At 39.8% G+C, this 61,436-nt stretch overlaps 2 protein-coding genes across 2 annotated transcripts; both read left to right on the top strand.

The window, feature by feature from the left end:
- Positions 1–15,009: 15,009 nt before the first annotated feature.
- dusp2 (dual specificity phosphatase 2) lies at positions 15,010–18,243 on the top strand. The gene is made up of 4 exons (XM_067413342.1): positions 15,010–15,706; positions 16,472–16,602; positions 16,710–16,929; positions 17,019–18,243. The coding sequence occupies exons 1-4, from the start codon at positions 15,313–15,315 to the stop codon at positions 17,270–17,272; spliced, it is 999 nt and encodes a 332-aa protein (XP_067269443.1). The 5' UTR covers positions 15,010–15,312; the 3' UTR covers positions 17,273–18,243.
- Positions 18,244–22,422: 4,179 nt separating this feature from the next.
- adra2b (adrenoceptor alpha 2B) lies at positions 22,423–26,887 on the top strand. The gene has a single exon (XM_067413340.1). It carries the CDS (start codon positions 23,527–23,529, stop codon positions 25,051–25,053), a length of 1,527 nt encoding a protein of 508 aa, XP_067269441.1. The 5' UTR covers positions 22,423–23,526; the 3' UTR covers positions 25,054–26,887.
- The last annotated feature ends 34,549 nt before the right edge of the window (positions 26,888–61,436 follow it).

Genomic DNA, 61,436 nt, shown 5'->3' with positions numbered 1-61,436 from the left:
TGTACCTAATAACGTGGTCGGTGTATATATTCCTGAATAATCACTTTTTTTCCTTGCTTTGGGATGGTTCAGTAATGCTTTTTAAAAAAATGTAATTTTAAGGTACAAAAATTAAAGAAAAAAAGAGAAGTAGAAGCCATCAACTTGGCAAAAGCTCATCCAGAAATTGGTGACATCATGATCTGACATGAAGTCATGTGACATAATCAGGGAGAAGCTCTGGGGGTAGACTTTCATGGGTAATTTATTTTTGGTTTATCTCAGTGGTTAATGTCATTTGTATTATTATCTGCCCACCGGGTACTGCCATGTGTTATTCAATTACAGGCTGAGTTCATGCACTCCCTATGTAAGTGAAAATAGATCCATTCACTGGAATATGAAAAAAAAAGAAAGAAAAAGAAGACACGTTTCAGATGAATGAATGACACGTTTTTGTTCGGCAGACACGTGGGAGGAAGGAAAGATACAGTGGGAGAGGTAAATCTCTGGGATTACAATATTTTCTAGAATTATTATTCCCCCTGCCAACTGGTTAATCCTGGGGATTATCTGCTCTTCTGACCAGAGGAGTGTACGATGGTAACTCTGTAAGGCTTGTTTTCATGTGAAGTTCCCCTTTGGTAACTGAAAGACTTTTGGACTTCCCGTTCAGAATGCCTTCTTTACATATGATCGATGATGGGACTATTTTTCAGTTCTTTTAGTTACGGTATTGTGTTATTCAGAATAAACTGACTGACTGAATTCAACTTTTGTGTACTTTAGAATACATATATATATATATATATATATATATATCATAAACATTGGTCCTAGCAAGTACAATTTATTTGTAAAGTATAGCCCTTTTCACAATACAAATAGTTTCAAATTGGACAGACAATCATGATGTCAATGTTTATAATATCTTATTAATATCATGTCACTGGGGATTCTGGGGAAAGTCCTTAAGTCGGAATGATCTGTTTTGAAAGTTCTGTTCAGTTGTGATTTTAAATGAATGGCTTTGATGCGTTCAGTTATTGTTGATGTCTTTCTGCGTTTTCCTACTTTTACTGAGACAAGTGACATCACGGGAGACAGGAAGTTCTGCAAAAGTAAACACAAGTTAGATAGTTTTTTCAAAATATATTTTTTTACGCAAGTTAACTATAGTTAGCTTATTTGTTTCTTAATTTATTTCTTAATAGATCTGGTTGGTTGTTTTCTCTGGAACAAAATGTACGAGTTAGTATAAAGTATCGAAGTTACCTATAGAGTAAGTATTGATTTTTATTGGATTACTCATCAACTTCCTGTGTGTGTGTGTGTGTGTGTGTGTGTGTGCGTGTGTGTGTGTGTGTGTGTGTGTGTGTGTGTGTGTGTGTGTGTGTGTGTGTGTGTGTGTGTGTGTGTATTAAAGTATCAAATATTTAAATGTCTAAATTTTAAATTTTAGTGCATTCCAGTTTTAACTGAATCAAATTATAATTTAATTTAATGTGACCCTGGACAACAAAAACATTCATAAGTCACATGGGTATATTTGTAGCAATAGTCAACAAAATTATTGATTTTTCTTTTATGTCAAAAATCATTAGGATATTAAGTATATATCATGTTCAATTAAGATATTTTGTAAATGTCCTATATATCAAAATTGTATTATTAGTAGTAATATGTATGGCTAAGGACTTAATCTGGGCAACTTTAAAGGTGATTTTGTCGATATTTAGATGTTTTGAAACCTTCAGATTCCAGATTTTCAAATAGTTTCATCTCGGCCAAATATTGCCATATTCTAACAAACCATACATCAAGCTTACTTATTCAACTTTCAGATAATGTATAAACCTCAATTAAAAAAAAGAAAAGTACCCTTATGACTGGTTTTGTGGTCCAGGGTCACAAATGATAAAAATTAAAACAAATTTAATAAAGCATATGCCAGACTATTATCTATGCAATGCTTTATTATCTAGTCATCACCATTTTCCATTGTTGAATTAGTTTCCAAACAGACCCTATTTTCTTGCCTTAGCAACGAGGACAGATGTGTTTTTTTTTCTTCATTTATTTCTTTCTTAAACAGGAAGTTGTGACACTACATGGCTTGTAAAAACTAACCTCAGCCCACAACACCACCCTTGCAACAATAACTGAAACACTCAAGATGTACACCCTCATCCTGACACCCTCATAAAGCCACATATAGATAGACTTAATGGTTTTAATACTATACAAAATTATAGTCCTATATACTAATCCAAATACCCATCACAGAAAACTTTTTATAATCTGATAAACTGGTTGAAGTCCCCACCAGAATAGAAAATCATGACAACACACACACACACATGCACACACGTGCGCGCGTGCACACACACACACACACACACTCACACACAATGCAGCAACAACAGTGTAAAATCCTAATAGTGATTCTAACTAACTCTTTTAAGTTAAATTTCTTAACTTAAAAATCTAGTAATTTGTTCTATTCACATCATTGCTTACTCCGAAAACCTACAAACAAAACAAAACAAAAACAAAACAAAACTCACCATTATGGTGATCAATGTTCACTTTGGCGTTTGGCCACTTGGAACATTCATATTATAATAACTCTCTTCACATTGATGCTGCAAATGGAAGGAAGGAAGAGATGTAATAAATAGGTTGCTTTCAAAAGTTGACCTAGCGACTGACTGAATAATTAACTATAATTTAGTCAGAAATTAAGGTCACCTTTCAAATTTTTTTTTAAATGATCGTTTACAATTTTAGTGCTAACACTTACGTCGTGAATACCTGTGAAACTTTTAATTGGGTTGATATAATCCCTCTATATTTGTAACAATATCTTGCACTCACACAGATTTCAACATTCAGCATCAAAACACAACAATGGTAACAACAGCGGTAGCTATAATTCGAGAGTAAATCTAAAGTAAAAGATCACGTGCTCTCTACAGTTCTTTTTTTAGTTACTAAAACTCTTTTGTAAGTTAATTATACTGGATGATATATCATGAGAAATAAAAAGACTGGCATGTAGAAATTAAATATATTTATTTTTTATTTCTCATCATCTATCTTAAGATAGATATAAAACGTCTACACACCCCTGATATACTCCTATCCAAAAAAGATTGAGTGCTTTAAAATCAAAGGGTGCTTTGTCTAAATATGAGGTTTTTTTCCAACATCTTACGCATGGTTTCAAAACTGTCTCCTTATTTCAAAACTCTACACACAATTACCAAAACTGCACACACAAAATGCAAAATGCTTCAAAATGTAACACTGCATTCAAAAGGCCATACACACATATCAGAATGAATTTGCATCAAATGGCAAACACTTCTTTCATAAGAGTAACTTTTTTGGATATACTGTCTGTTGTTCTAAATCTAAAGCTGCTTGGTCTTTCATAGGATTATATCTACATTTCAATAAAATGTTCTACAGTACAGTTTTTCTCGATTGAAATTTGAGTGTAAAGCAGGAATTGTGCTTAGTTTAGCAGAATTGGTTCCGGGGGTTGGTGCATGACTCTCACGTATTTGTGTGTAAACAACTGAGAAAAACTGTATAAGGCCAAATATTACTGTTGTGGGGTGTTACGGGGGTGTTTTTTCCAACTGCTTACACACAAAATCATTAGTTGTCATCCAATTTCTGAAACCTGACACTTAAACACCAGAACCACACACCAAATTTGCAAAACCATACCCTAATTCTCGGCCTCTGACTCAGTTTTCAATTTCATAAAACTTTTTTATCTATTTATCTATGTAACACACAAAATCTAAGAGGAAGTATCTTGATTTCCTTTTCCAAACACAACCAATGCTACTGCTGCTTTACTTAACACTAACCAATCATGGCTTTAGAACAGGTCAAAGGTCAAGTTATAGGTTTTGAATAATGAATGCAAGCAATGCAGCAATTGTATTCTTTACTGTATTCTAAAGAATATACTTTTATGTTTATGGTTTTGTTGCATACTACTGTATTCAACAGTAATGTTTGGCCTAATAAATATTTTCTGTTTCTACATTGTTTACAGTGTACGTGATACCCCTCTCATCAGACTTTCAATGTAGAACATTGTATTGGAATGTAGATATAAGCCTATGAAAGACCAAAGAGCTTTAGATTTAGAACAGCAGTTTACATGGTATATCCAAAAATGTACTATTATAAAATAAGTTTTTAACATTTGATGGAAATGCTACATTCTGACACGTGTTTATGTCATTTTGAATGCAGTTACATTCTGAATGCAATGATACATTTTGAAGGAGATTTGAGGCATTTTGCATTTTGTGTGTGCAGTTTTGAGAATTGTGTAGAGTTTTGAAAAAAGGAGACATCGTTTTGAAAACGTGTGAGCAGTTGTGTGTTTGCACATGTGAGGAGTTTGTGTTAGGCTCTGATGAATTATGCGGCATTTTGATTGTTTGTGTTTGAAAAAGGAAATCAAGATACTTCCTCTTATGTGTTTCACAGAGAATTGTGTTTTGTGTTTTATGAAATTGAAAACGTTGGAGTCGGAGGCTGAAAATTAGTGTATTTAGAACTCGTGTGACTGGTAAAGATTTTGTGTGTAAGCAGTCGGGAAAAAAAATACATTCAGGGGTGTGCGCACTTATGCAGTTATTTTAAGTTTGTATTTGTATCTTCTCTGAAATGTGTCACTGTGGTTATCTTTGTTTCATTTTTAACATCACAAAAAACATGCTGTTTTAACAGGGGTGTGTATATTTTTGTTCCATATTATAGGCCAAATTATTGGCGTTTATTTAGCCTGTTTGAAGAGTTAGTGGCCGTTTATGAAGGATGATTTTGAACACCAGAGTGAACAGCACTTTACTTATTCTGAGCAGCATGAGTTATTGTGGTCTGGCAAGATTGAAGTAGCAGCAGAAACAACATGAACAAGAACATATTGTATATATTTAGATATTTAGATGCAATCCATGATTGATATTTTTATTCTTTTTTACAGAATTAACTGCACTAAATGAACACACTTCACTGACTGTACTAGTTACAACATTAGCAGTTAATCTCGTATCAATAGTGATGTCTTCACTAAATTCATATTCAGTGGAATGATGGTTATGTCACAAACCAATTATTTGACGAGCATAGACATGCACTGACAGCCCGATTAATATTAGGCAAGCATAAACACGAAACTTTAAATTCTTAAACTTAACAGGAAGAGAAGTGTGGGATGGAAGAGTGGCCACAGCTGTGGGAGAAACTATATAGGGGAAAAAGACGGGGAGGAAACCGTAAATGAAGGGAAATTCAAGACAGAGGGAGTGAATGAGAAAGGAGGACAGAGAGCTAAACTCAGCTGCTCTTTACACACACTTTGCATGGGAGGATCCTCCTCCTCTTCCTTTGACAACAGTGCTTTTAGTTTTGCTTTGTGAGTTACTCATTTTCAACAGGCAGTGAAATGTAACGACATTGTGAAATAGTGTATATTTTGGCAGATCATATGCAATGATACTTTTCATCAACACATTGAAGTTTCTTATCATTTTAACCCTCATGTACTGGTTGGGGTCTGAGATTTGAGCTCTTGTGGGGAGTTCCCGGTCTGCAGTGGTCAGTATCCATCAAAAGTGGTCCAAGGAAGGAACTGTGGTGAACCAGTGAAAGAGTCATCGGCGGCCAAGGCTCACTGATGCACGTGGGGAGCGAAGGGTGGCCTGTGTGGTCTGATCAAACAGGCGAGCTATAGCTCAAATTGCTCAAGAAGTTAATGCTGGTTCTTATAGAAAGGTGTCAGAATATAGCCTAGAAATCTAGATGCACCCTAGCGGCAGCAAATCTAATCTGCCTGCGTCGTCTAGCAACTCTCAATACCCTTCTGAGCTGTAATCGCCTAACTCTTGCCGGGCCAATCACATCGTGTATTTAGTCGGTGGGCGGGGCCATAAAGAGGACGGCCGAGTTGCGTTTGCGTGCTTCTAGTAAACACAGAAACTGGCTAACGGCGGTCTTTTGAATCAGCTTTGACCGCGACTCTGGAAGACTTGGAGTTAAGCTTTTCTCTGAGAAAAGAACAAAGAACGGCACTGAAGTCATTCTTAAGAAGGGAAGATGTGTTCTGAGTTTTGCCGACCGGATACGGTGAATGTTTAATCTATCAACAAGCTCTGTTTCACCTTCGTTGCTCTGGTTGGTTGTAGCGCTATCCTATCGCGTGCAGAGGGAGTTTGAAAGACAACCGTTTATCCCGCCCCTCGGATTGAGCCCTGTCTATGGTGAGTCTCCAGACCAAACATCTTGATGTGGGTTGTTGTGTATGGGGCTGCATCGCCACAGACTATTTAGGGTGCCAATGCTGATCCCTGCCCACTGCCGAAAGCGTCAACAGCGGGGCACGTAAGCATCAGAACTGGAACACAGTGTAATGGAAGAAGGTGGCCTGATCTGATGAACCATGTTTTCTTCTCCATCACGTGGATGGCCGGGTGCATGCACGTTGCTTACCTGGAGAACACATGGCATCAGGATTCACAATGGGAAGAAGGCAAGCTGACAGAGACAGTGCGATGTTTATGTCCTGCTGGGAAACTTTTGACACATACCTCACACCAAAGCATTGTTGCATATTTAATATCCTGTTTCAAACATCACATTACTATTGTTTGGGGTCTCAATGATCCAAACAATAAAAACAATAAATAATGCAGTTAATAAAATTCTCTGATACACTTCATGCCATTGGTTTATATTTGTAGTTTTGTTAGGACTTTAAAATAAGGTTTCATTTGTTAATATTAATTAACTACATAAATTAACATGACCTTAAAGTGAAAAATATGTATTTATTAGTCATTATAGTTTATTCATGTCAACATTTACCAATATATTATAAAAATCAAAAGTTGTATCTTGTGTGCCAATTAGTCTCCCCTCTGAAATTGCCACATCGATACGGCATCCTCAATTAAACCGTTTACGGCATGATGACTTCGATCTTTCGAATATTCGGATCTAATATGACTTCTGACCTGTAAGGTATTTTTATTCACTAATGTAAATAAAGATAATTAAATACTCTTACACAGGGATTTTCAAACTGCAGTCCGGGGATCCCCAGGGGTCCTCCCGAGGGTTCTAAGGGGTCCCCAGAAAATTTTAGAGAATAAAAAGACAAATCAAAAATTGATCAAATCTACCGAACATTCTAACATGTTCTCATTTCTAAATGTCTCTCCACTTTCTTGTAGTATACATACTTTCTACACTGTAAAAAATTATTTAGGAAAAAAGTTACCTGGTTGCCTTAAAAAATTGAGTTCATTGAAATTAACATTTTGAGTTAATACAATGAACATTTTTTGAGATTCGACACCCTTTATTAAAATATTATTGCGTAATTGTGTGTTTTATTTATGATGACGCAGTGAAACATGCCAAATTGTGCGATTTTCATGATTTATCAATTGTTTTATGTGGTTCAGATACAAAAATATTTTGAGTTTCTATTTATTAAACAAATTTCCTTCATTGTATCAACTCAAATTTTTAATTTCAATAAACTCAAAATTTTAAGGTAACCAGGTTACTTATTTTTTTAAGTTAAACCAACAAAAACCAACACAACTTTTTACAGTGTAGAATTTTGTCTTTTTCTAGTGAGTTTTTCTCACTATAGTCACTTTTATCTCGCTCACTGGGGTTGTAAGGCAATATTCTTAAAGCAGTATGTAAGCTACTTACATTTATTGTGAAAGTTGCTTATACAAATAATTTTTAATTGAAAATGTTCTTCTTCAGGTTTATACATCCAACTTTAAGTATAGCCAATTTTGGTTTGGAAACAATATGATGTGTTTGTAATGTCAAACTTACATTTGCATGTTAATCTTAACAGTTTAAACGTTGTTTTTCAAACATAAATATATAAATGGATTTTAGTAAGGGGGTCCATCATAAAAGGTTTATCAAATTTGGGTGTCTTTGGCGTCATAAAGTTTGAAAACCCCTGGTCTAACACATGTATTGCTCATTGTTAGTTAAAGGTTGTTAATGCATTAACTGATGGGACTTTTTTGGGACTTCAAATTGACAGAAATAGGAGTCACATGTTAAATCAGGCGAATAAAGCTTCAACACTGAGGTCTGAGGAACATTTAATATAATTAAGATACACATACATGACTGAGACTAGGACCCCACATATAAAAAAAGTAAAGTCAGTCTTAGCAGAACATGAGAGTTATGAATAATTCTTCATGTCAGCATGAGACATAATGATGTCATTTTACGTTGGTTTGGCTGACCACAGGCAAATTTAATTATCATAAGGGGAGTTTTTGAGCAATAGCATAAGACTGCATTCTTGTGATGCATCACATTTGATACGCTGTATCGATTAGGAACCGTCATTTCCATTCTTAGTATGTGACTCACTGACACACACACACCCTCCCTCAGTAGTGCAATGTGTTTGTTGTTGTCAATTAAAATAAATAAAATGTGAGCTCAGACTTGTGGGAGATGTTCCATGCCGTAAAGAAAAAAGAATAATGGTGAATCTCCACTTTATTTCTGGCTATACTTTCCAGACTCTCATTTGAATTTGCATTTTGTTGCCGTACTTTCACAGTAATTTTTACAGTAGTGGTTCTACAATTGATTACAGGAAATGACAGCTATTACATGACTTCAGGAGCAGGAAATGACTGTGAGGTAGAACGATTTTCTGCGTCTGTGTTACAGTTATGTCATGTATATATTTACACATCAGCTGTGACATCTTACATTCCATTAAATGTTTTGTTTAACACTTTATTTTGATAGTCCACATTAGACATTATACTACTGTAAGTAACTTTGCATCTATATGTTAAATAACTCAAATTAGTATTAGCAGACTGTCTGCCTAGTATCTGCTAACACTTTATTTTGATACAGACATTCTCTAGTAACTTTGCAACTACATGTCAACTTGTTCTACTACCCTGAACCCCTCATTACACTAACCCTGATCTAACAGTCTACTAAAGAGAGTTAGTTAACAAGTAGTTGCAAAGTTACTTATAGTTAGTAAAATGTCTAAAGTGGACTAATCGAAATAAAGCATAAGTTTCACTCCTGGTTGAGTCAGACTCACCAAAACAGTATTAAAAATCCCCAACCTCCCCAGCGGTTTTAAACACTATCTGTACTGTATAGCATTCAATATTGTCACATGTGGTGTAGATTTCAAGTTATGATCAAACTTAGTCACTTATGCACCTGTTTTCTCATTTAAAAACCAAAATAACATTTATCATGTTAACCATAATCACGTTTTTTTATAAGAAACATTCTACCTTTTAAACAAGCAATTATTTTTACACAGTTGTAATTCTTGCTTAAAGGCAGTAGTTGATTAGTTCTAGAAACATGTTTGTTATGCTGGTTGAAAGTCTCTACATCAATGCCAAGTTCACACTGCACAATTTTAGGCCTGACGTTCACTCACCAACAGATTTTGCAAAATTACTGACAAATGCTCACCCGAACCAGGAAAGACATCAATTGGATAGACTTACAACCATTCAGAGCAACAGAGTACGTGACGAATGTTGAGCGACGCAAAGTAGTGGGAAGTTCGGATCATTTTACGGACTTGGATCTTGGACAGCAAAATGAACAAATATTTTCATTTAAAGTCATTTTGTTCATTTTAGCAAAATATGATTAAAATGTCACATGTTAAAGTGTTAGTTCCTTGCCTGGATGCCAGCTGAACTTGTCCTCGCCCACAACATTTTTAGGTCGGGCAGTTCGGTCTGGCCTCGATCCATAGAGGAGTGATTATCCCCGAACAGAAACTGTTCGGACCAATGAAATCATCAGGGCGGGCTTTAGACGATAACGGACAGATGATCAACAGTAACGTAATCATCACGTCATCAAAGGGGCTTGGATTATATTTTTTCGAATCCTAAACGGAGAGCTTGTTTGTATATGCATTCACCTTCACAATTTCTCTAAGAAATGATGATCATGTTGGGTAAGTACTCTGTGTATCATTCAATTTTTTTATTTTTTTACAACACCGGCAAAGATCGTGTATTCCAGCCTGATTCCAGCGCGTGTGCAGACAGGGTTGCCAAGTTTTTACAACAAAACCCGCCAACTACTAGCCCTGAACAATAGCTTCTCGGGGGGTTCTCCGGGGGGAAAATGGCATTTGTGGGGTAAAATGTGTTATTTTGGCACGGTTGCCTGTTAAAATTTGCACTCATGGGTCTATATATCACATTATAGTCGCTTCAACCCGCGGACATAGAAAACAACCCACGGGGAAAAAAACGCGGACTTGGCAACACAGTGCAGTTGAGCTCTGTTGACATTTGACAATGCGTCGCTTCGTTGCTCTGATTGGTTGTAGGTCTGTCCAATTTATATCTTTCCTGGTTCGGCTGAAACACGCCCCATAATCACAGCCCAATGGAGCAGTTTCAGACTCATATTCTGACTAGAATTGAGTATGACCACGTCAGGCTAGTTAGTTCCCCCCAAAATGACTCACCCTAATGTTGTTTGACACCCATAAGACCCCCGTTCATCTTCGGAACACAGTTTAAGATATTTTATATTAAGATCGAGGCTTTTCTGTTCCTCCATTGAATGTATGTACGGTATACTGTCCCTTTCCAGAAAGGGAATAAAAACATCATCAAAGTAGTCCATATGTGACATCAGTTAGTTAGTTAGACTCTCTTGAAGCATTGAAAATACATTTTGGTCCAAAAGTAACAAAAACTACGACTTTATTCAGCATTGTCTTCTCTTCCCTGCTTGTTTTCATTCCGCTAACAAAGATTCGAACGGTTATGAATCAGCGTATCGATTCATTATTCAGATTGCGTGTCAAACTACTGAATTCACGTGACATTGGTGATCCAAATTCTGAATCGATACTCCTTTTTTAGAAGTAGGTTTAGGTTAGAAGTGGAGTTGCTCCAAAATATAAAAGTAGCCTATAAATATTCTTAAAATCACATCTCCTTTTGCAAATGCAAAGAATTAAATGTGTGTTGGGAGTCTGTGTGTGGACCATGGATGCTGCCTGTCACTGACTCACATAGGCATCACTTCCATGGACCCATCACAGAATTTTCGGCGGTTCTGTGAAACTAACAAGGATTTTGAGTTAAGGGTTCGCATTCATTTCACGGAATTTTGTGAGACCAGCCTGGAGAAAAAAGAGGCGAGCCCTTGTTGCTTGTGATCGCAATTCATGTCCACCTTGTTAACGTCATTCGCCTCCATCCCTTTTTTATATTCTCAGATCAGTTTCAGGCCTCATTCATATGTGGAAATAAATCTGATATGAATTGAATACGTGTATTTGCACCTGCCGTGTAATCGGACAGATTGGATATTCCCATCAGTTGTCTTCACTGAAAGATGGGGTGTCAATCCAAGTCTTCACCAAGCGGCAACCTCTCGCAGTTTCTGTTGAAGCTAATACGGAAGTAACTTAAACTGCAATTCCTCTGCAATTCATACTGGCCACTAGGGAGGCCACAGGCCTATATACGGCTATATAAACCCTTAAAGTTCTGCATAATTAAGGGCGTGGCCAATTTGATTGACAGGTGGATAGCCATTTATCCGCTGTCTGTTAGTCATTGCGTCACCTCAGTTCCGCCCACGTCCCGCCTCTTTGCCCATTTTTTGTTATCCGGCCGTGACGCGCGATGACGCATTGACAGCTCGTCTCTACTTTGCACTTCAAAACTGCAGTTCAGAATCCTATGGGTGACGTCACGGACACTACGTCCATATTATTTTTACAGTCTATGGTCTTCACTGAAACATCTTCACTTCCTGTCTTCACTGAAACAGGAAGTAAGGGCGGGACATATCGTTCAGCTCCTCCCCTTTTTAAAAATTGCCAAGAGCACTTTGTTTATATATCACGGCTCGGCCAGAGCTGTTGAGCTTGGTAAAGCCGCAGTTTTCTCTAACCATTTCTCCTCCTAATTTCCATATCGCTGTATTCAAATGGGTCCGATGCGTTTTCTGGTATGTGCCGACCTGCGTGTCTTTGGACCAGAGCAGACTGTGTGTGCTGCGACAGTTCATGTGACACTAATATGAAACCAGACTTCCTTAACCCCAATGGGAAGCATATTTACACTTTCTGAATCATTCCCTATCCCCTTTATAGTGCACTATGTGCTATTCACCATGTAGAAATTAGTGACCGATTTTAACCAAAGCTTCAGCGTCTGTTTATAATATAGGGGGCTTTTGTCAGTGTTAAGCACACTAGCTTATAGATAACACGAAGAAGAAAAAAATACATGTTTAAGTGATGAAGAAAAACAACTTGTGATATAGGGACAGAGAGAGTCTGAATGCAGTGTTTGTGAATGTGACCTCAGATTACAGATTGCTGTTAAAGATTATCCAGACCCTTGGGCTGTTTAATTCCAACCATAATCCTGCATTCAGAGTTCATGTTGTTTTTTCACTTCATACCACATGCCCTAGTTCTCCATTGCACATCGTTTCATTCACAAGTACAAGCAGCTTCTGTGCGGATGTGCGCTGAGAACATGCTGGCTAGACACTGAGTCCTGGACTACCACAATAAGGGGGATGCGTGGGAGGCCAGGCTATTAGAGTCAGTCAAGCATCCAGAGAACAACCTGCTCCTTAATGTCTGACACTGTGTTGTTTGTTCTTAGGGGTAAAAAAAGAGGCGTACATTTGGAATTGATCTGTTTATCTTCATGTTTGTCCAGTCACATAGAATTGATTTTAAAGTGTCTATTTTTAAAGGTGTCGTGAACAGTTTTTTTTTATTTGTTTATACTGTTGTCTGAGGTCAATTTATGTAGTTTGTGTGGTTTTTACATCCAAAAATCATAATGAATAGTAATAGGCTATTTTCTACACTGGTTTTGAGGCTCTCTCCTGAAATGCTCGGTTTTTATGAGCGTGCCAGATTGAAGACTTGGCCACTGCTAGGATTGGATAAGATTTGCATATTTAATGAGCTTCAGCTCCCCTGTCAGTACATGTGGGAATTGTTTTGAACGTGTGTGGGAAACGGTATAACCGGAATGAATTGCCCACAGGGCTTGCAAAATGTCCTAATCAAACAAACACAATGATTTCTCTCTCATCCACCTGTGATTGATTGGAATGTTATTTTTTTATTACTTGGCCCACCTGATTGATGGATTTAAGCACGAAGCGTGCATCACACACACACACACACACACACACACACACACACACACACACACACACACCTACACACACACACACACACACACACACCAAGTACATTGCAGACACCATGATCACATGTGAATGCGTATCAATAGTATGAGTGTGCAATCTCGTGGAATGTATACGCCAAAACTCATTTTGGCGTGCATATGGTACGCACTTTATCGCGTGCATAAGATACGCACTTTATGGAGTATTACACGCACAAACCACCCACCCCACCACCCCCATCCTATTTATGGCATCTATATGTCATGCTCTTGAGTTGGATGGGTGTGTGTGTGTGTGTGTGTGTGTGTGTGTGTGTGTGTGCGTGTGTGGGGGGGTATCTACTATTGCAGATATTTATACTCATTTTCGGTGAAACTACTCATATAAGTTTCAGTGCTGAAAACTTCCTTGTCTTATATTAACATGATGACTTTTTATATATCAAAAGCTCAAGGGAAAGTTGATTTCTCGGTTCATTACCCCTTTAAAAATCATTCAGTTAGCAAGGACCTAAATACATTGCAGATATGCTTACTGCATTCAAACCTAATAAACATCTGGTTTCAGTTTTGCTTTGTGATTTTTGGTTGAGTTGAATACTGAGAAAATGATGTTGTGAAATACTATATATTTTGTATATTATTAAGTCATCATATTATATACACTAAATATGTTTAATCTTCATGTTTTTTTTTCCTTCTTTTTCTTTTTTTGGAGTTTCAGATACCCCAGAGTCATTTTCAAACATTATAATTGACATTAATGTATCAGATTTCCTACTATAAATATTTGATTATAATCCAAATTTCTATCTCATAAAAAATCATTTAATTCTATTTGAAAAAATGTTTTAAATATCACAATACTTGTTTGGGGTCTCGGAGACACTAGACACAAGATATAACTGAATAAAATAAGCTAAAATTAGGATAAAACAGGATAAAACTTCATGTAAGATACACTCCTGTTTATTTTAATCTCTGTCAAACGTGAAAATATATCTGATTACCTGTTTACCTCTGACTATCACTGTAGGCCTATAATGCAATCTAATTTGGAATGCATTGTTATTTCAAACAAAACAATTAAATAATATATTATTTTATTATGACCTTTTATTTATTGACCTTTTTAGTTTATTTTATTTCTGTATTCATTACATTCTTAAATGATTTTAAACTTATTTATATTTATGATATTTAGATTGTGTAAATTATGTTATGTGAGTGTGTGTTGCTATTCTTGGCATCTTTTGTGCCCATTCTTCTCTCCTGACAGCTTGCATCACCCACTGAAACTATACACCTGTGTGGAAAGTTGTAGCACAGTGTGTTTCACCCACACAAAATTACATGGTACGGTCAACCATAAAAAAATAACACCATTGCCTTCGGCGCGTGGTTCGATGTTCCTGATTTAACAACCTAACTTGTGATTTATGACATAGTCCAAAGCCCTCAAGACAACCACATAGGTGTAATAATAGGCCGTGTACCAGCGTGTGTGTGTTGCGGTTGCACGGCTCTAAGGTACTGTTTAAACTCACGTCACTAAATAAAAAACACGGGTAACCCCAACGACCACGTGCCGGTGGGAAAAGAGATGAGAGCGCGTCAAGACCCATATTTGGAATGTCGGTCTAAGTCAACGGCCATATATGGTGCTTCCGTACGTGACGTCTGTTCCTTATGTGGAAAACGAAGGCGTGGCTGTGGCGGAGGAGACTCGATACAAATACTGTTTCCAACCCCGCCTGTACGATAGAATCACATCTGCTGACAAATAAAGGACTTTAAAACTAAGCTTTGACGAAATACAGACGAATATTACATGACATTTTTTTGTTAAAGACTAAATTATTCGATGCAATAATAGCCTACTGTGAAAACACATCAGGCCTCTACGGACAGAATATTGTTTTGTCATCTATTTTTGTTATTGTTTATAGTACTTTATTTCCAGAGAGCAACATAGCATACGTTCCCATATATTGAACGCGCTTGTTAATGCTGTGAAGAATATCCGTTTATTCACGACTGTTGTTTGTCTAGAGAGGTCATGGGTATCGGCGACCCTCTTGAGATCTCAGGCAGTGAGTTAGTTCACATTTTGCGGACTCCCTCCGAGCTCTTTGCGTCCGGGGGATGCATCGTGTTGGACTGTCGACCTTTTCTCGGCTTCTCCCGAGCGCACATCCTAGAGTCCCGCAACGTCAACTGGAATTCCATGCTGAGACGGAGGTCCAAGAGCTCCGTGGTGTCTCTGGAATGGCTGGTGGCCGACAAGTCGCTCCTGGCCCAGCTGCGGAACGGGGACTTCTCTCCGGTGGTGGTCCTGGATGAAAACAGTCGGTCAGTCAGGGATTTGAAGAGCGAGAGTCTGGCCAGTCTCCTCATCAGTGCCCTTCAGTTAGAGGTCCAGTCTGCTTCGACGCACATATGCTTCTTACAAGGTAAAGTTCACAAAACTAGAAATGTTGTCATTGTTTTTTTTTGGGAATACTTAAATTAAGCTAAATTGCTATAATTTATGTATTTATTTTATACACAAAAATGGTTTGGCTGCAATATTAACTGACAATATGATTTAATATGACTTAACCTGACATGCTGTCATTCGTTTTGGGAAAAGTTTATTTTAGGTATAAATGTTGCTATATTTTATGTTGCTATATTTTATATTTCTATAAATGTATTTACAATGTATTGTTTGCCAGGTGATCTAAAACGTTCAAATATGCTAACATTTGAATGAACTGGAATGATGTATGATTTAATATGACCTGGAAAGATGAACTTAAATCAATAAATTGTATTTAGCTCATGTATATAAATGTAGGCTACTGTAAAAAAAATTGTAAAAAAAAAGTAGTAAAAAAAAGTAAATATAATATTAAACAATATAAATGTACCTTATTTTAAAGTGTTTTACATTTTAATCAGTTATTTCTAATCAAAAATGGAATTTGTTAATGTAAATTTTTGCCTATTAAAAATTGGGAAGATGTTTGCTTGCTCCACATTGTAAACATAAAATAATTAATTTTTAAGTTATGACAACTTTTTTTCATTGCTTTGACTCATCAAATTATACAAGTAATGTAATGTAATTTAAGTTGAAATGACATAAACATCCAAGTTGATTGTACTTAAAGTGCATAATTATTATTGAAATGTACAAAAAATGATAACAAAATGTTTTCTTTGACCCTTTCTAGGTGGATTTGACGGGTTCTTTGCACTTTATCCAGAGCTCTGCTTTACCACTCCTGTCATGTGCTCAAATTATCCTGCCCTCAGTGAGCCAGAGCACGTTGTGTCCGGAAGAAAGACTCCTCTCTATGACCAGGTTGGCTATTAGAAATCTCGAAATCATAATGAATTATTCAGTGACTTTTTCTTCCCACAATACCTTTTGAGTGCACTCATTGATTTTGATCCGTTTTTGATTACCAGGGTGGTCCAGTTGAAATCCTCCCCTTCCTCTTTCTGGGCAGCGCGCATCACTCGTCCAGACGGGAGACTCTGGAGCGATGTGGGATCACGGCCGTGCTCAACGTATCCTCATCCTGTCCGAACCTGTTTGAGGAGGAACTTCAGTACAAAACTCTGAAGGTGGAGGACAGCCTGGCCGCAGACATACGCGTGCTCTTTCCAGAGGCCATCCACTTTATCGGTAAGCCCTAATGGTAAAAAGTGATATCAGAATCCTTAAATTAAAATAACGATGAGCTAAACTAACGCTGGCCATCATTACACCTGCAGATTCGATAAAAGAGAGTGGCGGACGAGTGCTGGTCCACTGTCAAGCGGGAATCTCCCGGTCAGCCACCATCTGCCTGGCGTACCTCATACACGCTCGACGTGTGCGTCTGGACGAGGCCTTTGACTTCGTGAAACGTCGCCGACAAGTCATCTCACCCAATCTAGCTTTCATGGGCCAGCTTCTGCAGTTCGAAACGGATGTTTTGTGTCCCTATTCTGTACTAGACAGAGAAAACAGCGGCACTGCGTTTTAGTGTCAGTCAAGAATTCTTGAACCGGCCCCACAAACTTTCAAACTGGTTGCCGCTTTAACCTCAAAGACTGTGACAAATCTACAAAGGTGCTTAAAGGACGTTTTGTTCAGTGCTATGGGTGTACAAACGGACATGTGAGACTCTTAACAAGGAGACCAAATGTGGCATCTCACCCTTTAAATGAGCATAACTCAACTTGTTTGGGTAAAGTTGTCGACGCCATCAACTGACTACCTGTTCTTTATTGTTTATGGCAATACAAACTATAAATAGTTGCCGTTTCCGAACAACAATGGCGTCGCTGACACATCGCTACACCCAACTGCCCTCACGGAAAATGTATAGTCACATGTCATTGTGACATTGTGTACTTGACAACTACTGTGATCTTATAATATCAGCCCAAGATAACTTATCTGAGATATTGATGAAGACTAACAACTTCTGTCCTGCCAAAGCTCTTTTGCTAAGAGCAGTGTAGTCTACTAAAGCATTTCGTTTTCATTTAGCCTTCAACAATAGTATATGTGTAGGACGTATGTCTGCAGATCCTCATGTTGCATCAGTCAATGTTCCATTTGACTGCAGTGACTGATGCTGTGACCATATATGGCTGTGATGTGTGGTTTGTCTTCTGTGTGGTAAATGTCAAGTTTTTCCTTGAAGTTAGTCTAATTGTCAGTCTCAAGCAAGCTTTTTAAAGGGCAAAGACCTGACATACTGTGATCCTAGGTCATTTTAAAACTAAGTTCGGTTGTGTCGCGATAGATGAAGGCACTAAAGCCGTTTGCTGATGTATTTTATTTTTTTATAAAGTGTTATTTTATTTCCTTTGTTTTTGTGAATATTTATTTATCTATTTTCACTCAAGCAATGCACTTTAAATTAAAATTGTTTTGATAAGATCTTTTGTAAGCTATGTGGTTCACTCATTTCAATATGTAAATAAACTGATGGATTCATTTGTTTAATGCAGTACTGAATGTAGTTTTCTTTATAATCAAATAAATCATAATTTTTTTTATGATTTCACCGACAGATTCTGGCCTCAAGAGCCTCCCAAGCTTCCTTTTAGAAGTTATGTCCAAATTATCAGAAATTATTAAATATGGAAATCCCTCAGTTTGCTGATCAAGATATGTTACTTATCAATTTTGAAATTATACAAATATTTTTGTGGAAACCGTAGTACATTTTAGGACCCTTAGATGAATATAAGCTCAAAGGAGAAGCAGTTATTTGAAATAAAAATCACGGATCTTAATCAATTTAAACTGTCTTTGCGTCTCAATCAGCTCCCTAGTTCAGTTGTCAGGGCACTGATCAGGGAGTCAGCCCATTGACTTATGTCCTGATCAGTGCCCTGACTAGTGAACTAGGGAGCTCATTGAGACGCAGGGCTTGTTAAAGGCTTGTTAAGTTTCAGTTTCTTAAAAACAAATCGTACTGACTTCAAATATGACATTGCAAATGTCTTAGTTTATTTTACATTGTCACACAATAGTCCTTGGCATATGCCTACATTCAAGATCTGTCCTTGCTCACTGCTGTGGTAATATAAAAAAAAATATTAATGTGGGAAATGACCACTTTTTGGTTTGTTGGTTTGGCCACGATACAAACAGCGGAAATCTTTTACAACAGCGCCATCTGCTGATTGTTCGAAGCAAAAGCCGTTGAAAGTACGTTCACCTCCAAAATGAATATTTTGTCATAATTTCCTCACCCTTAAGGTGTTCCAAACCTGTATGCGTTTCTTTCTTCAGTTGAAGACATAAGAAGATATGCTGAAGAATGTTGGCAACGAGACTTTGATACCGTCAACTGTCAACATTCTTCAAAATCTTCGTTTGAGTTCAACTGAGGAAAGAAACTCGTACCGTTTTTTAACAACACGAGGGCGAATAAATGATGACAGAATTTTCATTTATGATGAATCACTGTAAGATGAAACTGAACACCTACACAAGCGTTAGTCTTTCAGTTCCATTATCAACAATCAAAAGGGGAATCTTTTTGTACTGAAATGTAAACACGGACTGTAACATATAGGCTACTTGCAGTGCATTACAGTATGCGTAGCAGTAAAGAGTATCATTCTTGTTTTGTAAAGAAATTTTACCAAAGAAAAAACATAATGTAACCCAATGTGAAAGTTTTATTTAGGTCTGTGTTTTATGAGGGACAAAGTCTGTTGGCTGAAAACCCTGGTTAGTATAACGGAATAATGAGTTGATCTGAGACATGCATGACATGTTCTGGTAGTTTTCATGCATTTTGAATGGGAAATGAACTGCTGTGCCAAGATGAAAATTGGTTAGGAGGACTGTGTGAAGAGTTTTGATAAAATGACCAAAGTATTGATAAATGTGTCCTAGGTTTGTTAAAAAAAAAAAAAAAAAAAAAAGTACTACAGAAAAGGGGCTTTTATTATTATTATGCTCCCATGCAGGGGGCCTTTCCATGTGGAGTTTGCATGTTCTCCCCGTGTCTGTGTGGGATTTCCCTGGGTGGCTCTGGCTTCAACCCATAATCCAAAGGCATGCATATATCAATTGGATATCTGTGTGAGACCTTAGATGGATTGGTCAACAATTCAGGGTGTTTTCCTGTCTTCGATTTGCAAATGTGTTGAAGGTGGGCAAATACCAAAGAAGAAGCACAGCAAGAAATAGAGGGGACTTTAGAGAGTTGTGTGTGATTCATCAGCAAATCAAAGATAAAAAAAGTAAAGAGCTTGTGGGGTGATTGTGCTACAGAAGGTCATTGCTGCCTACAGCCATCAGTATCTACAGCTCTTTCATTGTGAGCGTGCGGGCATGGAAAACACTGATTTGTTTAGATTTCTGCCAGCTTTCTAAACACTTAAGGTGAAAAATAAAAACAGATTGTGGTTGCCCATGTGAGACAGATCCTGTGATGAAAACACTGGTCGGGTCATGCATTAACTCTCCCTTAAAACTCAAAACATCTCTGGTGCAACGCTATCTGCCAAACATTTGAACTTATTTGCTTGCTGTGGCAGTTTTAAATCGACATTTTAATTAGATTCAGCCTTAACTGTTATAAAATTCCTTCATTGTCGTTTGGGGGGCTTATAATTACAGTTACAATTTACCCAGTAAATATTTTGTCTGTTAGAGCTATGACACTGTGACTAAATCATATCCGCACTTTTCAATTGATGCCATTATTCTGACAGCAGCACCTAAACAAATCATTTAAATAATGCTTACGAGTGGCTATGGGGATATTGGCAGTCTTGTCAGCTCCAGCGCGCTTTGTCAGCGAAGTGAATTGGAAAATCTGCATGTTGTCCGGGGGTTAATTCTGTTTGTGAACTCTCTTGCAATCAGCTTGCTCATAACAGCAGGAACATGATGTAAAGTCACAGTGGGTTTGCTTTTGTTGTTGGGAATCGAGGTTGTTTCAAATAACTCTCTCCGCATGCTTTTGCTTTCATTGCCATCAGAAACAGCAGAATTAACAGTAGAAGCATGACACATCCGTAATCTCCCTCATTCTCTCTTTTAAACAAAGGTTAAAAAGAAAAAATTCTAAATAAATGTTGTTTTTATACATCTAGCTAATCAAATTAAAATGTACACTACAAGGCCGTCTGTTTTCCACCGATAGGATCCGCAGACGTGTTCTCAAAATGGTATAAAAAGAGTACTTACAGAATAATACAGTTATAAAGAATATACTTAAGTGAAATGTTTTCTTAAACATGTTGCATGTTATTTGCAATTAAATAAAAATGGATTATAGTTTAAATTGTAAAAGCTTTTTTGACATAAGACTTGGGTTAGTTCACCCAAAAATGATTTACTCACCCTCAAGTCATCCTAGGTCAGGGGTAGGCAAGTTCGGTCCTAGAGAGCCGTTGTTCTGCAGAGTTTATCTCCAACCTTACTAAACCACCACAGTATAAAACTCATGGCTCTTCCTGCATTACAGCATTAAGCATGTCACCATTGTTGTGATTTATATGCTGATTCTCCCTAGAATGGGTTTAAAAATCAGAATTCAGAATGTCTGATCTGTGGCAATAATTTTGTTGTCCATAAGGGGGCAGCGCTTACCACAGGTTTGTAAAAGAACAAAGTAGGCCCTATCTATCTATCTATCTATCTATCTATCTATCTATCTATCTATCTATCTATCTATCTATCTATCTATCTATCTATCTATCTATCTATCTATCTATCTATCTATCTATCTATCTATCTATCTATCCATCCATCCATCCATCCATCCATCCATCCATCCATCCATCCATCCATCCATCCATCCATCCATCCATCCATCTATCTATCTATCTATCTATCTATCTATCTATCTATCTATCTATCTATCTATCTATCTATCTATCTATCTATTTTTTTTCGCACTGAAAATACTGCAACTCATTGGACCCTTTTGACATAACGTCCTGTCTCCTTTACTAAAATCACGACGGTAACACAGGTGATCCAGGAAACAGAAATTCACCGATCCTAATGGATACGCTTGAAGGGCTTCTAAATTGCGATTGGGTATATATTGCACTTTATCATCTGAAGAGAGCATTAAACCACTTGATCTTTATGAAATGAAGCGCGAATACGGTGCGGAGGAAGCGCTCGATTGTCACGAGTCCTTTTACGCACGAGAGCGCAGTCTGTGCTTAAACTTTTAAACGTCCCAAACATGCCTCTGTTGCTTTTACGCTCCACTTACTTTTTAATTTGCTGTTTTTTTGTTGTATGCAGCCAGGAACACAACGACCAAATTTATTTCTGCAGTTTACGCACCACAAACTGCAAAACAACCTTTAATTTCCCATATAGTCTATATGATGCTTTACAATCCTGTTTGCGGTGGTCGAGTTAATGTAAACGAATATATAGCAACATTAATCATGTACTCTCCATAATGTAAATATCATTAATCAAAACCATTACCTTTATCCATTTTGCATAACCTACACGCTGTTTGAATTGTTGACCTCTCCAAAATGTATCATTTTAATTGCTCCTACTACACGCCTGTATTTGTTTTATGCTTGGCAATAGAGTTTTATGATAGGTCAGGCTTTTAAGTGGGAGGGAAGAGTTGTCTCATGACGCCCGTCCTGACATCACTTATACTGGGGTACTGAGGAGAACCGCTGCGTAGATATGAAGCCAGAGCGGCTCGCGCGAGCCGCACCGATACCTAAAACTGTCACTGAGGTAATACGCGAGGCACGCAGGAGGCATTTAACTTGCTGAATGAGATACTGTGACTAAAACGGGAGAAACACGGAGGGAGACGGACGACAAACTGTTCTCAGACATACTTCTTTTTAGTGCTTGGACATACTAGGCGAAGTATCTGGCGTGCCTCTGATTCTTTATTATGCCGACTTTCTACACTCAGGAATGTAACAACGACACAACTACATCAGACTCCATCATTTATCAGGGTAGTTGTTGCGCTTAAATTCGCTTTGCAAACTTGTGAAAACTGTGAGGGGAAACTGGCACATCGCCGCGCGCTGCAGCTTGCTCTCTGGAGATTTATATTTAAAGCCTCGCGCTCCGTGGAGGGTTGTGCATCTGGGTAACCTACATTTAAGCATTCCAACATATTTGTTTTGTAAGAACTTGTTATGAATTTATACCATTTTTTATTCTTAACGTGATTATTTAAAGTGTTATAATTGAATAACTGCTTTCCAAATAATTCACAGAAGCACAATTTTAGCCATTTTTCGGTCTTTGCCACTCGTATTTTTGCATTGCTTCTTTGTTTTCTGTTTTTTTCCCCCTCACATTTTCTTTTGTAAATTTTAGTTAATCAAAACTAAATTATAAGCTAATTCGTTCGATTTAATCTGGTATTTAAATTATTTGATGGTTGTACTTTATATTAATGCGCATGTTTAAATGTTCCGAAACTCAGATGACGTTTATTGCATTTTTTAACGGGACGGAAAGTAATAAAGTACCAACACTCGGAGAGATGTGACATAACAATGGCTGCCACATATTTACTGCAGTTAGAGATGTATTCATTCGTTTATACGTAAGGGGGTTTATACGTTAAGAGTTTATTTAATTTAATATTTAAAAAAATATCTTCTAAGTTCTTACAGTGAGAAAAAAAACAAAACAAAAACAAACAAAAAAAAACAGCTGAACGAAATTTTTCAAATTATTCTACCCACATTTGGATTAGATAGAGAAGATTAGTGCACGTGCACACTCAGTGGCAGGGCACTGGCAGTCATGGATAGCGCGTGCTCTGCAGGAGCGGGTCTGCCTGGCCACAACATCAACGGCACCGGAGGCACGTCTTCACCCACTTGTAACCAGAGTATGATAAAGCTCGCCCCGTACTCTCCAGAAGCCACAGCAGTCTTTGCAACAGCCATCACGTTGATGATTGTCATCACAATTGTGGGCAATATTTTGGTCATCATCGCTGTTTTAACCAGCCGTTCACTTCGAGGACCCCAGAATCTCTTCTTGGTCTCCCTTGCGGCTGCAGACATCTTGGTAGCCACCCTAATCATTCCATTTTCACTGGCCAATGAACTGATGGGCTACTGGTATTTCCGCTCCGTATGGTGTGAGATTTACCTGGCGTTGGATGTGTTGTTCTGCACTTCGTCTATAGTACACCTGTGTGCCATCAGTCTAGACCGCTACATGTCTATCTCACGTGCTGTCACATACGGTGCAAAGCGGACGCACAAACGCATTAAATGTGCAATTTTGGTGGTGTGGCTGATCTCAGCAGTCATCTCCTTTCCACCGTTACTCTCCATGAACAAGAATAAAGGTGGTGCTGGTTCAGATGACCTGCCACAGTGTCGGCTCAACGATGAGCGCTGGTACATCCTGTACTCTACTATCGGTTCCTTTTTTGCTCCTTGTCTGATTATGATCTTAGTCTACATGAGGATCTACCAGATTGCCAAGCAGCGCACACGGTGTCCACCAGGGGAACCCCGCAAAGAGGTCCCAGTAAATGCCGCAAGCCCTCAGCACAAGGTCCACGAGGAGGGTCTACAAAACGGAAGAGGAGATGAAACGCCCGCTACCCTACACAAAAACCCTAGGCCTCCAACTCTGGCTGTGTCCCAAGTGGAGTCCGCCCAGCAGGCAGAGGGCACCCCGATTGCCAACAACCTTTTGCAAGCCCCTTCCATAGCCCTTACACCAACCTCACTGTGTCCCTCCCCATCTCCTTCAAATTCATCTGAAATGGCTCCTAAAAAGCCTAAACTGGGAAAAAAGGCAAAGAAGATCAAGAAAAAGCCTGACAACAATAACGGCGAGAGCATGAGCTCTGACTCGGACACAGAACAAGGTGGGAGAGGGTTAGAGGTCCCTTGCACTCCGAGCGTGACGCCTAGCGGCATCCATTCCCCCGCCACTATTCAGAAATACAGAGACATGGTCGCCACCGCTAAAGGCGCCAAGCTGGTGTCCCGGAGGACGAAGCAGGAAGGAACGCCCAACTCGGCACGGCGCAAGGCAATGGTGAACCGAGAGAAACGCTTCACCTTCGTGCTGGCGGTGGTAATCGGCGTCTTTGTCATCTGCTGGTTCCCCTTCTTCTTCTCGTACAGCCTGCAGGCCGTGTGCCCAGAGACATGCGCCCTGCCAGATCCGCTCTTTACATTCTTCTTCTGGATCGGCTACTGCAACAGCTGCCTCAACCCGGTCATCTACACCATCTTCAACAAAGACTTCCGCAGAGCCTTCAAAAAGATTCTCTGCAATAACACCAAAGGCACATTCTTCTGAAGCTCCTGAGGTGGATTGCCTCCTCAGACAGCAAATATACAGCTATTCAGAACACGGACTAAAAGAAGCACAATAACGGTGCTGTTGCGATTTAAATGAAGGGTTTTTTGTGCTGCCCGGTGAACGAAGGACACCATGCGACTCAAATGACTATTACATCCAGGTTACCGCCCCAGTCTTCGGATTCCTAAATTTGTGCCATAAATGGGGCTAATCCAAAAATAAATCCGAAAAATCAAGGCTGAAAACAAAAACAATTTATTTAGACTATCGCACACCTGCGAGGACAAGCCACAGCACATGGACCTCAATACAAAGGTTATTGTTTTTTTTCTTCTGTCATCTTGCTTTTCTAAGAACACGAGCCCTTGGGGGTAACGCAAAAGCGGATTTCTCTAAGGATCTCAAAGGTACACCATTCAGAATCTATACGTACAGCTTTTCCATGCTGACTGGTCTACCTGATGCCTACATACCATTGCTCCCGCGGAACAAAGTGGAAAGACACAAAATTCTCTGGTGGAAATCCTTGCCTGGGGCAATGTGTATGAAATGAGCTGACGCAGGTTTCTCAGATTGAACATTAAGCCTTCTAGTTACAGATCCCCCTCTAGAGCAGGGCCGTCGGGGAGGTTTCCAGTCATGCTTTGATGCAGAAAAGCTCTGTGAATACAGAACACCTGGCATGGATGGGAGAAAGCTGTCTTTATCTCGGACTGGCTGCCAATAGGCTTTAAGATAGCAAAATGTTTATTACGTGAACTTTTGATATGTATCAAGACAAATGGTCTTTTTTTAAATATGATAAGACTCTTTGCATCATCATCATCATCATCAAAAAAAAAAAAAATGACTAGACTTTAATGACTTTGTCAGATGACACAAACACCTCCTGATTTCACTGGAGGTGCTCTTTCTGACTTGGTTCGGCACTTTTCTTTGTATAAAAGAACAAATGATCCTTTGTTGGTGAACACTGATCTACTGCACCCTAAATGTCTGAACAGTCAGCAGGGTGATACTTTGGGACTAAGGGCTGATAGCAGAGATGCTTTCTATTTCTTTGGTCATTGTCTTTTTTGCTAATGATCCCCATTGTGTGTGTGTGTGTGCGTTTGTGTGTGTGTGCAGAGCAAATATTGTTTGCTGATTGCCGTGTGTGTTTGGAAATGTATGCTGTGTGTGAGAGGGTGTGCGGATGTTGTTGTACGGAGGTTTCTTTGCATAAGCGATGGTGTGTGAGTTCACATTCCTCCCCTGATTCCAATGGCACCAGTTCAACTATATATGTATGTGCTTGATAAATGTGGCTGGTTTGCCATATCTGCCAGTGCTATGATTCAGCTACTTCTCGTGCCAATGCTTTTACATGTTTTGCTGCTAAACTCAGTTAGTATCTTCTTAAACCAGAGTTTATTTCAAAAGAATCATTATTTTGAACAAATCATTTTGAGACATTTATGAAATGAGGCAAATCTAAGAGCTGTAAATTATTATGTGAATGATTTTGTATTTATTTATCCTATTTCCTATTGTTTCCCCCTTTCCAATGCTTTGCTTTTTTTCCCCCCAATGGGAAAAACAGACATTAAGAGTTCAGTTTTAGCTACGACACAACTGAAAAACCCTCTACTGTACTTTTCTTTTTTTGGTATGACTTTTTTTTGTTTGTTTGTGTCAGAACATTGCATTGAGGCTGCAAATTTAAAAGCTTTGTGACTGACAGGATCCTGGTAACTGTATTCCTTTTGCTTCCTTAACTCCTTTCTTCGGTGTAATGATGTTGGTTTTCCACTGCTCTTAAAAAATAAAACCGCTGAGCTGTGTGTGCCAACTGACTCATTGTTGTAAGAGAAAAATGACGGCGCTTTATACAGATTAGCAGATTTTATCTCGACAGACGTCATTGGTACATTGCAAAATTAGAAAATTAGTTTTTCTAACGGAAAAGGCTTTACGAGAACCAGGCATTTCAAAATTCCTTCTCCAAAGCAAAATTGTCTGCAGATCCTTGTTTCTATGAGTCAAACATGTGGAATAGACAGCACTAACTTAACTTTCCTTAGTTATTTGTGCGATTTTTATACAGATTACTGTATAATGCAAATGTACAAGCAACTATAGATATTTTATAAAGAGGAGATTTGTGTTCAAAATGGATGCTGATACAGTTGGGTAAACTCCCTTACCAGTCTCCCTTAAAGGAATAAGGGATTCACTTTCAAATTAAATTAAGGGATTCACTTCATAATGAAAATTTCTGATAATTTACTCACCCCCATCTCATCCATGTCTTTCTTTAAGAAATTACCTTTTTGAGGAAAACATTCCATTTTTCTACACATAATGGACTCCAATGACAAACAAAATGTTGAAGGGCTTCAGAGGCTCTGCACGATCCCAGCTGAGGAATAGGGTCTTATCTAGCGAAGCCAAATGTCATTTTCAAGAAATAATTAACATTTATATACTTTTTTAACCTAAATTGCTGATCTTGCGCTGCTCGGCGACGTGCTACTGATTGCGCAATCGAGTCGGAAAAGTCACACTAGATGTATGTGAAAGTACCACCTATAGCGAACATGCAAAGAATAATACAGAGCAGCCCAAGATGAGTAATTTAGGTTAAAAAGTATATACATTATTTTTTTTTTAAATGATGATGCTTTCGCTAGATAAGACTATTTCTTGTCTGGGATTGTGCAAAGCTTCTGAAGCCCTTTGAAACTGCATTGATTTTGACCTTCAACATTTTGGTTGCCATTGAAGTCTATTATATGCAGAAAAATCCTGGTATGTTTTCCTCAAAAACTTAATTTCTTTTCGACTGAAGAAATAAATACATGAACTTCTTAGATGAGATCGGGGTGAGTAAATCATCAGGAAATGTTCATGTTGGAGTACTTTAATCCTTAAAGGTCAATTTGACACCCTTCCAATCCTTTAAAAAAATAATATTCGCAGGCATGATTGCATTAGGAATGGTGAATTTTCTGAACACAATACAATGGGATTGAGGATTAATACTGGACTGAGTTTAATACTTCAAATGCAAGTTCAGCTTCTTTGAAGGTAATTGCCTTTTTTTCTTCTTCATTTTTTTTTTTATCAAGACAACACTTTAAAAATGGAATGGAAAATAGGCCTACAAAGTTTTAATATGTATTAATGTGTATTTTACAAGATAAATGGCAGACTCTGAAATCAAACAGAGACGGAAATTAATTTCTGGTAATTGCAGGAAGATGCTGTATTTAATAATTGATGTGGTCTCCACATGAAATGTGTAAATAATTTTGTATGGATTACAAGCCTACCCTTTTCCCTTAGAACCTACCTGTAAGGTCATGCTCTAGCAGAGCCTCAAACTCTTGATTGCATTGCTTTTACTTGAAGAAATTGAACTCATCCATCTGCAAATATGGAAATGTTGTCCCAGAAAAAATGGCATCTTTCCCAAAGCATCGGGCTGTCTACTAAGAACATATTTCAATTAATCAAAATAAATGTTGCTGGCAAAATTCAGAAACACACAGACACAAAGTCTAGTTAAAGCAGGAACTGAAAAGTTTGGGAAAATTTGAGACCTACTTTTTAAACAGCAAAATTTAATTAGCGGTTGAGTAAGAGCCTGGCAGTGTGGGATAGCTGTAAGAGGACAAGCAAACACGTCTTTGCATCCAAAGCCCAAATCCAAAACACCCAATTTGCAAAATAAAATAAATGAGCTGTATTTATGCCTGCTGGGGCACTCTTGGCCTAATGGGTAGAGAGTCAGACTGGAAACCCAAAGGCTAGTGGAAAGAAATGGCTAAAGTGCCTTGTATGGCACCTTACCCCCAATTGCTCTTTGGGCGCCACAGCAAAAATGGCTGCCCAAGGTTGGATGGGATATATATATATATATATATATATATATATATATATATATATCAAACCTCAATCTTCATCATGAAATGTTTACACAGTTTGTAAGATAACGTATAATGTACATCCGGGATAATGTACATCCAGAAATGTATAATCAGGACTTATTTTCTGGTAATACACATTATCTCGCTTATCGCCTTCCGCAGATTATGATCTTATGATTTTCTCTCTTGCCAAAGAACAAAATAATGGACACAAAGTGTTGATTTTAGTTTTTTTTTATCTTACTAAAAGCACAAAGCTTCCGCAAAGTTTGAACAAGACGGACATTTGAAATCTCCATGAAATCAAAAACCTTTTTATTCAGTTTTTGTTATAAATTATTCGCCCATATATATATATATATATATATATATATATATATATATATATATATATATATATATACCATCATAATCTTTTATCAAACTTTCAATAACTTTCTCTCCCTCTTGTTATGACAATGATGATGATGATGATGATGATGATGATGATGATGATGATGATGATGATGATGATGGTGTTCTTCTTTGTTGTGTTTTCTGGCATGAGAGCGGGACAACCTGTTACTACATCACAGCAATAGCAAACCACATCCATCCAACAATCCAATTGATTCTCGTTGTCTCAAAGTCCCAAACTACATTTATTCTTGCTCAAGAATTTGTTTTGCTTGAATGTATTTAACAATAGAGAAGACAAGACAAAAAAGATAGACCATTTGTAAGCTTACTTAACAGTGAAAACAATGCATATCACGCATGATTCTTCAAAGAAATCTTGACAAATCAAGGTTTAAAACAAGCAAATCCAGTCAACCTATATACAGTGCTGGTTTAAATCCTTCCATATTTCTGCATATATATACTTAAACCAGCACTGTATATAGAGGTTGACTAGATGTGCTTGTTTTGATCCCTCTAATATGCAAATTTTTCAATAAATGAAAAAAAACTATTGTTTTTAATATATATATATATATATATATATATATATATATATATATATATATATATATATATATATATATATAATCTGAAATTAACATTTTGCTTTTATATTTATCATTTTTATTTCATTCCCATTTTAAACCTGTAAGTTACAGTGTCTTTTAAACCCTAACGCTCAAAACAATTAAATGGTTTGAGTAGTGCCAACTCAAATTAAACTAATTAGTTCAAGCAAATTAACTTTTATGAGTATCTAGAACTTTTTTTTTTTTGAGTGTTTTGAACGTGTTTCTTATAATTTAGACAAGCTTAAATTTAGCTTATATCGGGCTGGGATTTTGATTTCACAGCAAGCTTTGCCAGGACACTCAAAAGGGAGAGTAAATGCTAAAATAATTGATGTTATATAAGGTTTGTGTGTGTGTGTGAGAGAGTGAGAGTGAGAGTGAGAGTGAGAGTGAGAGTGAGAGAGAGAGAGAGAGCAAGGGGTTAATCAACCCGATCACACATAAATGCGTATAAATAGTATTAATGTCGTGTATTAATAAATAGTGTGCAATGTCGTGGAATGTATACGCCAAAACTCATTTTGGCGTGCATATGATACGCTGTTTTTCGCGTGCATATGATACGCACTTTATGGCGTATATATGACACGCGCTTGGGTAGGTTTAGGGTAGTGGGGCGTATATATGACACGTGCTTGGGTAGGTTTAGGGTGGTGGGGTGGGGGGTTCGTATGTATAATACGCCATAAAATGTGTCTCATATGCACGCGAAAAACAGCGTGCCATAGACACGCCAAAATGAGTTTTGGCATATACATTCCACGACATTGCACACTCGTACTATTCATACGCATTTTTGTGAGAATACCCTGGGTTAATATAAACATGGAGAATGTTAAATGTTTTGATATGTTAGTTTATAAAAGTTGAGTTTTTTTTTTTTATTATTGGATGGGGTCACCTTTATGGTCATGAGTAGAGCATGAGCTTAGTTTAAGAACAGATATATGTTAAATGTTTTATATTGCTGTACTCATCCAGCAAGTGCTATACTGTACTAATGCTATCAAAGCATTCTGTTACCAATCAGCCAGCAAACAAGGTAGCATTCATTGAATTAGCTAGTTTAAGTTATCCAAGCTTCCAGTACTAAACATATTTAAATTGATCATTTAAATTTAAATGTATGAATTAACTTACTCAAAGTAAAGAGCAGTTAAAATGTATAAGTACAAAATAAAAATATGCACGTTCTGTTCTCTTAAACTTTAATTTCTGATTTAAAAAACATATATAACCAACGGCTTCAATTTGCTTCAAATAAAAGTTTAAAATTTTGTGTTTAATCTACATTTATTTGTAAATGATTTTCACAATACATTGTTTCAAATTACAGAAACTGCTTGTGATCATTACAATTTAGAGTGATCTGTTAGATGGCTGTGTCCAAGTAATGTATTTCAGAAATACATATGTGAATCTCACAGTTAGCTAACAAAGTACTAATTCACATTTAGGTTGGTTTAGTTTGGCTGGTGGGTTTTCATAAATTTATCCCTATGGGAAAAATGAATGCTTCCAGAGCCAATGCCACTTTAAAAAAAGAAAAAAAGACAGGCACTGTTGCATCTGTCACAATATCACACAAGCAAAAATGTTGTGTTAAGTCAGCAGGACAATTCATACACAATATTGTCATTCAGCCTACTTTGTCTATTTTTGCTCCGCCAACTAAAATAGTTCCACATGCATCTATAAACAATGCACACTGGCTTTTGGTTTCTTTAATAAATCAGTATCAGTTGAGCAAATGATTCATTAACTCACTAATAAAGGCAATATCTGAATTTAAAACAGCATACTTTACTATTTCAGACATATCTTTATAGCAGATTCGTATACTCGATTAACGTTAAAACTCTAAAACAACAGTGGATTGAACATCAACATTTTACATCTAATGTTAAAACGGATGTATTACAAGTAACCTTATAGTCAGCTCAAGAATAATATATGCAATTTTATTCTCAAAAGTTATTTGAAATTCAAGACTTCACACTTACAAATAATCAGATAGCAAATAATATGCGTAGTATGCGTAGTAGTATGCATATTTGGCGTGCTGTCCGAGAAGAGGGCTCCAGGTCCGGTATTTGGCCCAAACACAGAGTACTCCCCCCGTATTTATGGTTAGGAAAGTAACCAAGTGAGTGTGAGGAAGACGGGGTGGTGGAGGGATGCTTAAAAAACTGTCTATGAACATCGATGAGTTGACTGGGTATTTATATAGTCCTTCACTTGTGCTGATTGGTGGACATGTTGATTTCTGGCTGCTGACAGCTGGTAAGAATGACCTATTGATTGCTGATTGCTGCCAGCTGGTTTAGAAGGACATGATGATTTGGATAGATCATTTGAACGTAGGCGATTCCTCTCGAATTTTGTTAATACAACTTAATTTAAAAGAGCGGTTTCATGTTTCTGTTATTCAACTGGTTGAGGTTCATAATGGATATAGCAAGTAGTTAGAAATAAGTAATGCAATACTTTTTAGATAGAAAAGTAATGTAATTACACATTTTTTTCACATGCTCTCAATTAAAGATCACTGCAGTTCCATTTTTCACCACAGATTTACATTGGGAAATCGAGGGGCGCTGTAGCGCTGATGAGGACACAGCACCCTTCATACATGCTACAGAAGCCATATGTAACATTTTTAAATATCTTGCTAACTTTACAGGGTAAATCTTACAACTTCACAGCAAAATAGTCTAGAAATTCTGAAAAATATTTGTTGCAGATTGTTGAACATATTTACAATATATTACAATGTGTTACTGTATGTTATGTAAGATATAATGGACTTATTGAATAAAACTTTCATCAACGAGGTTCATTCTCGTGTTACGCAGCACTTTTGAGCTTCAGCAAGAACCAATGAGGTTCATTTTCATGTTAAGCAGCACATTTGAGCTTTCACAACAACCAATTATGTTTGTTCTCACCTGTCAAGCAGACTTGGCTGAGCTTCTGTAATGTTCGCTGATCAATGTTTATATGTAAATAAAAGCCTACATTAAATTGATCTATATAATATCTAAAATATTTAGACAATTTGGACTAAACCACTAAATTCATATTCATTTTTTAGTTTTACGATTTAGTTTTTTAGAGAATCAAACTGGTTGCGTAGCTGGAGAGTACAGAAAGTCTCTCAGATCATCAAAAGATCCGATGTTGAGCGATGAGCGAAAGTCTTACTAGTTTGTAACAACATGAGGGTGAATAATTAATTACAGAATTTTCATTTTGGGCTGAACAATATTTTTAAGGCAATGACTGACACATTTATATTACTTTCCAAAGAGCTCTGTTATCAGCACCCCATTGGAAAATGAAACCATATGCCAGCTAGCCCAGATCAGATCGGAATGGAACGGTTAAGCAAAGGGGAACAGTTTGGTCCGACGGTGGAAAAGTGGTAGTAGCGGCTCCTGACCATGAATTTAGGGCAGATGCTGGGTCTTAGCACCAGTTTATGACAAACATTTTGTAAGCTTTTGTAAGCGCTAAACACACACAGAAAACTTTTGGCAGGGTGGTGCTCTAATGTACATTGACAGGCTGTAAATTCACATGACATGCGTAGAACGCTATCTTAGAATTTATGTCCTCTAAATGTTGTTTTAAAATATTACAAGTTTGATTACAAAGAGGAATTCCAGTTGGGACAAGAAAGTCCATTCTCATAACAAACATAAAACAAACACACCAGTGAAAGACTATTCACACAAGCACATTTCAAATAAAGGATTTATTTCCATTTATAGTTTCATTCATTTGATACGCTACTGCACATAGGAAGAACAGACATGCCAACTAGTTGCTGACCCGATGAAGTCTAATATATAGCTGAAGCAGATTGATATGGTCTTGGTGAGGTTTATGTAAGGTAACGGCATTCTAAAACAGCCCCAATGGCTTAGAGTGTGCTGCAGTTCCATTTTTGACCACAGATTTACATTGTAAAATTGTGGGGTGCTGTAGAGACAGGGAGGAGATACACACCTGCCGAAGCCATAGGTATTAAATAGGTATTATAGTATTATATATCCTGCTTACCTTACGACTTAAACTAGTCTATAAAATGTGAAAAATATTTGTTGCAGGATTCTGAATTCATTTCCAAATTACCATTGATTCAGAGGTCTATGTTTTGGATGAATATTTTGGTAGGGCACTGCCCCACCTACCCTTACAAGTCATGGCTGAGGGCTGGACATGATTTTGTCCAACGAGGGATAAAATACATCACATGAGGGACTGTAAACAATGTGATAGTATTTGTTGACTTTAATGAAGGAAAACATTTTATGTTAAGCAGCAACATCGTCAAAATGATCCATTTATGCTCTTCATATGATAAGTTCAACAAGTTCAACAAGTTAAACTTCCTCTTAGGAAGTCCCTTATTAACTGTAACCTACTTTCCACTATACTAATCTTAAATCATGTCATTCAAAAAACAAAATTAAAAATGCACCCCCACACACATAAATCATAAAACCCATAGGGGTGTATTTTTTAAAAAGACTGTGTGATTCTGTAAACAAGAGATAATCCATTTAGCATTTCACAGTTTGACCATTTTGCTAAAAACATCTTCATTCTGATATGACAGCAGTGCAGTTTATGTCCTTTCTCCTCTAGTCTTACCCCTGACCCAAATTCTCATCCATGGAAATTCTATGTTCGTGTGATCAAACTATTACATTTGAAAACGGATTAGCAGGACCATGGCTGGGAATGGATGGGAGGAGGGAGGTTTGTTTTTTGGCATAGACAATCAAACAGGAAATACAAAGTGTGTTCAGTCACAGCCTCATCACGTACCACATATCATCATGTCTAACAACTGTATCATAATCCACTGAGAATAGCTCTTTTAGGACAGCACTCAGCTTCAGTAGTGTCTTTGCTATCTGAGCGAAAAGCTAAAAGGACAAGATTTACTAGTGATTCTGTGGCCATTTAAATGCACTTTAAAAAACAAGGCGAAATGATGAAAGATGAAAGAACAAATGGTAATAATATTTCTGTAAGGCCAATGAGCTCCTGGATTGATTAAATTAAAAAAATAAATTAGCATACATCATGAACATCCATTAATTATGAAGGAGATCAAGCACAGTGGCATATTTGTCTGATAAAAAAACAAAACAAAAAAACATAAGAAATGCAGTTCATTCATACAAAGACCCTTCTGATGAGCATGTTGTAAATTTCAGATTTAAAAATCATTTTGATTTTGAGCAATTTGAGCTAAAAATCAAAATTATTTTTAGTCTTCGCTCCCCATGCATCAATGAGCCTTGGCCACCCATGACCCTTGACCCTATATATATATATATATCAGATATCTTTTTTATGATAATTGAAGGTTATTTCTGGTTGTAAAATGTGCAGAATATACACTGTAAAAAATATTTAGAAAACAAGTTACCTGGTTGCCTTAACATTTTGAGTTAATACAATGAACATTTTTTGAGATTCGACAACCTTTATTAAAATATTATTTAAATATTTTGTAAGTATATTGGGTAATTGTGTGTTTTATTTCTGATGACGCAGTGAAACATGCCAAATAGTGCTATTTTCATGATTTATCAAATTTTTTATGTGGTTCAGATGCAATAATATTTTGAGTTTCTATTAATTAAACACATTTCCTTCATTGTACCAACTCAAATTTTTAATTTCAATAAACTCAAAATTTTAAGGCAACCAGGTTACTTACTTTTTTTAAAAGTTAAACCAACACAAAACCATTTTTTTTTTTACAGTGTAGGTATGCGAAGAGCATCTCTGAACGCACAACATGCATGTCGCACCTTGAAGCAGATGGGCTACAGCAGAATTTGGTCATAATTTGGCATAAACAACATGAAAGCATGGATCCCTCCTGTATGGTTCAGTCTGTTGGTGGTGTAATGGTGTGGGGATATTTTCTTGACAAACTTTGGGCCCCTTACATCATTTAAAAGTCACAGCCTACTGTTACTGACCATGTCCATCTTCGGATGGCTAATTTCAGGATAATGCATCACAAAGGTCCGGGCAGTTCTGAAGGAACTGGAGGTCCAACCCAAGGAGTAGCTAATGGTTGTGAGTGTATGTATATATATTTGCGGCAGGGCACATCATCCTGCTGAAAGAGGCCACAACCACCAGGTAATACCGTTTTCATGAAAGGGTGTACAATACATGGTCTGCAACAATGCTAAGAGAGGTGGTACATGTCCACATGGATGGCAGGAACCAAGGTTTCCCAGCAGAACATTGCCCAAAAATTCACACTACCTCTGACAGCTTGCCTTCTTCCCATAATGCATCCAGGTGCCATGTGTTCCCCAGGTAAGTGACACACACACAACTGACCATCCATGTGATGTGAAGAAAACTTGATTCTTTAGATGAGGCCACCTTCTTCCATTGCTCCATTGTCCACGATCATCTTGTCTGTCAGCTCTTCACTCTCATGATGAATGAAATCTGACTCCTGCTGCTGGTGTGTGCAGTGACTCTCGTTCGGCTCATGCTGTATTGAGCAGACACTTTCAGTTTTTAATTGTAGTGTATGTTCTCTAACTAAACTAAATGATTGTATTACTATACAAATTAAAATGATGGTAGGGCGGTGCCACGATGGGCAAGGGATGTAACTGGTAGGCGTGGCTTTGGAGTGGCCTCGTAGGGCAGCAAAGCATTCTGGGAGTTGTTGTCTTTCATCCATATTTCTCAGTCTAGAAGGCATCAAATTCTGGAATAATTTCACATTCATAATTCTACTTGATAAATGACCAAATTTGAATACACATTCATCTTTTCAGCAGTGAAGTACCCCTTTAATTGCAGAGCATATTTGCAATACAACTTAGGGTGGTGTGACTGATTGTCAATTTGAATGATTTGGATGTAAACTGTTGGCTGTTGCACGCAAAAACTGTTGGCAAAACAACAATTTTCAACATTTCTGTGTTTACATTTTTAGCAGTGAGTCTGGAAAGCTGAAACAGTAGCTTGGAGGGCCTGAACTAGAGCCAAAGAAGCACAGATTGCAGTGAACATCATTTACCAGAAGTTTGATTCTCCCATGCACTCACACAGGAAGAGTCACACATGAATATTTATGCTTTGTAGACGTGCCATATCTTTATATAATTTAAAAATAGCTGTTGCTGTTGTGGATAACAGAAACAGGGAGGGTGGATCTGGAAAGTGTGTTTCTTAATTAGAAAGGTTAGATGAGGAAATTTCAGGCAAGTCTGTGAGCTAGGACTAAAGAAAAACCCGGAGAGATGAGAGGATCGACAGAGAGAGACGAGAACAAAAACAGGGATTAAGTCTAAAAGATAGTCAGGAAGCTTGAAGCAGAGAAAGCTCAGAACAGACGGGAAATGAAATGCAATTGGAGTGAGAAAGATCAGGAGGTGGGTTCAAAGAGCAATTATGCACAATTGTGACTACATTCTCCAGAAGAGGGGTAGAGATTCGGTACTAAAACTTTTAAACATTGTATTATTTTAAAACCTTTTTAAGAAATTACAAGTAAAATGAGGTGCTTAATCTTTAGGAAATTGTCATTGTCAATCTCAGAAGTTCAAGCTGATAAATATACAATTAAAATATATGAAGTTATATGAATATTATAATCATTTTATTATTGAACTATCTTCTATGACACATGCAATTTTTTTCAATATTTCTACCAAATTTCAGGACAATTTAAAGGAACACACTGACTTTTTGGGACTTTAGCTTACTCACCATATCCCCCAGAGATAATTCTCATCTCCGTGCATCCCATACTTTGTCTGACTGCTAGCTTTGAACAATATAGCAATCTGCAGTTGTTGTCCTTTCGCTCTTTTATTAAAAAATGCACAAAATCAAACCTTTCTTTGAAATAAAATAATTGAAAGTAGGGGATAAATCACATTATGAAATACATGCTTTTCTCCAAAACAATAATTATTGGCACCCTTTTATTAAATACTTTTTGTAAACTTGTTTTGCCAAGATAACAGCTCTGAGTCATCTCTTATCATGCCTGATGAATTTGGAGAACATCTGACAAGAGATCACAGACATCCCTCCATATACAGAATCTCTCCTCCAGATCTTTCAGTTTCACAGCTCCATGTTGGTGCTTCTTCTCTTCAGTTCACCCCACTCATTTTCTAGGGTCATACCTGTCAACACTCCCGTTTTTGCCGGGAGTCTCCCGTATTTCACACCCATCTCCCGCCCCCTCCCGTTTTGTAATTTCTCCCGGAAATCTCCCGTAATTTGTATGGCCCAAACCTCGTTCTTTGAATAATCACAAATGTGTTATTCCAAGGTTGTTCAGTTGCCAGATCTTGTTTGAAACGGCGACTCATACAATCGACACATTGCACAAATTTCAAACCCTTTGTGGCCTGGATCCTGGCAAACTAGTTGCGCTGTTGATATCTGCGCAGGGCGAGGGAAGTTGAATCAAGCATCATAAGTAGAAACCATGGTAGAAACGAGAGAAAACTCCACTGGTAAATATTTATTTTCTGTAATCCCCTGACTGTTACATTATATGATCACGAGTTTATTCATGCAAATGCTTTTAAACCATTTAAGAGCGACAAGACAAAGAGAATGTGCTGTATGAAAAACTCACACAACGCCCAGATTCAAGTTCTATTTCGCGCTTTAACAAACAATTATGCCAATATACCAGTTTTGTAAGTTTCTTTGTAAGAGCTAGCCTTAAAAAGTTAAATAACATCTTAAATGAGTTTAAAGACGTGTGAGAAAATGAGATGTGTGTGAGATAGGCTACGCATCATGTGCGACAGCGGAAGATCTTTTAAAGTGACAGTAACCACTTATAATGGCAATGTAAAGAACAAAAGTAATTACTCACTAAATATGCTCTGCTCTTGACTAAATAACTTTAGTACCTTTAATAAGGATTAATCTATATATAATTCATAATGTATGTATTGCAAACTGATAACATGTATTTTTCCTACTTCTTGAGCACTGGTACAAATGAAATGTGAGGATTTTATCTGTCCCTATACTACTTCGAGTTATTATGACTTTTGGGTAACATAATTTAAAGTGTCTAGTTTAAAATAAGACCACATTTATGGATATAGACCATAGGGTTTAAGAGCTGCAGACATTTTTATTTGGGGTATGTCATTTTTTAATTTATTTCTCAGGGCAGGGCGAGGGTTAAGAGGTTAATAAATGTTAGTGTGTTATTTCATTTAAGTGTGAATTAAATATTATTTCATAGAGACATCAGAAGCTGTATTACTATCAGTGATACTGGCCTAAAAATATAAAAAGGTTCCAATAAACAAATTTCTATGTTGTTTCTACATTAATTTGGAGCTAATATACATATTATATATATGTTTTAATGGCAATTAATCTCCCGGATTTTGATACCCAAATGTTAACAGGTATGTCTAGGGTTCAGGTCAGGGGACTGGGATCAATCAGCAGTTATTTTACTTCAATGAAAGGTTAGAATTTTGTGATTTCTTTTAAACTAAAAGACAAAAAGGACAAATGATGCAGATTTATTTTTACATCCATCTTTGATCATGTTTACCATGAGTGCCAATAACTAATCTGTATTTCAGACTGAATTAAAAATATCATATTTGTGTTCAGAAGATCAACGAAAGCCTTATGGATTTGGTATGAATGTTTATTTTTCTCTTTAATTGCTGCTCAGTAACATTATTTACATGTCAGACAAAAGTTTGGAAAACAGAACAGATTTTAAAACATGGTTATGCAACATAAACAACCCCTCACAAACTCACTCAAAAATAGTGCCTTGTTTCTAGGAGCCCATATTATTCATGTTTGAGATACTCTAACTGGATGGAATCAAAGTCTAAAGCTAAAAACATCTGAGTCTGTGCCCATTATATACTATGCGATTTTTTTGTGAAATCTGTCAACACTGCCTAAAATCTGCACATGGGCTCTCATTTGGACTGTAAATTGGGGTCACTGTAATTTTTCCAAGAAATACATGTTCCTGGATCAACATTTTATTTTATTTTTTTGATCCTGGAACAAAATTCCTGTTCTGAAACTTCAGTTCAGCTTCAGTTCTCACAAGGAGTTTGTAGTTCTCCCTCTCTCCCCGTCTCGTTTCCTCGCCCTATCGTACATACAATTGTCCCAACAGTTATACCGTTTTCAAGGTCTATCCACGTCATTACTGCAATGTGGATGGTTTTGATTGGCTCAAAGACAATGCACAGTCATGGTAAATTTCCACTCGAGTCAGTTAATCTGATGCACGTTTACACTGACGTGTCACTTGTTGACGCTGTCACCCCAGAATTAGGCCCGTAGTGACCTTCCAGATCTGGAGCAGAACATTAAGTCCACCCAACTCTTAGGGTGCCCATTGTACACCATTCTGATCTGTAACATAGAATATTGCACACATAAACAGATACACAGTCTCTCCAAGGTTGGAGCTGATTAAGCTCCAGTTCTAACCAGTTCTTACAAAAACATACTGATAGCATGTGCTTTCTTTCAGTGAGAGGGACACACAATAGTACAGGCAATATTCATCTTGAGTCTTTAGTGTTTCAGTAAAAGGAAATATAAAAGGAATAAAACATAATAAATTAAATGAAAGACAAATCCATATTTCATCTCTGGAAGCCGGGCTTAGTGAGCAAACCCTGTTACTGCACTCCTGACATGTTAGGGGTGTGTGATACCTCCAAAATCCAAACACATGACCTTGTGTTTAGTGACACATCACACATCTCTAGGCCAGACCCTCAGTCACTCCTCAGAGACCAAATATACACTTTAGAATATAAAAGTGGATAGAATCATTTTAATAATATAGGAAGGTAAATATTGATTAAGGTTTTGATTGTGAAGTTAATTAGGATATAAATATATACAGGTATATTGAAGCGGAAGTGGATTTCAGAATCCCCCTTCACTACCCATAAACCTAACCCTACCCCTAATTTATCCCTAAAATCAGAACAAAAAAAATTCTGAATAACACTGATGAAACTTTGAACACCAAGCCTAAACTTGACATAAACTGTAAACTTGCCCCTCTGATTGGTTAATTGGAATGTTGTTCCGGGATCAACAAAGATGTTCACCATAAATCGGGGAATTAATTTTTTTTTTTTTTCAAGTCAAGTTTTTGCATTTATATTTTTAAGTAGTACATTTAGACTAAAGTTCAAATGTGTAATTAAGTAAAAGTTAAGTAAAATGAACAAAGAAAATAAGGAATTTTAACTTTGCCAGTATAAGTTTCAGTAATTTCTACTTGAAGTTTCTTTGGAAATACTTTTTACTCAAACAATACAACACTGAATTAAAGCATGCTTGTAAAGTGTGTTCACTTAGAAACATCATAATAAATAACATATAGTAATGCAGCACCTGAGCACAGAGACCTCAATACTTTAGTATAAATGTGTTATTTTGAGTAGAAAATTAAAGTAGAAACTCCAGATATCACAAAATGGCAAGTTACTAAACCTAACAACAAAAGCAATGATAAACCAGTTTAAATACAGCTGGAAAACAGGAAAATCAACCTCATTAATTATTCAAATTAGTGATGGGAACACCATCAGAATAATATATCAATATATTATAATATATACAGAATAACATCAAATCATTTTTAATTAATTGTATAATGTTGATATTTACACTTTAATTTCTACAAGCTTGAATTGAGTACTAAATATAATTTCTTTCCCAATATTTATACTAAATATAATCTCTTTCCTAGCATCCAAAGAAATGAAGGACAGCAGCCCTAATTAATCCTAGTGTAATACATTCACAAACACAGTCCAACCAAGCATTGACTTTTCTTTCACAAGTTTTACTGAGACATCTGCAAGAGCCCAGAACAAAGCTGCTTCCACAAGATGGGTGATGGAGGCACTACGATAAGTGTCAATGCAAACAAATATCACAGCTCCAATCCTGAGGGACGGATGACAACGTGTTCGGCATCTGTTATGATGAGTTAACGCTTGGCGAAACCATATGGTGATTCACTCATCACTAAGTGTCCACACTGCAGTCAGAAGATAGTGTATAATTACCAAGAACCCAAATGAAAGGTTTGCAAATTACCACATTTCCTTCGGTGATGGTATGGTAAGTAATGAGTGTGTGCATGCAGAGGCATCCAAGTGATACAAGTAAGACAATGTTCCTGCCCAACAACTCATGTGGAGGTGGACAGGAATGGCTAATTGCTGTGTTACTGGCCCAGAATGAATGTAATACTTAATTAGACCTTTTTGCACAAGAGTAAAAAGTTGATAATATCAAAATATCATGATAAAAATATACTGATGAATGAAATCTGAAAAAATGCACTCAGTATTTTTTGTAATGTGGCTGTAACACAGTTTGTTGCTCTGGAAAGAAGGAGGCAAATGACCGGTGAACATTCAACATTTGAATAAATAAATACGAACGCTGCCACGCACAGATAATAGAACATAAACAAAATACAATGTAAAGTCCAGGCCTGGTCCTCTCGCTGTCTTCTCTTCTCTTTTTATGCATCCCAACTACTCTGTGAGAGATGCAAGACTCGTGCGGTGCGCAGCTGGCATCCGTTATCAATCACGCCACTGGCCTCATGCCATTCTCTCACATCTCTCTGCCTCGACTGTTTGCTACATACCCTCATTACCTCTCGCAGGCCAGGGGGTATTTCTGAGACTGTGCTCACCCCCCCTCCCTTCGGGGGACCGAACATGCCGGATGCGGCACCTGGAGGTAAAGTCAGACGAAGCAGGAGAAAAGGAGACGGAAGCATGAGGAGCAACAAAGACGAGAGAGGAAATATAAGTCAATCTTGGTAAATCCGAGAGTCTCTCACTAGCGGTGCCATATGATGGTACTGGACGCTCTATGGACAGCTCGACACTCGAGGCTCCTCTGGTTGAGGGCGATGCATCCTCTGGTTGAGGGCAGCCGGCAGCAAGTCCTCCGTCCCTGTGAGCCCCCAAACATGGCAGACAGCAGCAGCCACTCGACCAATCACAGAGCGGCGGTGACTCCTCCGCTCCCTCTCAAATGTTAGCCACGCCACCTCAACCCAGGAGCAGGGCAGCAAGTTCTCTGTCTCACCCGGTCTTCACTCGCTCTAGCACCACCACCTCGGGCAGCCACTCGCAGTCTCTGCTCCTCCGAGTTGCCCGACCTCCTCAACACTACAATCCCCCTCAGCAGAAAGGGCTATCCGACAGCGTGTCCCTCCTTCTAGGTATGACCTCCAGAACACAGGAACCTTAAGCCTGGAACATACTTTACAAGAACCAAGAAATTTGTTTGTTTTCTCGAGGTGGCATCTTGCCAGTGCATTTCATACTTCACAAGAAAAGCAGGTGCCGATCATCTGCGTTTCTCCGCATTAACCATGCCGACTTTAAATGTATGACCAATCACACAATATTTCTCGGACACCCACAAGGAAAAATTTCTGCTCAGGCGATGTGTCGAGAACAAGCTGCGAGAACTCCCAAACCAGGGCTAGGAGAACAATATTCCGTCATTTTGTTCTCGCAGCCCTGGGAGAGAGATCTTTTTTCTTTGTTCTTGCGAAGTATGTTGTAGGGAAGGGGCCATCAAACTCAGTCCTGGAGGGCCGCTATCCTGCAGAGTTTAGCTCCAACCCCAATCAAACACAACTGAAACAGCTAATTCATACCTTTGTAGGACCTAGAAGGAGATTGATTAGCTGGTTCAGGTGTGTTTGATTGGGGTTGGAGCTAAACTCTGCAGGACAGTGGCCCTCCAGGACTGAGTCTGGGGACCCCTGCTTTAGAGCCAGCTATAGTGTCTGTGGGTCAGAGCAAAGGACAATCAGAACCAGCTAGAACAGCCTGGGACTCAGAACACAGGACTAGACCCACCTGGATTAGAACATCGGCCTACTGTCATACTCTAAAACTAGGCCTACTCTACATTCCAGCCCTGAAGGTTACAGGGAAAGATGAGGAGTTGCTCTCTCCATGTAGTTCCTCCAGGCCTTTTAAGTTGAGGCAGCTTCTTCCCCACATCACTTATAATATGTGCCCCAGGTTGTCTTCCAGGTGTATAGCCTTGGCATGATGACTTTTCTACAATGCTTATGACATAAAAAAGAAAAGAAAATTAAGACTAAAATTAACTTGTACCTCATGTCTCACTTTACCCCACAGCATTTGACTTACTTTACCCCACCACCACATTTAAAAAAGAAAAAGATCTCGCTTAGCAATTCAGGCTAATCTTTAGCTAGCATCAACATATGGTTTTAGTTGGTAGTTGGTAGTTCATCAACATGTATGATATAAGTTTTTCTAAGTGAATTAATTTACACTAGTAGAAAGCAAGAAAATGTACTTTTACATGCAAAAATATATTTTTGTGAAAGAAAAAAAAAATGCTGACCACAACACCATGAGGTCCTCTCCTTCATGGCCAAGGGGAAATTGGAGGGTCTTGAAAACATAATGGTCATATGACCACACATGTGTTCTGTTGACCAGATACAGGGGGTGTCTCACATTACCCGATGTCTCACTTTATCCCACTCTTCCCAACGGCAGCCTCCTCACCGACAGATGCCGCACACACATAATAAAACATAAGCAAAACATAATGTAAAGTCCAGGCCTGGTCCTCTCTCATCCTTCACTGTCGTAGCTCCTCCTTTTTATGCATCCCAGCTCCTCCATGAAAGATACATAGACAGTAAAAGAAATGGACGGAGCGTTCCCATTGACGTCAACGGCGAAAGAATGAAGTCAACCTAGGGGCACTCACTTCCTGATGGCTGAGCGAACTGCGCAGGCTCAGACTGAGCTTGACGACGTAGATGTGACGTGAGCCTCCTGTCTGAAAGCTGTGAGTCTTCTAGTAGATGTGGAAAGCAAAATCTGAATCACGTTGTTTAAATATTTTCTCCCGTTGCTTTTGGCTCACTATGGGCTTCTCCCCATTCTTCCCCCTTGACTTTATCAGACTAGTCTCCAGGACATGTCTCCACGTCCCCGCGACCGTCTCATAGACCGTAAAAGATTGCCTGCGAGCGTCTCCTCAGGTCTATACGGTAATTTCTCAACTGTGCGACAGGGTCGCGTTGGTTATGACGCAATCGTTAGCCTATTTTTACAAAAACAGCTTCTGCGGGGCGATAGTGTAAGATACAAGGTAATGGAGCCTTTTATACATTGTCGTGTTTCTTTAGAAATAAACAATGGACAAATGGAGTATTTAAACGTCTCAGATGTAAAGTTATTCACTGTCAAAGTGACTCAAAAATGAATGGGAGTCAATGGGATGCTAACAGCAGGTGATGGCTTGGTTAGCAATGGCAGCCCCTAGGGGTGGAACGCTTTCCGAGCGCTAGATTACCCCCTTGGAAAGATACACCATTCTCTCACGCACCTCTGCCTCGTCTGCTTTCCACAGTTGCACTGGTCATCTTCGACCTAGTGACTGACACCTAGTGGTGTGGATGTAGCATAATTCAAAAGCATTGCTGAAAGAGCCAGCCGTGATTAATTTATTCCATGACCAAAAGTGTCAATGGGGGTCAACGAGATAAAGCAAGTAGTACACAGATGATCATGTGATCTCAACATGGCAATCCCCATGACAATCCACGTCAAATGAATCAGCTTTTATTAGGCTACTAAACATATTTTCATTAGTGTTATTATTATTATTATTATTATTTTATGTAATGAGCATGGAATTACTGTGACAGGTAATTATCATTAAGTCACAGCATGATAAATAGGGATTGTCCCACCTGAATGTTACACTTGGCGTCAGCAAATCAATTGGATTTACCTGCTGTTCTTCTGTTAATGCTTTAGGGATTTTAGACAACCATGCAAAGTAATTACCGGAGTCAATCAAGTATGCGTAATAACCTCAACATTTTCTTGCTTTTGTACAACTGAGAAAACCTAATGCATCACTGAACGGGGAGACTTTAAGCAAGACAATGGAAAATGTATTGCTGTGCGGATACTTGCTATTTTGCCAATGCAAAGTCAGCTGTTTGATGACTTTCTTGTAATACTAATACATTTCAACATGAACAAATCCATTGAAAAAAACCCTAAATGACTCAATTTACATGGTCTCTACTTTTTCCATTAAGTTTGCAGAGAATACTTGGGGAAATTCCAATGCAACCAGTCAGTCTGATCTGATGCCCAAGTTCTGCCTTTTGAAGTTCAAATTATTTTTAATTGAGCTTATGATTCTGATCACAAGCTCCCTCCGTAAGACTTAATCTAAATGATTCCTACTTTATTTCTTACAGTGTGGTCCAAATATCCGAGACCATTAGTAAAAATGCTCTTTTGCGTGTTTCTATTTTAATAGTCTATATGAAAAAAAAACTATATATATATATATATATATATATATATATATATATATATATATATATATATATATATATATATATATATATATTGGCATATTAATAATAATTTAAATTATATACATTGATCTCTCTCTCCCTCTCTCTCTGACTTGAAACCTGGCTAATTCGGAGGACAGGTCAACATGTCAAACTCGTTGTGCTCCTTAAACCATTCCTTAACCATTTTTGCTTTGTGGCAGGGTGCATTTTCCTGCTGAAAGAGGCCACTGCCACCAGGGAATACCGTTTCCATGAAAGGGTGCACATGATCTGCAAAAATGCTTTGGAACGTTTTATGTGTCAAAGCAACATACACATGGATGGCAAGTTTCCCAGCATTGCCCAACATATCACACTGGCTCTGTCGGCTTGCCTTCTTCCCTGAGTGCCCCCTGGCGCCATGTGTTCCCCAGGTAATTGACAAACGCACCTGGTCATCCACGTGATGTAAAAGAAAATGTGATTCATCAGACCAGGCCACCTTCTACTATTGCTCTGTGGTCCAGTTCTAATGCTTGGATGCCCACTGTTGACACTTTCGGTGGTGGACAGGGGTCAGCATGGGCACCCTGACTTGTCTGCAGTTATGCAGCCCATACATAACATATTAGGCTACTCTCTTTTAACATTTTTATTTTTGCTGATATGAGAGTATGCAAATTGAATGCAAATTGACCATGTGTTTGGGATTCAAACTCGGGTGAGCGGAAGTGCTTATGGGCAAATTATATGATCACAAAACAATTACAGATGAATTTAAAAATGTATATGATTTTTTGAATGTTTTATGTCATTATTTTTTGCTTTAATGAAAGCAAATCATGTGAGCAAAACCTGATAACAACCTTTATGTAGAACATGCTGAGCTTATTCACAGAGTATAAAGAGCTTCAATTGAAGTAGAACATTTCTAGAACATTCATCTGCATACCTAGAAATTAGTGCAAAATCTGGAATCCATTTCATGGCAAACCTTTTTATTTGCTTCAAAACATTCATAACACTCCCATTCCCTACTAGGTCTATAGTTACAGTTAAGGAACTTAAAGTTCTCCATTTACTGTGAACACAACTTTATTGATTATTTCCCTTTTTATTTACGTGACCTTTAGGGGTGTGCAGCCAAGGAATGCTGCCGAGCAGTGGTCTACCATACCGGCCAAACATGACAGACATTGTGGACACAATATTTGAACAGTGGAAACCATGGAAACAGAGAGTCGCCGCTAAGGTGTTCAGCATGAGCAGAACTCACGCTGAGAACTACATAGTTTACTGGGTGTACTCAGACAAAAGCTTTCCATATGGGGGAAAGATAAGGTATGGATGGCAAAAATGACGGACAGACAGACAAAAAGAAAGAAACCAAATGAGAACAATAAAAAATACTGCCAATTATATGAGCCAATAATGTGGTCCATGGCGGCAAAATGGAAGTCCTTTATTGGAAGGCTACTAAATGATGCTGACATTCTTCTCTTAAATAGGTGTTAAGGGGCTGTGATATTGTCATTTCACTGGTGCCTCTGGAATTGCTGCTATGAGTCATCCTTCGCATCTCTTTATGGGCTTCCCACTCACTGGCATCTCCAAAATTTAAATTCACATGTGAACGAGAAGAGGGAAAATTATGTTTAATGTTTGAGGATGAGTTCTGAAGTCATGCATGGTTTCATGTTGTCTGTTATTTTATTAATTGCTAGCTATTCTCTCTTTGACACATTTAGAGAAATATATTTTATAATAATAGCTAGATAATCATTTTACATTATGAAGTATTTTAGATTAATATGCATGAAAGTGGTGTAATGTGCACATTGAGCATCTGCCACATCTGTTTTATTTACTTGCTCACCTTCACAGCTGTAGCACTGTTGCTCATTTGGTGAAATTCAGCCTTCCTCGATTCAAGGCTGCCTTTTTCGGCCTCTTCATTAGATCATTATTGAGTGGAACCAAGTTTCATGAATCAAAGTGCTGTTCATTGCTTGCTATATTGGAAATTCTTTTATTACAGAAAGTGAAAGCTATTATTTTTGGGTTTTGTTGAATTGATTTCTACTAGCAAGACAATGATTATTATGAAGAAATGTGCTGAGATATCTGTAAAGTGTTTGCCTGCATAACTGGGGGCATCTGGACAGCATATTAAAGCAGTGGTACAGAAAATATGTTTATGCTGAGTCAGCTCACGTGGGTATGTGTATAGCATGGACTTATTTGTGATTTCTGATTATGCAGCACTTTGACAACTTTAGAAAATGACTTTTATGCATATCTGTGCAAATGAGAAAGTGTGCACTTGTGTGAGTGGAATTCTGCAATCTAAAAAAGGCTGGGTTAAAAACAACCCAAGTCGGGTTGAAAAAACAGACAAACCCAGTGTTAGGGGTTAACAGCTTATGACCCAGGACCAGTAGTGAAGAAGTGAAGACAGAGTCAGGATTGCAATTAATTACAAGAAAAATTTACTTGAATAGTTTGCAGTTTCAAAAGCAGAAGCCATCTTCAAGTCTCACAAGGAGTTCGTAGGCCGCGCTCCCTCTCGCACCGTCTCGTTGCCTCGCCCTATCGTACATACAATTGTCCCAACAGTAATACCGTTTTCAAGGTCTATCCACGTCATTCTGATTGGCTCAGATAAATTGCAATGTAAGGAACTTTCAGATAGGAGCACATATCGCCAAACTAGGTAGACAAGTTGTCGCCCCAAAACCAGAATTACATCACAGTGACCTCATAGGCCACCGAAAAGCGTCTTCAAGTCTGGCGTTTTCTGCAGAAATGTCCATCTCCAACATTAGGCCTGCACAGATCTGGTACACACACACACAAACTCCAGAGCATACTGGTTTCCTCCAAGGTTGTATATAGGTTGCCAATAGTACAGGCAATATTCATCTTGAGTCTTTAGTGTTTCAGTAAAAGGAAATATAAAATAAATAAAATATAATAAATTAAATGAAAGACAAATCCATATTTCATCTCTGGAAGCCGGGCTAAGTGAGCAAACCCTGTTACTGCACTCCTGACATGTTAGGGGTGTGTGATACCTCCAAAATCCAAACACATGACCTTGTTTGCCAGTGTTTAGTGACACATCACACATCTCTAGGCCAGACCCTCAGTCACTCCTCAGGGACCAAATATACACTTTAGAAAACAAGAAACTAAAAGCAAAATCATAACTGGATAGAATCATTATAATAATATAGGATAAATATTGATTAAAGTTTTGATTATGAAGTTAATTAGGATATAAATATATACAGGTATATTGAAGCTCCAGTGGATTTCAGAATCCCCCTTCAATCCCTCCTAAGGCCAATTTTGGGGTCCCGATGACCCCCTAAAGTTGGTCTACCAATTTAGGCCGCTTCATAATGTTCCACGCCCCCCTTGTTAGTTTATAGTCTTTGAAAATCAGAAAATCTCTTTTCCCCTTAGGGATTTTAACTTCAACCATTATTAATCTTATTTGGTTTTATCAATGGCTTGATTGATTACAACAAGCACATATTCATCCTCAAGAGGACATACTACATTAGCACCCCATGTTAAATACCACACCATTATAAATACCAAGATATCTCATCTAAAAATAGGGATTTTAAATACACTTCTTTCAAAACACAGACCTTTTTCATCTTCAAAACAACAGTGGTCTGAAATAGAAAAACAAAATAAATAGGCATAATAATGCATCCAATTACATTCAGTCTCTGCATAAAACATCCTTCAGTTTACAGTCTACATATTTACCATCTTAACACATCCCATTCATTTCTTTCCCAAACATGTTTATAACATCCATTTCAATCGCTTTCCCCTGATTTTTACTCAAGAACCTTCTTGTTAAAACGTCTCGGTTACGTATGTAACCCTCGTTCCCTGAAGGAGGGAACGGAGACGTACGTCAGAACTGAACCGACGAATGGGATCTTACTTTAGAGACCAATCCTACTTCGAGCATCTAACAACGAGCCAATGAAATTTGGCATGCGATCACGCATTCCACGCTCCGCCCCGCAGCGCGGGTATAAAACAGGAAGTGGAATGATAGATCAGCGCTTTTCCTGCTGAGGAGCCGAAAGGTGACCGGACTCCCAGCGGAAGCACAGCATCTGGCGACGGGACGTACGTCTCCGTTCCCTCCTTCAGGGAACGAGGGTTACATACGTAACCGAGACGTTCCCTTTCAGTCGGTCACGTTCGACGTACGTCAGAACTGAACCGACGAATGGGATCCCTATGGAAAACGCCAGGATGCTGGCCCTTCCAGCGTCCTGCTTGAGCACACTGTACCGTCTAGTATGGTACGGAAGTCAGGGCTCCAAGCAGGGAGTACAGTCACTGCTGTTTCTGCAAGACCCACTCAGAATGACTATTAGATAACGCTGGGAAAGCATGCCTACCTCGAGAGAGAGGGTACGCTGCGGGGCCACGTCCTTCAGGGAAGGAGAGGTGGCAGAATACACATAAGGACTAACCTGGCAGGGTAGTGCAACATATGGCAGTCTCTGGGGTGGTTCCAGCCTGATTGAAGGGGGGAAAGAACACGCCCAGAGACAAGACACGGGGCTAGCCCGAAGGGTAGCTGGTACCGTGGAAGAATACACATATGGGGTTGCCGTGAGGGAACCGCTACATATGGAACCCAGCCTACAGCCACGTTTCACAAGCATACGGGTGCAGGCCTGGCGTCAGATGGTCCGCAACGTCTGACACCGGAGGGGTGACGGAGGAGCTCGACAGGGTTAGCCGGTTTCCCGGGGAACACAACTGGAGACAATAGATGCACGTATCCGGCCCAGAGGGCGGGAGTGGCGTTTCGCAAGCCGACACTTAGAACGGGCACTTAACGCTCCTGGCCACTGGGGGCGAGGATGCGGGAAGATACCGGCTCTACACGTAAGCTATAGAATCTAGCAAATGTGTTAGGTGTCGCCCAACCCGCAGCTCTACATATGTCTGTCAGCGATGCGCCTTGAGCCAGCGCCCAGGAAGAAGCAACGCTCCGAGTGGAGTGTGCTCTTACACTGAACGGGCAAGGCACGTCTTGGGACTGGTAGGCCAAGACTATAGCATCCACTATCCAGTGGGCTAACCTCTGCTTGGAGACAGCCTTTCCCTTCTGCTGGCCTCCGTAACAGACGAAGAGTTGCTCTGAGGTCCGAAGGCTTCGGGTCCGGTCAACGTAAGCGCGAAGGGCGCAGACCGGACACAGCAAAGCCAGGGCTGGGTCTGCCTCCTCCGAAGGCAGCGCTTGCAGGTTCACCACCTGATCCCGGAAGGGAGTGGTAGGAACCTTGGGCACATATCCGGGCCGGGGTCTCAGGACAACGTGAGAGTTACCTGGCCCGAACTCTAGGCACGATTCGTTGACCGAAAGTGCATGCAGGTCCCCTACCCTCTTGATCGAGGCCAATGCCGTCAGGAGCACTGTCTTCATTGACAAGATCTTAAGCTCACAAGACGCCAAAGGCTCGAAGGGAGGGCTCTGAAGTGCTCTGAGCACTAGAGCTAAGTCCCAAGAAGGTATCGAGGATGGACGAGGAGGATTTAGTCTCCTCGCACCTCTGAGGACCCTGACGATTAGGTCGTGCTTCCCCACGGACTTACCTTCTACTACATCATGGTACGCTGCTATTGCCGCAGCATATACCTTCAGGGTGGAGGGAGACAGCCTTCTCTCCAACCCATCTTGCAGGAAGGAAAGCACGACACTGATCGAACACCTTCGGGGGTCTTCCCGGCGGGAAGCGCACCACTCAACGAACAGGTTCCACTTCAGAGCATAGAGGCGCCTCGTAGAGGGGGCTCTAGCTGAAGCGATGGTATCTACGACAGCTTGTGGTAGTCCATCTAGAACCTCCGCGTCCCGTCCAGGGCCCAGACATGAAGATTCCAGAGGTCTGGACGCGGGTGCCATAGCGTGCCCAGTCCCTGAGAAAGAAGGTCCTTCCTCAGGGGAATCGGCCAAGGAGGGGCTGTCGCGAGGAGTGTGAGTTCCGGGAACCAGGTCCGGTTGGGCCAATACGACGCAACTAACAAGACCTGCTCCTTGTCCTCCCTGACCTTGCACAGAGTCTGTGCAAGAAGGCTCACTGGGGGAAACGCATACTTGCGTAGGTCCCGGGGCCAGCTGTGCGCCAGTGCATCTGTGCCGAGGGTACCCCCGGTCAGGGAATAGTACCACTGGCAATGGGTCGAGTCCGGAGAGGCAAACAGGTCGACCTGTGCGGCTCCGAACTGGTCCCATATCAGCTGGACCGCCTGGGAGTGGAGTCGCCACTCTCCCGGAGGTGTCGGCTGACGAGAGAGCTCGTCGGCTGTCTGGTTCAGCACACCAGGGACATGAATGGCCCGAAGCGACCTCAGCTGCTTCTGACTCCACAGGAGGAGGTGGCGGGCGAGTTGGAGCAAACGACGGGAGCGTAGACCACCCTGACGGTTGATGTACGCAACAGCCGTGGTGCTGTCCGTACGGACCAGTACATGCTTGCCACGCAGCAGCCCCTTGAGGCGGCGGAGTGCCAAGTGTACTGCCAGTAACTCGAGGCAATTGATATGCCAATGCAATTGCGGCCCCGTCCACAGACCAGCAACTGCATGCCCGTTGTACGTGGCCCCCCAGCTGGTGGCGGAGGCATCCGTGAATAGCACAGCATGCCTGGACACTTGTTCTAGGGGCACCCCGGCCCGGAGAAACGAAGTGTTGGACCACGGGCTGAAGGTTTGGCGGTAGTAAGGAGTCACTGGGATCCGGTACTGACCGCTCTGCCACGCCCACCTCGGGACTCGGCCATTGAGCCAGTGTTGAAGCGGTCTCATATGAAGCAATCCGAGCGGCGTGACCGCGGCTGCAGATGCCATATGCCCCAGGAGCCTCTGAAAGAATTTTAGTGGGACCGTTGTCCTGCTCTTGAACATATTCAAGCAGTTCAACACCGACTGGACTCGCTCCTCGGTGAGGCGCGCAGTCCGGTTGACCGAGTCCAGCTCCATACCGAGATAAGAGATCCTCTGTGTAGGACAGAGTTTGCTCTTCTCTCGGTTGACCCGAAGGCCCAACTGGCTGAGGTGACTGAGCACCAGGTCCCTGTGTTCGCACAACTGGTCCTTCGACTGGGCTAGGATCAGCCAATCGTCGAGGTAGTTGAGAATCCGAACGCCGCGTTCTCTGAGCGGAACAATGGCTGCCTCCGCGACCTTCGTAAAGACGCGGGGCGACAGGGAGAGCCCGAAGGGCAGAACCTTGTACTGATATGCTTTCCCCTCGAACGCCAAACGTAGGAACGGTCTGTGTTGAGGGAGAAAGACACACGGAAGTACGCATCCTTCAGGTCGATCGCTGCAAACCAATCCTGTGGACGGATGCATTGGAAAATGCATTTCTGCGTCAACATCCTGAACGGGAGCTTGTGCAGGGCCAGATTCAGAACTCGCAGGTCCAGGATTGGTCGTAACCCACCCCCTTCTTGGGCACAATGAAGTAGGGGCTGTAGAACCCCGTCTTCATATCGGCTGGAGGAACCGGCTCGATCGCGTCCTTCGCCAGTAGGACCTCGATCTCTGACCTCAAGACCTGAGCATCGCTGCTTCGCACGGAGGTGAAGAGGATGCCCCTGTACTTGGGCGGCCGGCGCGTGAACTGAATCGCGTAGCCGAGTCTGATGGTACGGATGAGCCAGCGAGACGGCCCGGGGAGACCTAGCCAGGCCCGCTGAGACCGTGCAAGCGGGACCAACCGCACCACAGACGTGCCCGGGGTGGGGCAGCGAAGCGGAGTACTCTGGCCCGACTCGGGAGGCCCGGAGGTGGCCCGAAGTGTTGCCTGAGCACTCCTGGTTTGGACAGAGAGTGGGTGAGAAGGCCCGGAGGCGTCCTCGGAGCCCACTCTGCTGCCCACTGCCCGGAGGCAGGGAAGTGAAGCACTCAGCCCCGACCCGGGAGGCCCGTGGGCGGCCCGGAGTGTTGACTGAGTGCTCACGAGAGAGGAAGTGTGTGGGTGAGAAGGCCCGGGGGCGTCCTCGAGGCCCACACAACTGCCCCCTGGCGACGGGAGGGTAGGAAAGGAGTGACAAGGCCCGTGGGCGTCGCACACTGCCAACCTGACCCTCTTGGGGCCCAGAGAGAGAGGAAACTGCTCTTAAAATGTGGGTACCGCTGGACTCCGGAGAGCCAGTGGCAGAACCGAAACCAGTCAGGGCCCCCCGGTCCTCCTCCGGGGGGGTGGGGGAGGGATGCGAACATCGTCTCCCCCGAGCAGCTCCTGTTCTCCCTAGCCGGCCCGTCTCAGGGCCGCGTCCCCTTGCGCTTGCCTGCCGGTTAGCGGGCCCTGGACGGGTTGGGCGTCCCTCGCGTCCGGCTCCCTGCTCCTCCAGTGGAGGCTGCTGCTCGGCTCTAGCAGGGTGGAGGCGGACGCAGGAGGGGATGCCCTCGGCGACGAGCCGGCAGAGGCGCTGCGACCGACGACCGAGCAGCTGGTCGCCGGCACCCTGGTACAACGCCTCCATCTGCTCTTGGGCCACCAAGAACTGCTGGGCAAAGTTCTCGATGGTGCCGCCGAGGAGGCCAGCCCGACAGACAGGCTTTTCTTGCGCATATCTGCCAGGTTAGCCCCCTATTCCTGGACCACTAGTGTGGACATCGCCTGACCCAGGGAGCGTGCAGTGATTTTCGTCACCCATAGGGCGAGGTCCAACACCGCACGCAGTTCCTGCACAACCCCTGGGCAGGGATTACCCTCGTGCGTGCAGGGCAGAGGGCAGTGAGAGAGGGAAAACAATGATACATTTTTTTTTGTCTCATTTTTGGCCCTTTTGACCCTCCATATTTCCCTCTCTCCGATGCAGCAATTGACATCTGTCCTCTGCCAGAGCCAAAAATGAAACGCTAAGCCCTTTTCTCTTCAGGATCAGCGATTCCACCTTCAACTACCAGCAGGCATGCGAGACAGTGAACGTGGCCGTCAGAACGGCACACAGCGCACTGAGCGCTCATGCCTCTATGAAGAAGGCAAGGCGAACAATGCCCTGACGTGGTCGTGTTCTCATGACAGAACCCGTACCACCCACGAACAGAGTCTCAGCATGCTTTTGATGCGATAGAGGAGTGGGGGCCCGAGGGGATTTACCCGGCGGGGAATCCCCACTGTAATCCTCAGGCCACCAGCGCTTATCAGCCAAAGTAGCCCTTTTCCAGTAACACTAGAAATGAACTAGATCGGGGGATTGGCGAAGGGACTCGACCCCATCTGAGGTTTCATAGTCTCGAACGCGCATCTAGAGCGCCGACTGACGCGCGCCGGTTGTTGTGACAACCACCGCTGTCAGCCGGCCGCTCGACGGCACACGGCGCGCTGAACACTCGAGCCCTTTATGAGAAGGGGGAGACGAACAACGCGCCGACGTGACCATGTTCTTTTACCAGAACATGAATCACCCACGATCGCAATCTCACATGCGCTCGTGGCCGTCAAAGAGGACAGGAAACAGTTGCATACCAGGAATACACGGTTTGAATGACATCTTGAAAAAGACGCAGGGTCAAACCGTGTTGCTCTTTTGTGAATGGAAAGCTGCTCTTTTAGTGTGCTGAAGCACTCAGGGAGATGACCGCGGCTCCACACAGTTCGTTCTGCAAGCCTGTGTGAGCTCTCAGTGATGTGTATTTGTGTGTGTGTAACGCCCAGCGAACCAACAGTTTGTATGGGAAACGCTCAGCGAACCAACAGTTTGTATGGGAAACGCTCAGCGAACCAACAAGCTCCTTTAGATCGCTTGATCACTGATCAGACGGTCTCTCACTGACGCGCCGTATCACCCGCACTGGCAGACTCTCTCACTCAACACTCTTTGACTCGTAGTCAGACACTCTCCGTAGGAAACAGTAAGCACTGCTCGGCTCCGAAGTAGAAAGCGCTGATCTATCATTCCACTTCCTGTTTTATACCCGCGCTGCGGGGCGGAGCGTGGAATGCGTGATCGCATGCCAAATTTCATTGGCTCGTTGTTAGATGCTCGAAGTAGGATTGGTCTCTAAAGTAAGATCCCATTCGTCGGTTCAGTTCTGACGTACGTCGAACGTGACCGACTGAAAGGAAACTATTTTCATATCTCATCTTTTTTTCCCACATAGATTTCCACATACTCAAACCTTTTTGTCAAACTTGCCATTTCCAGTTTTCACTCATGATAGCCCACATCATATTTAACTTAAATGCACATAACCATAAAATTGTTAATGTTGAAAACTTCATCAAAATTACATATTTATCCATTTGTATTACATTCAATTAATACATTGGGTACATTCAAATACCCAATTATTTCTCAAAATAACTTTTTAAACCCATGTTATTTAGTAAACCATTCAAAATCACCCCTATTAATTAGGGTTTCCTTTAAAGTACCCTTTTCTTTCAATGTCCTGTCCATTAAAACTCTTTGGGCGTAAGCTCCAAATGACCAAAATCTTAACCCTGTTGATTTATGTCATCTGGCAGTGACACTTCTCATCAAATCCTCACGAGCCTTCCTTTGCCACTTACACCAAAATTGTAATAATTTTACCAAGAACTTACACATTTCCATAATCTCCATTATTACTTTATAAAGTATTCAAATTTGTACTGTCATCATCAAATTTTTTTTAACTGTTTTAAAACAATCTGTATTTTGAAAATCATTCATTGTTCAATATATATAGTGTTCATAAATTCAGAAGTTTTATTTTCACAACATTAATCTTTAGGGCTATTTCTCTCTTGTTTTAACTTGTAAGATTATTCTTTATCAAAATAGTCAGTCTCCAGTGCAGATGCACCATGTGATCATTATTGTTTCAGTCTAATCTCTACTGCTCTACAGAAACCAAAATATTATCTTACTCATCTCTCAATCCCAGTCACACAGAAAAACGTAGTCACTTGCTTCTTTAACATTATTACTAATATCCTACATCCATTTAAGGGATAAACAATAAAAATAAAACTTTTTCTTTTTAGAAGTGATCTTTTTGGCCGCCCTTTTGCCTTCAGAAATATGAGGGAATCTCTGGATAATTTAGATAGTGACTTCAGCCAATTTGTCACTTTGTCTCTGCCGTCAAGTTTCTAACATTTACCATTTTTAATCAATTGAATATTTCAATTTAAACCCTCAGTTGAATTTGCAATCTTTAACTTTATAGTTCCACTTAAACTAATCCAGAGATTAATTCAAATCAACATCATAAATGACAAAAGTAGTCATAATTACCAGTAACAGACCGAGCTGAATACCAGTCCACTTAAAGCTCGTCCCATGTTCTGGATCAACTTTTCCAGATTCCTTCAGAATTAGCAGTTTCTTTAAAGGTTGTCATTTGCCTTAACCCATCTGTAATGATAAACACTCATTCCAGAGGTTAATGACCCCATACACACTATCAGGACAGAACAGTTTCACAAACCAACACATACAAAACATAAAGTGCAGTCATCAACAAACATACACACATTAAACATATAACTATGAATCGCTCATTCTCAAAATTAGCTTTTAGTGTTAACTAAAACTTGTCTAAACTCAGTTCATGGTTTCTTAACCAATTTCAAATCATGTATGTTCATTATTCCTTCATTTTTAGAGAAGTCAGCTGGGTTGTTTTGGTTCTGATATCATTGCTTTTGTTTCAATTCAGCTTTAGTAGGACGATACCATCACTGCTTCTCAAGAAGTCTCTCTCTCTCTCTCTCTCTCTCTCTCTCTCTCTCTCTCTCTCTCTCTCTCTCTCTCTCTCTCTCTCTCTCTCTCTCTCTCTCTCTCTCTCTCTCTCTCTCTCTCTCTCTCTCTCAGACTTATTTAAATTCATTAACCTTTAACCTTCACAACGTATAGAAATGTAAATGTTTAACTTTCAAATTAGAGCTATACAATCTCAAATAAGTTATGCTATGATTTTTTTCCAAGTTAACTTTAGTTAAATACCTTTTGTTTTCCAGACCTCCTCTTTAAACATCAACAGCTGTCCTTATCTTTAGACACCACCATGCCTCCAAATTCTCCTCTGCCATATCTAATGACCTGCAAGATTAAACTCATGATATGGAAATATTAGTTCAATGTCACAGTTTTACTGATTCAATTAATACATTTTTGTTCTGGTCTCCACAAAAGTTAATGACAATCACCTCATGGTCTCAGCTGGCTCTTGAATGACCCTTACCATCATAACTTTCCCTCAGGGTCTTCCCTGGCATTCACAAACAGTGCAGTACCTGAGTGAGCGGTATGGAGGAGCCATTATTAGGGCAGGCCCTGCTGTGTCCTGTCTGGACTCTTAGCCCCTACAAACACAGCTTACCCCCTTACTGATGCTGCTGGCCTCACAGACATCGGTTCAACTCTCATACACACCTCACATAAAAACACCTCCCTTCTTGGAAGTGCCCAATGCCGGTGACCCCCATGTCTCAGGTGACCCCCATGTCCCCCCATGTCCCCCCCCCCCCCCCCCCCCCCGGCCAAAAGAGGATCTTACCCGTCTTCGGCGAATCACCCTCATTCACATTGGTCATCGCTTGAGATCTTTGACCCTTAAAAAGAATCAGATGTTTTTCTGGAGCCTTGGGGAAAGTGCATTCAAGAGTCACCAGAGCCATTTAATCTGCTTACTATAGGTAGAACATGGAGACAGGTTAATCATAACACTACTTAATCACTGGTACCATTTTACATCCTTCAAATCGCAACATATTAGTGCGTAGATTATACTCAGTGAATTTAGCCATAACAACTGTCCATTCAATTTAATGTCCTGCTTGTTGACTCTGACCTGATCCATTGGTCCTGTACATGGTGGTGGCTAAGATTAGACAACGATGTCACTGGTCATGGAATAATTTATTTAAAAATTTCAGTTTATTAAAATTCTGTATTTAAAAACATTTGATGTCTTTATTTTTGCCCTCCTAATGACACTCTTTTTAACAAATCACTGTCTCTATGATTTTCAACTGATGCACTGTGCTTTTACTAGAAATCTCTAATCACCTATGACACAGGCTCAGATGACAGCTTTGAGCTGGTTTTTAATTGAGACAGAGACTCTGAGTTATTCAGGATGGTACACTGTGTTTTCATAAACTTTATACTACTCCCACTAGCTCAGCACAAGATCTGGGTAGAAATTGAAATAGTTTTCAAATAAGACATCAAACATTTCCTTTTAACTCTATCCTTAGACAGAGATCACATTTTCCATTAATCATAAGTTTATATTTGTCTTTTTTTCCATACAATTAATTTAGAAACTATACATTTCTCAGATTAAGTCTCTGTTACTCTTTCAGGTTCGGCCATAGCACCAGAAATGGTGGGGCCAGATTCAGATAAGCCAATTGTTTTATTACAGCTCAGCACCAGCTTATCTTTTTGAAACCAAAACACCAACATCTAGGGTTTTTAACATATTAACCAATTTATCTTATAAAAACAGTTTTAACCATCATTTAGGCAAATTAACATTATTAGAATTTTTCAGGAACAGGAACCACTTTTTTCATAAATTTGTAATTTAAACCTCTGTCACTTTTTATATATTTTCTTGCCTCACGTTTTGCAGTCATCATCTTTAATTTTATCTCATAATTTTAATTCATTTTCATAGATCTTTCCTTCAAAAATAATTACGTAAGATGTTAAAATCATTAACATTATTATTTTCTTAGACTGAGTGTAAAAAGAAGAGCGCACGAGAGGGGAGGGGGCAGATAAGACTGGCTGTCAACACATCTTGGTGTTTTTGCTTTTTTGCTTTTTCAAAAACAATCTTAAGCCCTTTATTCAGACTACACCTCAATTCCAGTCATTTCAGCTAATTTATTACGTTTGGTAATCAGAATATACCATCCCTCAGTAACTTAATCCCTCAACCCTAACCAAATAATTAAAGCTTTCTACTACCTTATTTGTTGTTTGCCAGGGGTGTCACCAAGGAATGATTGCCCGTGCATCCTCCACCATAACTGTTAGGGGTTAACAGCTTATGACCCAGGACCAGTAGTGAAGAAGTGAAGACAGAGTCAGGATTGCAATTAATTACAAGAAAAATTTACTTAAGAATAGTTTGCAGTTTCAAAAGCAGAAGCCAGCTTCAAATCTCACAAGGAGTTCGTAGGCCGTGCTCGCTCTCTCACCATCTAGTTGCCTCGCCCTATCGTACATACAATTGTCCCAACAGTTATACCGTTTTCAAGGTCTATCCACGTCATTCTGATTGGCTCAGATAAATTGCAATGTAAGTGTGGCAAGGGGGGCGTGGTTCAGCGAGGTCTGCAGCGGGAGAGAGAGCCGCGGGACGAGCGGTAAGTGAGTGGGTTGGAAGCAGATTAATAACACCTGTCTCTCGTTCCAGTAATGAGCGCGGAGAGGGGATAAAACCTCGGTGGAACCGGAGACCGAGGAGAGAGAGAGTCGGACTGTTGGTGCGAGAACACAGACCCTGCGTCCCAATTCGCATACTATCCATCCTAAATAGTATTCGAAAATAGAATTAGTATGTCCCAAATCGTAGTATGTTGAAAAGAGTATTCCAAAGATTCCCGGATGGTTTACTATTTCCGGTCCGAATTCACAGTATGGATCGATGGGCACTCTAACGGCTGATATTGCCCACAACCCATTGCGAGTTGGCCGAGGATTCGATTAGAACTACAAACGCGGATAAAAAGCGTTAAAAAACTACAAACATGACGGATGTGCGAGTTCGACGGTTAAGTAGAGAAGTTTAGATAAAGGGGTTTGAGTGACCAACTATCAATATTTAACCAGACAAAAATATATTTATTCAGTGTTGTCACATTATATTTCACCCGCAGCAGCATTGAGAACTTTTGAAATGACACGTTTGGCCATTAACTTTTAAATGCATCATTATATTTAAACTGTAAATACATGAGGAGAGTCTCTGCATTAAAGACCCACAAATGGCAGATCAACGAGCGGCTAC

This window comes from Pseudorasbora parva, chromosome 13 (genome assembly GCF_024679245.1).
Source record: "Pseudorasbora parva isolate DD20220531a chromosome 13, ASM2467924v1, whole genome shotgun sequence".
NCBI lineage: Eukaryota > Metazoa > Chordata > Actinopteri > Cypriniformes > Gobionidae > Pseudorasbora > Pseudorasbora parva.
This window is presented reverse-complemented; position numbering and strand designations above follow the sequence as displayed.

Bases quoted from the DNA above. Each gene is read 5' to 3' on its own strand.
- adra2b (XM_067413340.1), top strand. From the start codon at position 23,527: ATGGATAGCGCGTGCTCTGCAGGAGCGGGTCTGCCTGGCCACAACATC.
- dusp2 (XM_067413342.1), top strand. From the start codon at position 15,313: ATGGGTATCGGCGACCCTCTTGAGATCTCAGGCAGTGAGTTAGTTCAC. The intron at 16,603-16,709 runs GTTGGCTATTAG...TTTGATTACCAG, and splicing joins AGACTCCTCTCTATGACCAG to GGTGGTCCAGTTGAAATCCT. The intron at 16,930-17,018 runs GTAAGCCCTAAT...TTACACCTGCAG, and splicing joins AGAGGCCATCCACTTTATCG to ATTCGATAAAAGAGAGTGGC.